This window comes from Mytilus galloprovincialis, chromosome 9 (assembly GCF_965363235.1).
Source record: "Mytilus galloprovincialis chromosome 9, xbMytGall1.hap1.1, whole genome shotgun sequence".
NCBI classification, from domain to species: domain Eukaryota; kingdom Metazoa; phylum Mollusca; class Bivalvia; order Mytilida; family Mytilidae; genus Mytilus; species Mytilus galloprovincialis.
Genome location: NC_134846.1, coordinates 6481960 through 6554048, shown reverse-complemented (window position 1 = coordinate 6554048; position 72089 = coordinate 6481960). Strand labels below are relative to the sequence as shown.

The window sequence follows — 72089 nt, the reverse complement described above, 5'->3', positions numbered from 1 at the left end:
TTCTTGGGTATAGGTGAACTGCAAAAGATGTCTATCTGTAAACTGGAAGTTTTCCCCGAGAAGTTGAAGGGAAATGATTCATTTCATCGAAGCTTGAACATTTTTGCTGACATTTTGAAATGTTAGTTGTGAAATGTACACGGTGCATTCAATTTGGATTGACCTCATAGGTGATTCAAAACCATTAATCTTCCAAGAGGTTTACTAATGGAAAAATGCTATGAAAATCTTTTGCAAACATATCGGTATTTCATCACTATAAATTTTAAATACATCACGATAAGATGAGGTGTTTAAGTGCTTCCTGATTATTATAATTCACGTAGGCTTCAGGCTTCAAATGATATGCACAGATCATACTATAAAAAAAGAAGATATGCAAATGTATACCAGTTGATCGGTTCATTGTTCAGATATACTATTTACTCTCAAAAAAGTGAATATTAAATCAAGTAGAAAAAAAAAACCTGAACTGGAAATCATCTCACTTTTGTCAAGTCTTGGACTTTTATCGAAAAAGCGATACATAGCGATCCTACATTCCGTCGTTGGCATAGGAGGCGTCCACAAATATTCACTCTGTGGTTAAATTTTTTAAAATTTAAATAACTTTATTAAGCTATCCTGTATTTCTATCAAACATGGACAGCAACTTGTTTATGATCATAAGATAGTAGCCAGAAATAAGTTTTGCTGATAAAAGTCCCGTTTATCCGTTTTAACTTATAAATATCTCTTCCTTTTCGTATATCATGGAGCGTGATACAGTGACTTATTCCAGCGGTTCATCCCAACCACCCATTACATAAGTCTTTTTTGGTTTGATGATCTCCAAGGGTAACTATACGTATTTTAGTTTCCAAACTTTGGTCTCAAGTGTAAATCTGATGATATACATTTTGTTCCTCTATTAATAAGCTTTCGATTGAGGTACAATATATATCTATAGTTAGGGGCTGAAGGGTCCTGCCAGTCCATTCCATTATTCAAAATTTCCAATTCATTATTCAAAATTGGCTATTTCTAAATGTTCACGCGTACTTCGATATTTAAGTCCTTCGTTACTCCTCTAATATGCGTTGCAGAACATATTGACTATATGCATTTTGTTCCTCTATTAATAAGCTTTCGATCAAAGTATAATATATATCTGTAATTAGGGACTGAAGGGTCCTGCCAGTCCATTCCATTATTCAAAATGTTCATTTCATTATTCAAAATTGGATATTCCTCAATGTTCACGCGTATTTCGATATTAAAGTCCTTCGTTACTCCTCTAATATACGTTGCAGAACATATTGACTTGAAACATTTTGTTCCTCTATTAATAAGCTTTCGATCAAAGTATAATATATATCTATAATTAGGGTTTGAAGGGTCCTGCCAGTCCATTCCATTATTAAAAATTTCCATTTCATTATTCAAAATTGGTTGTTTCTCAATGTTGACGCGTATTTCGATATTTGAGTCCTGCGTTACTCTTCTAACATGTGTTGCGGAACATATTGACTATATACATTTTGTTCCTCTATTAATAAGCTTTCGATTGAGGTATAATATATATTTATAATTAAGGGTTTAATGGTCCTGCCAGTCCATTCCATTATTCAAAATTTCCATTTCATTATTCAAAATCGGTTGTTTCTCAATGTTGACGCGTATTTCGATATTTAAGTCCTTCGTTACTCCTCTAATATGCGTTGCGGAACATATTGACTATATACATTTTGTTTCTCTATTAATAAGCTTTCGATTTAGGAATAATATATATCTTTAATAAGGGGCTGAAGGATCCTGCCAGTCCATTCCATTATTCAAAATTTCCATTTCATTATTCAAAATTGGCTATTTCTCAATGTTCACGCGTATTTCGATATTTAAGTCCTTCGTTACTCCTCTAATATGCGTTGCAGAACATATTGACTTGATACATTTTGTTCCTCTAATAATAAGCTTTCCATCAAGGTATAATATATATCTGTTATTAGGGGCTGAAGGGTCCTGCCAGTCCATTTCATTATTCAAAATTGGCTATTTCTCAATGTTCACGCGTATTTCGATATTTAAGTCCTTCGTTACTCCTCTAATATGCGTTGCAGAACATATTGACTTGATACATTTTGTTCCTCTAATAATAAGCTTTCCATCAAGGTATAATATATATCTGTTATTAGGGGCTGAAGGGTCATGCCAGTCCATTCCATTATTCAAAATTTCCATTTCATTATTCAAAATTGGCTATTTCTCAATGTTGACGCGTATTTCGATATTTAAGTCCTTCGTTTCTCCTTTAATATGCGTTGCGGAACATATTGATTATATACATTTTGTTCCTCTATTAATAAGCTTTCGATTGAGGAATAATATATATCTTTAATTAGGGGCTGAAGGGTCCTGACAGTCCATTCCATTATTCAAAATTTCCATTTTATTAGTCAAAATTGGCTATTTCTCAATGTTCACGCGTATTTCGATATTAAAGTCCTTCGTTATTCCTCTAATATGCGTTGCAGAACATATTGACTTGATACATTTTGGTCCTCTATTAATAAGCTTTCAATCAAGGTATAATATATATCTGTAATTAGGGGCTGAAGGGCCCTGCCAGTCCATTCCATTATTGAAAATTTCCATTTCATTATTCAAAATTGGTTGTTTCTCAATGTTGACGCGTATTTCGATATTTCAGTCCTTCATTACTCCTCTAATATGCGTTGCAGAACATATTGACTTGATACATTTTGTTCCTCTAATGATAAACTTTCGATAAAGGTATACTATATATCTGTAATTAGGGGATGAAGGTCCTGCCAGTCCATTCCATTATTTAAAATGTCCATTTCATTATTCAAAATTGGATATTTCTCAACGTTCACGCGTATTTCGATATTAAAGTCCTTCGTTACTCCTCTAATATTCGTTGCAGAACATATTGACTTGATACATTTTGTTCCTCTAATAATAAACTTTCCATCAAGGTATAATATATATATCTGTTATTAGGGGCTGAAGGGATCTGCCAGTCCATTCTATTATTTTTACAAAATGTTCACGCGTATTTCGATATTTAAGTCAATCGTTACTCCTCTAATATGCGTTGCAGAACATATTGACTGTATCCATTTTGTTCCTCTATTAATAAGCTTTCGATCAAAGTATAATATATGTCTGTAATTAGGGTTTGAAGGGTCCTGCCAGTCCATTCCATTATTCAAAATTTCCATTTCATTATTCAGAATTGGTTGTTTCTCAATGTTGACGCGTATTTTGATATTTGAGTCCTGCGTTACTCCTCTAATATGTGTTGCGGAACATATTGACTTGTTACATTTTGTTCCTCTATTAATAAGCTTTCGATTGAGGTATAATATATATCTATAATAAGGGACTGAAGGGTCCTGTCAGTCCATTCTATTATTCAAAATTTCCATTTCATTATTCAAAATTGGCTATTTCTTAATGTGCACGCGTATTGCGATATTTAAGTCCTTCGTTACTCCTCTAATATGCGTTGCAGAACATATTGACTTGATACATTTTGTTCCTCTATTAATAAACTTTCGATCAAGGTATAATATATATCTGTAATTAGGGGCTGAAGGGTCCTGCCAGTCCATTCCATTATTCAAAATTTCCATTTCAGTATTCAAAATTGGCTATTTCCCAATGTTCTCGCGTATTTCGATATTTAAGTCCTTCGTTACTCCTCTAATATGCATTGCGGAACATATTGACTAGATACATTTTGTTCCTCTATTAATAAGCTTTCGATTGAGGTATAATATATATCTATAATAAGGTGATGAAGGGTTCTGCCAGTCCATTCCATTATTCAAAGTTCCTCTATCAATAAGCTTTCGATCGAGGTATAAGATATATTTGTAATTAGGGGCTGAAGGATCCTGTCAGTCCATTCCTTTATTCAAAATTTCCATTTCATTATTCAAAATTGGCTATTTCTCAATGTGCACGCGAATTGCGATATTTAAGTCCTTCGTTCCTTTTGTAATATACGTTGCGGAACATATTGACTCGATACATTTTGTTCCTCTAATAATAAGTTTTCGATCGAGGTATAATATATATCTGTAATTAGGGGCTGAAGGATCCTGCCAGTCCATTCCATTATTCAAAATTTCCATTTCATTATTCAAAATTGGCTATTTCCCAATGTTCACGCGTATTTCGATATTTAAGTCCTTCGTTGCTCCTCTAATATGCGTTGCAGAACATATTGACTTGATACATTTTGTTCCTCTATTAATAAGCTTTCGATGAAGGTATAATATATATCTGTAATTAGGGGCTGAAGGGTCCTGCCAGTCCATTCCATTATTCAAAATTGGTTGTTTCTAAATGTTGATGCGTATTTTGATATTTGAGTCCTTCGTTTCTCCTCTAATATGCGTTGCGGAACATATTGACTATATACATTTTGTTCCTCTATTAATAAGCTTTCGATTGAGGTATAAAATATATCTATAATAAGGGGCTGAAGGGTCCTGCCAGTCTATTCCATTATTCAAAATTTCCATTTCATTATTCAAAATTGGCTATTTCTCAATGTTCACGCGTATTTCGATATTTAAGTCCTTCGTTACTCCTCTAATATGTGTTGCGGAACATATTGACTATATGCATTTTGTTCCTCTATCAAAAAGCTTTCGATCGAGGTATAATATATATTTGTAATTAGGGGCTGAAGGGTCCTGCCAGTCCATTTCATTATTCAAAATTTCCATTTCATTATTCAAAATTAGCTGCATGTATTTCCTAATTTTTACGCATATTGTGGCATTTAGATCCTCTGTCAACCCTCTTTTGATGATTGCGAATCAGGATATAGGTATAGTGTCACAGTCATTTTTTTTTATATTTATTTCACTATTCACGGCTTCAATTTGAATAATGAATATAAACTATTTCATTATTCATTATTCATTTTTAATATTGAATAGTGAATAGTGAACTATTTCATTATTCATTATTGAATAATGAATAATGAACTATGAATAATAGACGTACTTCAGCGCGGCCAGGCAAATACATACATAATATGGCGGGGTAAAACTTATCTCACGAATATTTTGTTTTAAACACGATGTCGCATGATATCTAACTATTTATAATAAGATAAAATGTTTATTTAATATTTATTTGGACAGTTCTGCGATCAGTTTATCTTTTTGAACAACCCTCAAATGAAATAAAATAGAACCAAATTTTTTGTGCGATAGATACAGTGAATAGATACATGTATATCTCGGAAATGGAGTTTTTCATTTCAATGTATTATTATCAGTTACACTTTACGACATAAATCAGCAAAGACCCATCGAAAAATGATACATAGTGAATAATGAATAATAAATGGCATTACCAAAATAACAGATCCATGATTTATCTTTCTTTTTTTTTTATGCACATAGGGTTTTCAATATCACAAGCTAGTCAAAGTAAAAATGTTAATATTTTATCATCGGTACATGGACATCATTCGTAAATATTTAAGAATTTAATGCTCTTTTTTTGTAAATTTATTGGGGTGTAAAAGCGTTGACCGAAGTACATGTACATTTGGTATGAAGCGCGGAAGCGCTTCATACTAAAAATGTGCGCACGGTCAACGCTTTTACAACCCTATAAAGTTACAAAAAAAAGCATTCAATACTTATAATTACATTTTTACCTATAGGATCATGAAAACACGACTTTAATCAAGTTTTTATTTCATTTACCTGTGCACTTTATTGTGGAACATCGTGTCATCATGAATGAAAAGTTGCATTGTGTAATGCAATTGATTAAGGAATATCACGAGATTGCTAGTTAGCCAATCAGAATAACGTATTATAATGAAACATACATCTAATGTTATTATAAATCAATATTGAAATATCTTATACGTTCAGGTATTTTATATTCAATCTGTTTATCTATTAGATCTGACAAAACATGTTTAACCTCGCCTTTACCAAATCAGGAGCCTCCTGACGTGTTTTTATTTTTTATTTTTCTATATCTGGGTGCGGGATTTTCTCGTTGTCTTTAAGCGCCTTTGGTGTCTTCGACTTTTTTTCTGTTCTTTTGTCGGTTTGTTGTCTTTTTTGACATATTCCCCATTCCCATTCGTTATTTAATTTAATCAGTTAGTAGTTTTTGTCGATTTTGTATAAATGGAAGATTTGTTTCGCTTTCTTATTTTTCAAGTTTTTATTGTTTCGTTTTACTGCGTTCAGAATGTTTCATTTCGGTCCATTTTTTCAATATAAGGGAAGCTAGCTATATAGTAACTATAGGGTAGCCGCTTGTTCTGATTTATACTATCTGTCTTACAACCTAAAAGGATTATTTGACATACTTTAATAAACTAACGAATATTAATTTTGATAAAATATATTAAACAATAAGAAAATTTACACTGCTTAAATTAACGATTGTAATACTGCGAATTTAAACAGTTATATGACAACTGCGGAGGTGGTTATTGCAGCTAAATCTTTAAAGAATGACAAATCAAATGGTTCAAATCGTATTTTAGATGAAATGTTGATGTGTATGTTAATTGTTCAATCTTATTCTTGAAGAAAATCAAACTATTTTCTTGACCAAATTGGATTCAGAAGGGAAAGCTGAACAAGTGATCATGTTTTAACTCTTCAAACAAATAATTGATAAAGCATTTAAATCGTTAAAAAATATATATGCCTGGTTCATAGATTTAAGGAAGACATTTGATACTATTAACAGAGAGGTTCTGTTTTACAAATGGTCTTATTACAACAAAGATTGTCCCATAAAACTATGTTATATGCTGATGATTTAGTTCTTATTTCTGAAACTGCCAAGGATTGTTTCTGTTCCGGAACTATCACCCAGTCCATCAATTAGTGTGGAGTAGTATGCGGTTCGGAGCTGGAACTACGTGGATTTTGGGTCCAACTTATATACACGAATCGTACAGCGAGAAAGGTGTTTTATAAGTGGTGGATCCAAGAGGGGGTTACGGGGCTGGAACCCCTTTTTTTGGGTCGATCAATGCATTTGAAAGGGGACATATGGTTGGAACACCCCCTTATATCCTGGGATGGGTGTTTTTGGTACATAAATCTGCATGTCAATTTCTTTTCTCGTTTGAATTGTTTTACATTGTCATTTCAGTGCCTTTTATATGAGCAAGGCGTCTGCAAAAATGAAGATGAACAATAAGATATGACTATTTATTCATTAAAATAAATGAAGTGTATGAACAAAAGCTTTAGGTCACATATGTATTTAGAACACCTGACCTGCGACAGTCAAATACATACCGAATAAGGCGGGGTTAAACATGTAAGTAGGATCCCCACCATTCCTCTAACCTGGGACAATGCTGATTACCACACAATACAAAATCAAATCTCAAATTTGGTAGCGTCACTTTTACCATTCATGAGTTATCATGTCCCTTTAAAAGCATAGAAAATGCTGAATTTTTCGTTTCCATTCTCTTAAATAAGTTTGATTCATTCAAATTGTATAAACCTTATACGCAATGCTTATTACCCCATAACACAGAACTATCAATTTCAATATTGGGTGGCGTCACTGTTTATGAGTTATTAGATGTAAGAAGGTGTGGTACGAGTACCAATGATACAAATGTCAACACGGAGCCTGAAGATAGGAAAATGCTAAATCTGTTGTGTCCGTTCTTTAACTTTAGTTAACCTCAACCAAATGTTTCGAAACTTATACACAATGCTTATGGTCACAAAACGGTAAAAATTACGTGAATCCTGTATCTATATGTTGAAGTTTACTCATGGTTTCAGAAGCAGGAGCATCTGTGGCAAATTGACATATTCTACATTTATTTTAGTAACAGCTTATTTACTTCCATTGAATTCTATTTCTATTAGAATTAACTTGCATATTTTTTCAGGATCTCGGTGCAGTTTGGTAATAGACAGTGATATTTCAAGTTACATGTGACCACTAGATTGAGCTCTCTGTCTAAGTGTACTTCTAAGGTGTGTTTCACTAGATTGAGCTCTCTGTCTAAGTGTACTTCTAAGGTTCTTTGCACTGAGTTCAGTTTATTGATATGCGAATACCCTCTGTGTGAATTCTTAAGATGTAAATACAGACTATCCATATCTATCACATCTGGCAGCACAAAAAGTCATAGTTTGGTCAAGAGTTCCTTGTCAAAAAAACACAAATCAGATTTTGAGGAAAGGGTCATCGTGGTACACAAAACTAACAAATATATTTATATATCTAATATAGATATAAGAAGATGTGGTATGAGTGCCAATCAGACAATTCTCCATTTAATTCAAGCAAAATATACAAGTTGTACATTGAGGGCAAGCTCACATGAAGTTCCTCGTGCCATAAGACTCACCATCTTATGACAATACATCTACATGCCACATATTCAGAAGCAAGGTCAATTGAAAATTATATTTTGAGGTCAAGGTAATATACCAAGGAACACACTATATCATGATGACACACCCACAGTGCATAGGTCGAGAGTCAAAAAGTCATAGTCTGGTCAAGAGTTCCATGTCAAAAGTACAAACAGCAGTCCTGCTCGAAAGTACACGTAACAATGTCTTATGTCATGATGCACTACACCTGCCAAATACAGAAAACCTAGGTCAGAGACAGAAACACAAGACATATAACCAAACTCAATTGAACGGTTCTTGTATTGCAGGGGCCGTGTCATCGAAAGAGTCCTAAGATTTGTCTTAAGTTATATTTTAGGACAAATTGTAGGACATTTTTAGGACTGTCTTATGATATATCTCAGACTGTACATCGAAGGTGTCCTAAGATAATCTTAACAAAGAGGTCCTATAGTCACGGTGGGTATGGTTGTCCTGCGAGAGAACGTTCTGTGCTGGTGATTCGGTCCTGACGGGTGCTGGTGATCAATGAAAAAATGTAAACAAAGACGAAAATGATGATTTTTGACGTTTTCACTCATAAAAAATGGAAGAAAACAGTTGAGATTATTCAATTTTGTTTCTTATGGGTTCATATGTAAACCATTTAAAAGTTGACCCTCTAAACTGTTTCAGTAAGCGTAACACAAAAGTGCTCATTTTCAGAAAATCTAGAACTGAAAAAATAAAACAAAAATGCTCATAGAGTCCGCTTTCCATACCGCAATCCACACGGCAAAACTATTTTGTGAAAAAACATTGCAATTTATTAAAATTTAGCATTTTCTCAATTTATTCATGTCCTGATACTGTGCTGGTGGGTCCTGTCATTGTGCTGGTGGGTCCTGATACGGTGCTGGTGATTTTGGATAAGAAGTTGGTCATATTTGTAACAAATGTTACAAAATCAATAAAATTGGGCAGATAATTGTTGTCAATAGGATCAATGACTCCTATTTTAGCTCTTGTGCATCCATTTGGCTATTTAATATGTGTTTTCAAATGATCGTAACTTGTATTACATAATTACATAAAAGGGCAACATCTTTCATCCAATATCAGATAACAATATATAGTATCTAAAATAAGAATAGTTTTATTAAGATATTAAATGCCCCTTACATTGATGCTTCAACAATGATCAAAGCCCATGCCGCATAGACATGTTTGTTAGCGCTCTGCATACCCCTCCCCACTTCCACCCAACCAACCCTCCTTCATTGTTACAATGGTGTACCAACACAACAATTTATCACATAAAATAATAACACAAAGACACACATTATTGAACAACGAATGCTCGCAGGTACTGAAAGCTAGTTCAAAGCCGCATTTTCAAATAATAGATAAACCATGTTCTCATATACAAAAATTCCAATCGTGTCGATTAAAAAAGTCTCAAAACTTAAGTTCACATTTTAATGTTTGATGAAGCAGACCTTCAAAAGTGTGCAGTAAATCTTGTGCTCACAACAGTTATTGTCATAATTATGTATACATAAGACTTATAAAGGAATTAAGAAGGTACCAAGAAATATTTTACAGTTCAATTTAATGATCATGAATGGAAGGAAATGGTACGGAAGTTTACATAGGACAAAAAGAAATTGATAGTATTTTTTGGCGAAAGACTTAAACGCTTCTTTGCATTATAGCTCTTCTATAAAAGCATGCAAAAAAAAACTTTGATTGACTTGCTTGCTATGTTTGCTTGGATGTTTTGAGGTAGGCGGAGTTTCAATACATACTGGGATTTGATTGGACAAATACAAACTGACAGGAATTATAGTTAATGTTTATTGTCCAAACAAATTCTAGTATATAGTAAACAGACTACTTACCTGTCGTTTACAAACATCCAAACAATCATAGCAAGCAATTTGATCAATGGTTTGCTTTGCATATATTTATAGAAGAGCTGTAAATTCTGAAAAAGAATGTTGTCGTAGATGGTTAAATCCTCAACAAAATCTCAATAACTTTGTTGGAACGAATAAAGGTTTTAAATCAAATTTTCTTGGACTTTTTAGATTCCACCCTGACGAGGCATGTTAGCTTTTCGTATGCTGTTGCACCTGACGCACGGAAAATTTCACATTTCCATCTTCTTTTCTGAAATATTTTTCCCAAGGATTGTTATCCTAGTAAAAGGTGTAACCAATGAATTGAACACAAGTTAAAAATTCCACAATACTATATAATTCATTTTATGTGTCAATTTGTTCGAAAAAAGTCGAAAAGAAGAGAGTTTTTTAATGTCATGATTATCTGTCGCTTTCTAGATCTATGCTTAGCATTTATTTCAGATGACATGGACTCCTCACCCTGGTGACCCTGCTGCCTTTCATAACTTTATCCGTATACATATATTAATAGATAAACAAAAGGCTGCAACTGGTATTTTTGTATTTAAAATGATTCGTTGTAACGAGAATATTTGTGGTGAATGGAAACTGAGGGTCAAAATCTTAAATTGCTTATAAATGTTGCTGGACCCAGTTTCGTTATCTGATCTGAATTTTCTGAAATGTGCAAGGTAGATAGACATTGGCCTTTTGTTTTTTTTTACTCGGTAAGTTTTGCCCTAATTGCTTGAACTTTTGCAATATTAAAGCCAATTTCAATGAGTGTGTAGACCAAGGGATTATCTTTGGTTATCTTGCTTGCTGAACAGAAAAGTCATTGTTAGGTTATATAAACTACCCTACTTTAAGAGTAGACTAGTCCGACAAATGACACATCTTTCTGTCTGTAGGACCAGGCTACTTCGAAAGGAGGGTAGTATACCTAACATAACAATGAATTCACGGTTTAGCTAACAAGCAAGCTAACCAAAGATATTACCTTTGCCTACATACTCAATGGAATCGGCTGTAACTAAAAACTCGAATACATTTTAAAACAGACAGTGGTCATGTTTGTTGATGAATATTGTTTTTCCTAGATTCACTCTTGAAAAATCATTTGGTAACATTTGGTCAAGTAATTTCAGAAAAGATCTTTTTGTAATTGCGGACGCCAAGACAATACATGAACCTTACACGACCCCTCGACACAGGTGAGCTTATATATGATCTTATAGCGATTCGGGTTGATAACCAGTTGAAATTAAGCCAGTTTTTTGTGTGTGTAGATTTGTATTGTTTTAAACTGTTATGACCTTTTAAAGTTAAATGTAGGTGTTTAATCTAAGAATTTCTTGTTTAAACTTATATACTTGTTTTATACTCAATTGGTAGTATGAAGCTAGGAGATATTTTAATTTTTGAAATTGAAGGCACAATTAACAAAGCAAACGGTAGTTTCAAATACTTTTAAATAGATCTTTAAGAATAATTTACCCTTGTGTTGATCCAATGCTAAACATAACAAAAATCTCTGTACAAAGGTTATCTCGTCTTCATTCTCTGACATATTCTAGTCTGCCCTTTCATAAAATAGTGATTTTTTTTTAGTGTTCTATCGAACTTTCGATAAAAAATATACCTGATAACCGTTCAGACAAAAAAATTATATTGAAAAAATCTTACAGATACAGCAAGGGATTCTTAATAGCTATAAGATACATTTTTCTTTTAATATACAACTTTTAAATCTTACGAGAAACTATGCCAAGCTTAAAACTTTCACTGTAATCTCGCTCTAACTTATCCCCCCCCCCCAAAAAAAAAAAAACCAAAAAAAAAAAAACCAAACAAACAAACCCGCAATACTATTGTCATTCTTATAGTCAGCACTAAATTGTTTACAAACAAATGTGTTTTAAGCTGCTAAAGACATATGATTCAAACGTTCAGAAAGTACTTTGTTCTATATTTTTGCTCTCCATTTTTATGCAAAACCTTTTACATTTTTATTTTATGGGTTATTGTTGAAGGTCGTACGATGACGTATGGTTGTTAACACATACTTCCGTTGGTTTCTTATGGAAATTTGTCCATTGACAACAAACATACCACATCATCTACTTTATATAAGTATTGTATAATTTACAACGTATTTTGGTGAGCTTGCAAAATGATCGTAATCCCGAAAATCGTAAACATATTTTCTTATCTTAAAAGGGTGCAAGAAGGGTTCCATTAACAGGCCAATAAATAAGATTACAGTTAATTTAAAAAAAAAATAAAAATATAGGGGTATTTTTTCTCTCATAATAACAGTAAACAGATTCACAACAATGTCAATTTCAAGAAAGCAGACAACAGTTAATTAGCCAATAACAGTCAGCATCAATGATCTTGAATATATTCCACATTTAACTAAAATATAAAGGCACAGAACCAGGACATAGGAGCACAAAACCAGGACCGTTTTTCTTATCACCAGCACTGCGTCAGGACAATTCCGTTTAACGAACTTGCACGACTTTTGCAATATAATATTGTTGTAATATACTTTGCATGGTACTTATGACGCATCAGAGAAAAATTAAGCAACAAAACAGTCGTTTTATTGCCGTTCTGATACAATGTAAACAAACCCACCAGCACAGAATCAGGACCCACCAGCACCTGACAGGACCAAATCACCAGCACAGAACGTTCTCTCGCAGGACAACCATACCCAACGTGATAGTAGTCCTACGTGAAATTATCTCGCCGTATAATAATGTAATTAATCTAACAAGAATATACCAAAAAGTAGGATTTCTATATGCTCCATTTGCACGCGTATTATATTTAAACTTAAATCCTACATTTTAAACATATACGGTACCAATAAATTGTAAACACATGCATGGACGTTAAAAATATATGTTTAGTTGTAAATAATTAGATGAGACGAACTCAAAGTGCCAAACTGTTTCGATGTTTTAGATCAAAAGAAAATCTCGTGTTATTTTGGTATAAAAACTCAGGACATACATGTAATTATATAGTGTGTATTGCTCTACCGTAACCCTACAAAATGTGGAAGAAGAGACGTCCGAATTTTACAGACACAGAAGTACAAATTTTACCTAATGATTTATTTTATTTTATTCTTACTTTTATTTTATTTTAACAAGAATATACAAAAGAATCTATTTATACAATATATGTATTGTATCGGCTGTTGTCTGCTCTCTGGTCGGGTTGTTGTCGCTTTGACACATTCCCGATTTCCTTTCTCAATTTTATGTTGTTGGAAAATATAGAATTTATTTGTATGAGCTTTAGAAACAGGACGAAAAGCGAGGCTCTAGCTTTTCTCCTGTTTCGTAGCGAGTCAAATAAATTTTATATATATTTTCCGACAATGTACATATATTGTTTTTATCATGAAATTACTCCCAACACTTGAAACTTTAGTTATAAAATCAAAATCATTGTCTCTAATTTCACAAAATCGACATCGTTGAAACACGGACCGCGAAGAGGACCCCAAAATGAACTGGTTTGGAAATGTTCATACAACTGCTTGCTCAACGTGGAATTGGGGTAACAGGACAAGTACAAAAAAGCAAACATTTATTTGTATGTACCTGTTATTTGTACAATAGTTGGCTAATTGCAGGATTCATTTTTATACCCCACGCAACGAAGTTGCGGAGGGTATAATGTTTTTGACCCGTCCGTCCGTCCGTCCGTCCGTCCGTCCGTCCGTCCGTCCGTCATATCGTCCGTCAGTCCGTCCGTCAGTCCTGTTTCTTGTCATCGCAACTCCTCTCAAACCACACAACAAAATTTCATGAAACCTTTTTAGATGAAAAGGACATATTATGTAGTGCATATCGTCAGGAAATTACGATTCAATTTTTTTTCTAGGAGTTACGCCCCTTTGAACTTATTTGCTTCAATGTACTACTGCAACAGTTTGTCATCGCAACTCCTCTAAAACTACACTACAGAATTTCATGAAACCTTTTTAGATAATAAGGACATACTATTAGATGTGCATATCGTCAGGAAATTACGATTCATTTTTTTTTCTAGGAGTTACGCCCCTTTGAACTTATTTACTTAAATGTACTACTGCAACAGTTTGTCATCGCAATTCCTCTGAAACTACACAACAGAATTTCATGAAACCTTTTTAGATAATAAGTACATACTATGTAGATGTGCATATCGACAGGAAATTACGATTCATTTTTTTTCTAGGAGTTAGGCCCCTTTGAACTTATTTGTTTCAATGTACTTCTGCAACAGTTTGTCATCTCAACTCCTCTGAAACCACACAACAGTATTACATGAAATTTTGTAGATAATAAGGACATACTATGTAGATGTGCATATTGACAGGAAATTATTACTCATTATTTTTTTTTATACAATTTTTTTTCTTACACTTATTCAATTTCTCCAGTGACAATGTGGGGACGTGGGGTATGTGAGCGTGCTCACTAAGGTTCTTTAATTTTATATGCTAAGACATCATAAAGTTATCATTAAAGTGAAAATGTCCTTAAGACCTTATTAGTAGTTCTGAAGGTGGGACAACCATTAGGACATCTCTTAAAATAAGATCGTTTCAATAACACGGCTAAGAGCAAAAAATTCTCCTACGATGGTCTTGGGACATGTCTTAGTCCTAAGACACCTTCGATGACACGACCCCAGGTCACTACAATTTAATTTATTTAGCTAAAATGTACGCTTGCGTTAAACAATGGAAATTAACACTGTATATTATAATCGGTTGACTGGTAAAGAAGAATTTTACAAGCCTGTCGAAAGAAATTGTACAAGCCAAATCCGTAGAAATTATTGTATAGCGTGAAGATTGTATGTTTTTCTTGTATATGTTTCGACATTTTACAGATCGTTTTCATTACTCTGTAATATTTTCCACTGAACATACACAAAACACTTTTAATGATAATTATATAAAAACCGCGCTCAATAGTCAATAGTGTCCTTGTTTTGATTCCAAAATATGTAGTCATACTTGAATGCAAATGTTTTAGCTCACCTGACACCAGGGCTAGGTGAATAATTCTCATCATTTGTCGTGCGTTAACTTTTACAAACATAAAAAAGAAAATGTGGTATGATTGCCATGCAATGAGACAACTCTCCACAAGAAACCAAAATGACACTGAAATTAACAACTTTAGGTTACCGTACGGCCTTCAACAATTAGCAAAGCCCATAACGCATAGTCAGCTAAGAAAGGCACCGAAATGACAATGTAAAAAAATGAAACACTTAAACAAACGACACCGGTACGTCTAAACACCGCTCAGGACGTCCTGAGTGCACTCAGGACATGAAATATATGTTTTAGTGTGTTGTGAAGGTATGCATTCGATAGATAATATAACTCTTCATCTAATAATTTTTGTTTTGATAAAATCATTTTAACATTTTAACATTTAAGGAGTTATCGAAGTTTTCATCGGCCGTTTTTGTGAAATATGTCAGGCATGACCTAGGATTATATATATTGAATACCAATTATCAGGTTTATTGTGCCTAGCCAGTCAAGGTCGTTAAAAACTTCCATTTGTTGTTGTTTATTAGGTCATTTGGTCTTTAATAGTTAGGAGTTATTAGTGATGGTACTAACCGCATACAAGTAAGCTTGGCAAACAAACAAAATAAGATGTCTTTTGGAATATCAAAAAACAATGAAGATATATTGTTTTAGAAAAAAACCGCTAAATAAACATTTTTCTTTTTGTTTGTAATAATTGAAGACAGTCGAGAAATATGAGAAATCTACATAATATAGTTTGGAAATTTTAATTCAATAGACCACTTTCGAGTTCATCCGTCACCGGAAAAAACTCGTCAATTATACGCGCCTTTATGACGTCATTTACCAGATAGAGGGGATCGCCTGTATCCCTGCACTATTAACGTTCATCAAGCGTCTTAGTGATCGTCATTATGCAGGATAAACTAGAAATAATGCTTGTTATATAGGTACTTAATGACAATTCCCTAATGACAGTAGTGCTGATTGTCAATTTTGAGAATTCAATTTGCCGAATAATTCGTACAATATAGAAGTATAGTTTTCCAACCACTCGCTCAACATTGGAATGGAAGTGACGACGCCCCTAAGCACACAAATGACGTTCACTAAGTTTTTGACGGAAATGCATCGAACTCGAAAGTTGTCTATTCATTTCACTTCATTAATTTAATAGAAACAAAACATATCGTTATTTAATATTTTATTTGTATGGATTTTCGTACACTATATTTTATTTTAATTTCGTGCGATGAAATTTTTTGTTTTATTCTTGCTTCAAAAATTAGGAATTTTTATTATCAGATGTATTAACGGCTTACTTCTTTCGATGACAGAAACCAACCCGCGTCAGCATACACTTCAAAATTCATTTTTGATGGGGGAGTGTTATGACGACATACGCTCGAGAGCTGTAACCGAGGTGTTGAATAATGGACATTCATTTAACTGTCTCACGACTTTGGTACTGATAATAAGCTACCTGTCATCGTTATTACTACGTCAGAAACTCGTAGACTAGTACGCCATCGTCGTTGTTAGCGGGCTATCAAGCTAACCAACCTGGACCTGAAAGTAGCCGTTGTGAAGTACAAAAGAAACATCAAAAGAGTAAACAAACCAAAAATAACTCAGCATAATCAAGATGGCTGCGCAACAAAATAGCGGCCTTCAACCTGTTGCTAATTACCAAGGATTTGTATAGTAAGTCTTACTATACAAATCCTTGTGATTACCAACTGCAGAAAATATCTAAAGCTCACCAATTGCCCGCGGGATGTATATCCAGTCAATGTCGTTAAACACTTCCATCATCATCATGTTAAACCACGTACAACAAGATCAAAGCCACGAACATGATAAGCAGAAAAAAAAGCATTATTATAGTCCATTTGCCAATTCCCGACCCTGTAATTAGATACCTTTTTTTTTAGTTGTCTCCATTATGAGGGACATTCATTTTTTTTTTATTAACAATGGAGAGCTAGCAGGAACAGCAAATTTACCTGTGCGTAATCTTAGGTTTTGAAATCTTTTAATTACATTAATTTGTTGTTTAGATAAATACTTACGACATCAGAAATTATTGTTAAAAACTTCCAAGTGCTCCACGAAACCTCTTTCTAAATTATTAACATCTATTTTATCAGCAATCAAAGACGGGCTTCAAAGTTATTGTGAAACTGCCTATTCTAGAGGTGGCGTGAATCAGATGTGGATACTTAAAAATTCCAAAGATCTTTTAGAGTACATACAATCTAACTCTCTTTCATCTTGTAACAGTATTAAAACATTTGACTTTTCTACTCTTTACACAAGTATTCCACATTCCAAACTAAAAGACAAATTGAAAGAGTTGGTATTACTTTGCTTCATAAAAAAGAATGGCCAACGTAGATACAAGTATCTTGTCTTAGGGAGGGATAAATCATACTTTGTAAAGAATCACTCTGATTCAAACAAAAAATTCTCTGAAACCGATATTATCAAGAAGCTTGATTTCTTGATTGACAACATATTTGTAACGTTTGGAGGACGTGTTTTTCAACAGACTGTCGGCATCCCAATGGGAACAAACTGTGTCCCTCTACTTGCCGACTTGTTTCTTTATTATTATGAGGCTGACTTCATGCAGGAACTTCTTAGGAAGAAAGATAAGAAGTTAGCAATATCCTTTAACTCTACTTTCCGCTATATAGACGACGTTCTTTCACTAAACAATTCAAAATTTGGTGACTATGTGGAACGCATCTATCCCATCGAATTGGAGATTAAGGATACTACAGATACAGTTAAGCTTCATATCTCGACTAACATCTAGAAATTGACAATGAGGGTCGGTTGAAAACAAAACTTTACGACAAAAGAGATGATTTCAGCTTTCCAATTGTGAACTTTCCATTTCTAAGTAGCAACATTCCAGCAGCACCTGCATACGGGATATATATCTCCCAATTGAAACGATATTCCCGTGCTTGCATTTCCTATCACGATTTTCTTGATAGAGGGTTATTGCTCACAAGGAAGCTATTAAACCAAGAGTTCCAAATGGTGAAGTTGAAATCATCCCTACGTAAATTTTACGGATAATTTCTGATGTCGTAAGTATTTATCTAAACAACAAGAGGGACGAAAGATACCAAAGGGACAGTCAAACTCATAAATATAAAACAAACTGACAACGCCATGGCTAAAAATGAAAAAGACAAACAGAAAAACAATAGTACACATGACACAACATAGAAAACTAAAGAATAAACAACACGAACCCCACCAAAAACTAGGGGTGATCTCAGGTGCTCCGGAAGGGTAAGCAGATCCTGCTCCACATGTGGCACCCGTTGTGTTGCTTATGTGATTACAAATCCGGTAAATAGTCTAATTCGGTTGGTCACATTCATGAAATGGAAGGGGATTGTAGTTACGACGTAAGGAACATATCCGATATCATTTGTGAAACGGTTATTCCATAACGGTCAACCAACTCGTGATGGAAAATTAGTTTAACCGCCGATACATAATTTTCAATCCATCATACTTTGCATTGGCAAAAGCCAATATTGTCCGATATGGAACCAGTCCCAGATTGACAAAGGGAAGTAATTTGTTTAAAAAGTTTGTAATAACAGAATCAAATCGGACCAAACATTTTGCCTTATTTTGCATTAGAAATGCACAGCAGACTAAGTTGATGATATACATGCATTGGTTTAAGAATGGAATAAACATTACTTTTAACCAGTGACTCACTTTAAATATTGGTTTTATCGTGCAAGAAACCAAAAAAGAAGACAATTTTCATTCCAAATGTAATTAAGATTAATTGTATCGATGTATACCACCAGGACCAGTGCATCTATCCATTTTCAATGATTTTAATCTGAGGAATCTGCTCTAATTTCTGCATGATGACATTTTCAACCTTTCAAGCAACTGTGAAGTGCTGCAATATATTTTTAAGCAGCACATAAACAGTTATTAGAGAGGTACTTTCAGCTGAAACGAGAAAATATATTAGTTTTGAAAAAGCACTTTATACACTAAATAAAACATTATTAAAATTTTTTTTTAGTGTTTTAATATTTTTTTTGAATTTTACATTTGTTAGAGATACATGAAGTACCGGTACCTTATCCCGGCCTCGTGTTTCTTGTTTGTACACCTGATTTCTCTCACAGTCAATTAAAAAATAAACAGGGACTAAATTTAAGTCAGTCCGGAGATTTAAAAAAAAATATGTGTTCCAGGGTTCACGTTCCCCTTTTCTTGCCCACTCTTCATATTCTTTGTATGTACTTCATGTCCAGGTAAATGAAATGTGAGGTGAATATCAACTAAGGTGTGATCAAGTGTAAAAAATCAAATGACACTCTCTCTAAAAGAACAGATATTATGAAACCATATAACATTTTAGTTCCAGGAAAATATCTTAAGAAGGTGGAAATAAAATATGTTATGTTTGTTCCAACGAACTTATTACCATTCAAAGACTTGTTCCAGGGGGGGGGGGGGGAACAAGTATTATGGGAACAACAATCATGTTCACACCACTATGAGAATAAAAAAATTTCTGGCTTCTGGCTTCAGTTGGAAAAGTTTTAAAGTCTGTCATACACTAGATGTGTAAAAGTTAAATGCATTTTGTGTTTCAGAAAGATAATTTCTACAGGGGCGGATTCAGCCATATACATTATTAGATATAGAACTTGTGTTATGATGAATCTTGAAAAATAAGTGATGAAAACTGCATTAATATGACCTCAATTGGAGATATAACCCAGAGCTTAGAGGTGGATTTAAGGGGGAGCAGGGTGTTATTTCTGAAAAATTGGTGGAATATAAAGGGAACACAGGCGGATCAACCCATTTTAAAAAGGAGTTCCTAACCCAGGACAAAAAGGGGGGGGGGGGGATTATATAGGGAACACACAATCTTACCGCTTTTGAATCCGCCACTGTGGAATCACTGAAGAATGACTAGAGAGGGCCCCTACTTTATGAAAATTTCTAGATCCGCCAGGGTCTGTGATAAATTTAAATCTAAATAAGCTATTGTTATTTATTACGTTAAGTAGGTCAACAGCTCATCTAGCTAATACATATATTGTTTTGCCTTTTTATGTATATGGCTCTGCTCTGGTTGTAGATTAACATCTAAGAAAAAGTTAAATTCATGTTTATGATTTGTGTCATTATTGTTTCATTATTGTAACAATTATAAAAATCATTGTAATAACGTATATATCACGTGAGATTCATTGCTATAAAAAAAAACCAACCTTTTAACGAGGCGTATATCGGTTTATTAAATATATCTTTTTAAACTAAGAAAGTTGGTTTTACTTAATTTAAACAAAAAATTAAGGTATCTTACACTTTATCTATTTCATAAATAAAAAGCAATATATATATAAAAATATATCGTTACAGATTATGTATAGAGGGGAAATGCATACTTAAACCCCGTGCCTACTTTGGTGTTTGTACACCTGATTTCTCTAATATGACCTCATTTTGAGATATAGACCAGAGCCCAGAGGTAGATTTAAGGGGGCGCAGGGTTCTATTTCGGAAAAATTGGTTGAATATAAAGGGAACACAGGCGGATCAAGCCATTTTAAAAAGGGGTTCCTAACCCAGGACAAAAAAAGGGGGGATTATATAGGGAACACAAAATCTTACCGCTTTTGAATCCGCCACTGTGGAATCATTGAAGAATGACTAGAGAAGGCCCCTACTTTATGAACATTTCTAGATCCACCAGGGTCTGTAATAAATTTAAATCTAAATAAGCTTTTGTTATTTATTACATTAAGTAGGTCAACAGCTCATCTAGCTAATAAATATATTGTTGTGCCTTTTTATGTATATGGCTCTGATCTGGTTGTAGATTAACATCTAAAAAATAGTTAAATTCATGTTTATGATTTGTGTCATTATTGTTTCATTATTGTAACAATTATAAAAATCATTGTAATAACGTATTTAATCACGTGAGATTCATTTTTATAAAAAAAAACCTTTTAACGAGGCGTATATCGGTTTATTAAATATATCTTTTTAAACTAAGAAAGTTGGTTTTACTTAATTTAAACAAAAAATTAAGGTATCTTACACTTTATCTATTTCATAAATAAAAAGCAAAACATATATAAAAATACATCGTTACGCTTTATGTATAGAGGGAAATGCATACTTAAACCCCTTGCCTACTTTGGTGTTTGTACACCTGATTTCTCTAATATGATCTCAATTTGAGATATAACCCAGAACCCAGAGGTAGATTTTAGGGGGCGCAGGGTTCTATTTCTGACAAATTGGTTGAATATAAAGGGAACACAGGCGGATCAAGCCATTTTAAAAAGGGGTTCCTAACCCAGGACAAAAAAGGGGGGATTATATAGGGAACACAAAATCTTACCGCTTTTGAATCCGCCACTGTGGAATCATTGAAGAATGACTAGAGAGGGCCCCTACTTTATGAAAATTTCTAGATCCACCAGGGTCTGTGATAAATTTAAATCTAAATAAGCTTTTGTTATTTATTACATTAAGTAGGTCAACAGCTCATCTAGCTAATAAATATATTATTGTGCCTTTTTATGTATATGGCTCTGATCTGGTTGTAGATTAACATCTAAGAAATAGTTAAATTCATGTTTATGATTTGTGTCATTATTGTTTCATTATTGTAACAATTATAAAAATCATTGTAATAACGTATTAAATCACGTGAGATTCATTGCTATAAAAAAAAACTTTTAACGAGGCGTATATCGGTTTATTTAATATATCTTTTTAAACTAAGAAAGTTGTACTTAATTTAAACAAAAAATTAAGGTATCTTACACTTTATCTATTTCATAAATAAAAAGCAATATATATATAAAAATATATCGTTACAGTTCATGTATAGAGGGGAAATGCATACTTAAACCCCGTGCCTACTTTGGTGTTTGTACACCTGATTTCTCTAAAATGACCTCAATTGGAGATATAACCCAGAGCCCAGAGGTAGATTAAAGGGGGCGCAGGGTTCTATTTCTGAAAAATTGGTTGACTATTATAAAGGGAACACAGGCGGATCAAACCATTTTAAAAAGGAGTTCCTAACCCAGGACAAAAAAGGGGGGATTATATAGGAAAACAAAAAATCTTACCCCTTTTGAATCCGCCGCTTTGGAATCACTAACTAATGACTAGAGCGGGCCCCTACTTTATGAAAATTTCTAGATCCGCCAGGGTCTGTGATAAATCTACGCTAAATAAGCTATTGTTATTTATTACGTTAAGTAGGTCAAGAGCTCATCTAGCCAAAAATAACAACTAGATGCATTTAATACCTATCTATTATATCTATTATACTGACAATAAACAAATAATACAAATAAAATCCTATTTGGAATTCTCATACCTTGATAAACTCGTAATATAGTGTAAATCTCAAAATATATAACTTTCATTTTCTACAGACTGTACATGATATCAAATGTCCTTCACATTACATGTGACGTATTTAATCACGTGAGATTCATTGCTAGAAAAAAAAACCCTTTTAACGAGGCGTATATATCGGTTTATTAAATATATCTTTTTAACTAAGAAAGTTGTCTTTATATTATTTAACCAAAAATTAAAGTATTTTACACTTTATCTATTCCATAAATAAAAAGCAATATATATATCAGTTTAAATGAGATATATATGATTAAAGACCGTGCACTCTTAAGTTATATGTTTTAAGCAAGCGCATAGGTCATCATATATACGCTTTGAAATTTCGAAGTGTCGGCATTTCACGAAAATAAACGCAATTGAGCTAATTTTTGGTGCATGTGGAAGATAACGTAAAAGCCTTTAAAAATAATACCGTAATTCAATGAACAAATAAGTTTTTCATAGAGAAATATATCGCTACAGTTTAAGTATGCAGGGAAATGCATAGTTAAACCCCGTGCCTACTTTGGTGGTCATTTTTACGCACGAAATGCTGACTTTTACGCCAATAATTGATATATATATATATATATATATATATATATATATATATATATATATATATATATATATATATATATATATATAGATATAATAAATTGCAATTTCGCAAAACAGAATTGAAATTGCATACAGTTATGTGTGTTTCATGCAATTTTTAAACAACAAGAGAGAAAACTTCAAATTTGGCATTACAAACTTTATATATTTTCATATCTAGAAATTCGCTCAATTTGTATACAGTCATGTTAATGTCTTTCGAGCATTATTCCGGCAGCATGCTCATACATGGAATATACATCCTATTCACAAGGTATTCAATCGCGAACACAAACTTAGTTAAATTAGAGATTAGCTACATTCTCTAGAAAAAGAGTCGCTGTTTTCCAGGACGTCTAAAAAAATTTTGAAACGTTTAAGATCGCCGACTTGACTTTGTTGACTTTTACTTTAAATATGTGTTGTAACACAAATTTTATCCTCTAAATGTAACTTATCGTCAAATTTTTGCTCATTACGAGCAACGCGAGGGTTGTTACCTGGAAAGCAGAACAGTATATTCTTCCGGATTATCTGATGTGCTACCGGGATTTGAATTGCATGGTTTATTAGATTTTTTAAAGCATAGACTACATGGTAAGGAGATCACGGACAAAAACAGAATACAAAAAACGGCATAAAATAAAGAAAACATATATTACACGACCCCCCTTTTTTATCCTTTTTTGCCCATACCGTCATTTTGATCCGTTCAAAGTGCATTGCTTTGCGTAAATGTTCGGTAAAAAAATATTACCAAATGTTGGGAAATATAACCTTTCTTTCAACTTGTGACAATAAAAATTGCTTCTAAATAAATTTGAACATTTAACAAAATAAAATGAAACGGTTAGATAAGAACCACGTGGTGGTGTACATGTATTGATTTTTAAATTTAAATTACTGCTATAAAAGAGGTGCAGATACGCTTAAAAATTTAAATAACGACATATGATACTTTTTGGTTATGGGAATTATATGTGTGTGTCAATAAGTAGTCATATACGTGTGACTGCTTAAACATGGATAAGTGGCATGGATACACAGCGTTTTTACTCGTCTCTGTTTTTTTCATCTCTGCGACCGAGGTAAGGATATTTTCTAAATTTTATTGATTTATTTTATTATATCATTTCAAGGATAACATAACATTTGTTTTATTATTAAGAAAACGTTTAACCTTGTGGTATTTCACGCCCCTTTTGATGGTCTTTTTCTTTTTGAAATTGTGTCTGGAGTGGTTCATTTATTTGTTTTATCGTGTTAATTTTCAAATAATCTAGTATTTTTTTTATTTTTTTATATCTTTACACCCTCCTCTTTTACTATTATTGTGATGCCTCTGCTTTTCAATTCAAGTATCTTATATATGTAAAGTTAAAATTATATATTATTGTTTTTGCTTGCCTTTTCTCTATGTTCCCTTTTATGATCGATTTTTTTTAGAAACAGTTTGATGTTGAAAAAGTTATGGCAATACATATTTATTTTAACAGGGTTTGACTGATTACCGAGTTACTACAATTCTGGTAAGTGTTACCTATTTTTTGCAATACACATATAAAGTCACACATACCGCCGAAAAACAAACAAAATCGAGAACAAAATAATGAACTAGACATCTATATTGTACCATTAGAGTGGTTTTCGAAGACAAAAGGGCATATTATTACAATATACAAGAGGCAACATCGCATATGGTATTGTCCCCTCTTTATTTCTTTTTAACTTGTGTTTATATAATTTCTTTTAGTAAATATTCGTTACCAATAGGATATGTTTACTTAATGTACTCTTGCTTTTATCCAATCGAAATACAATAACATTAGTTTACTAATATAATAATATGATACCCGTTTATCCTTTTTCTACGAAAAATAAACCCCACCAAAACAGACCAAAACTGGAAAAGGACAATTAGTGCTCATACAACAAGCACCGGTGAAAGACGGAGGGACCTAGGGTTCCTAGGGTTAAAGCAAAGAATAAAAGGGGTGTAAAGGTCCGTTTAGACTGGGATCCCGCTAATATATTTATAATCACCTTGTTCTATAATGTAATATGCACATTGATCTTAATTTAAATAGGCGAACCAGTCTAAATGTCCGTTACGATAAATATTGATTTTTTACGATTTTATACCTATTTTCTATTAAAAGGAGGAAGACCATAAAGTTGGTATATTTAACCTATATTTTTATAAATGTCAAAATGTAACAATTTAATTTGTCACATCCTTCATAACTCAAATTACACGTATATTAATCATGAGACAGAAAATTTAAAGATAATTTAATTACCACTATCATAATTGTAGGCAGAATAATCAAAAACTATTCTCATTAGGAACAGTTATGGAACACCAGATTACAGTAAGATCTAGATCATGCACAATTCACGCAGACACATATTATGATTTTGGTAACCAGAATGACCTTGATATTTATAAAACTACAAGCTTGCAAATAAAAGCGTGACCTTAATTCGAATATTGTAATGTATTGCAATTTAGAAAAGATAAGATCACACCTTTTGTGCATGCATCATGCACCTTTTGTGCTGTCAGCTGACGATTTTTTTAAAGTTTAAATGAAAATGTTACCGACTTATTCATTACACAAGATCGAGTTAATAACTTGTGTGCATTTAATTGAATTTCTAATTTTAGCTACTGTCTATTTATTGTAGTATATTCAAATTTTCAAGCCGGGGAAAGGGGGGACTTACCATGTCATCATAATGTCACGATATGAGCTATAATATAATATGGTCCTCCTCTTACGAAAATTCCTGGATCTGCAATCGTGCATATTTTTTTCTCTCAGATGTGAAATGAATGCATCATATAGTTTTCAAACACTTTATCTATCTATAATCATTATCAAATATTCCTGTTTAAAAAGCCATGAATTTTTCGAAAACTAAGGATTATCATATCCCAGGTATATATTACCTTAACCGTATTTGGCGCAACTTTTAGGAATTTCGGGTCCACAATGCTTTTTACCTTTGTACTTTATTTCTATTTTGATCTGAGTGTCAATAATGAGTACGATATAGACTAGAGTCATCAGGGTGAGATAAGTATTAAAAGTTTGAAGCCCCTTACGTAACCTTTTCCCTTTAAAAAAAAACAAATGTTTATCGTTTACTATAATTCTAGTGTGGCAAAAAAAACAACATTTGTATTCATGGCGCGATACATAAACAGGAACAGTATATATCTACGAGGACGATGGGCGGGATTTTCTACAGTAACTTTAATTCTTTAAAACAGCGGTATGTCAGACAGGGACGAACATTTTGTCATACAACAGGAGATTTGCAAACCTATCAAAATGCTTCTACGCAATATTTTTAAAATATGTAATATTTTTTTCTCTCTACATCGGATATAACGTTCCAATACGAACGGACCTGACTGCCGTATTTATACATCACAAACAGCCAAACGAAAACACTTGGAGAAATATTAACACCCTGAGAACAACTGGGACTAATTTTTATACTAAAGTGCACATTTTAAAAGTCGATTTGAAAATTCCAAGTTTTACATTGGCGGTCAATTCTTTTTGTATGTATGGCCTCGTTGTTGGTGAATGGACCCATCATTTTTTTAAAAGGGATCCATCATTTTAAACCATTTTAAATATTGTTTACAGCATCCACCACTTGTCATGTCTCAAGGTGATGGTAATAGCAGAAAGTTTGTTGGTCTTTTACCAGACCTTCTGGACAAAATAGGTCCAATGATGAATGCCACATTTTCCCTGAATCACGTGCAAGATAACAGATATGGAACGTTAGACAACACCGGAAATTGGACCGGGATGATAGGAGAGCTTGTAAATAAAGTAAGTATTATTTAATGCGGTGGTATAAATAAAAAAAAGTAAACAAACAAAAACAAACAAAACAAAAAAACACGTCAGATTAGTTTCCTTTCATTAGACACTTATTAAACCAATTTCTTGTACATCTAACCAAAATGTTCTCGAATTTATTGAACCAATGCATGCGTATATATATATATATATATATATATATATACAACTTGTCTAAACATCAACCCTACAATGTTTGATCTGTATATTTGCTTGTTCAAATTCTTTGTTCTTATACCTCGCTGGGATTCGAACCCATGCTACTGAGATAAAGTGACACTAAATCGCCTGCACTGTAGCCGTCCCGCTAGAGCACACGACCACCTGGGCTTCATAAAAATGAAGCATTCGGTGGCCGGGTGTTACTTTTCCACGTCAGCTTTAATCTAGCGTCGTACTACAGTACATGATATCTAAGGCATGGAGATGTTGATTTTACAGATCAGCTAAATTATCTACATGTATAGGAGAGGATCCTACAAATTAATGTAAGATACAGTCACAGAAAATAATTACATTTATAAATACGTCTGAGCCAGTGATAACTCTACAACAAATTTATCCATCGGGTCACCAGCAGTGATGGTGATACATGGCTGTGTACATTATGTATATTATGTTCCAGACCATACGAGTATTTGGACCGTACGCGTACGGTCCGGACCGTATACGTATACTCGTACGGTCCGACCATACGCGTACGGTCGGACCGTATGAGTATACCCGTACGGTCCAGCTGACCATACATGTTTTGGTATCATATGGGTTAAATTTAAAAAAATAAACAATAACCAAAAATTTGTAGCTTTAGTTCTCCAAGATGCTGTGAATAAGCATACAATTGAAATTAAATGTTTGTTTAATTCTATATCTGAATCCCATTTTTGTACTCTCGCTCCAGTTGACACTAACTACCACAAGGAATGTTATGTTTTTTATTAATTTACATTTACATGTTTGCGTTCCATTCAATACATGTTCCTTTGCATATGCATTTTTTTTTTAAAGTTCACAAATATTATAAAACAATTGTCCTTGTACGTTTTGTTTACATCCGTTAACCTCAATTTCAATGAGCATACTAGCCTTTAATTAATTACTGACATGCTAATTACAGGAGATTAACAGATTAAACTAGCGTGACCTTTTTAAAACGTTAGAATATTAAGTTTTCATTTCAATATCAATTGAACTTTTTATATTAATTTGAGATATAAGATTTTTTTTATCTGTTATTTACATTTGTATCTGATAAACTTGACCCTCTTCTTATTATTAGTTGGACCGTACGCGTACGGTCCGACCGTATGCGTATTTTGAAAAAGTACGCATACGGTCCAAATACTCATACGGTCTGGAACATATATACAACTCGTCTAAACATCAACCCAACATTGTTAGATCTGTAAATTCGCTTTCGCAAATTTTTTTGTTCTTGCCTCGCCGGGATTCGAACCCATGCTACTGAGATATCGTGACACCAAATCGCCTGAACTGTAGCCGTCCCGCTAGACCACACGACCACCTGGGCTTCATAAAAATGAAGCTTTCGGTGACCGGGTGTTACCTTTCCACATCAGATTTAATTTAGCGTCGTACTACAGTACATGATATATATAAGGCTTGGAGATGTTATTTTTACAGATCAGCTAAACATGGGGAAACTATAGATTACTAATCTATTACGTATTATCAACAAACACATTTCATTGATTGATTGTTAATCGTAGGCTCATTAACTTGTTAACAGTTGAGTTTGTGTCGAAGTTATCACGTGGAGCAGGATCTGCGTACCCTCCCGGAGCACCTGAGATCACCCCTTGTTTTTAAATTGGGTTCGTGTTGTTGATTCTTTAAAATTCATATGTGGTTTGTGATATATAAACCACAAGAGTAAGTGCGGGAAAATATTTTTATCGGATTGTAAGTCTATATTTTCAATCCTAGGCTAATTCTAAATTTTCCCTTTGAAAGTTTCACAGTATCTATGTATTGATTTCGTGCTTTCATTAAGTTTGATTGTTTTGTACTGCTAGTATCTGTTCGGCGAATAAAATAGACTTAAAAAGGGGTTCTAAGTAATCATTCATGTGATTTTTTAAAATTTATTTCTCAAGGTGGGGGGGGGGGGGGGGGGGGGGGGGGTTGAGACTCAAGTTTGAAGTGAGGTCAAATGTGCTTGTAAAATTCCATTATAGTATAGTGCTTGGACATAACGTGAACATGGACAAGAAAGTCCCACTAAGGACATAATGATTTTCAGTCTGTGAATCTGTTAGTCTGTCGGTCCGTCTCTCCGTTCGTCTGTCCCACTTTAGGTTAAAGTTTTTGTCTTCAAATTGAAAGTTGCTCGCCCTTGTAGTTTTGGATGAAGTTGAAGTTCAATCAACTTGAAACTTAGTACACATGTTTCCTCTGATATAATCTCTCTTATTTTAATGTCAAATTAGAGATTTAACCCTAATTTCACGTTCTGCTAAGCATAGAAAATGATTGTGCGGAAGGGGCATATATGTACTATGTACACATTTTTGTTTGTAGTATGTCATTGAGTATTTGTACATGTATGCACAATATACTAATAGACCTAAGAAAGAATTACAATGTTCTAGTTACTTCGATCGTCAATGATCAAATATAGTTGAGTGTCTAACTCTTTTGGTGTTGGATTGCTTCCATTTTTTATTAACACTGATTTTTTTTTGGATTTTTTTATTGCTGTATGATTACAAGCAATAATGCCTCTGATTATTTACTATAAATAGAGTGAACAGGTTTTTCTTTTTTACTTAGTTAATAATTGTGTGTTGGATTTCTGCCACGTGTGACTTCTTCTTCTTTCTTATTTTTTTTTTCTTAACTTATATCCCCTTCTTTTCCAATAATTCGTCACATCTTAAACACTTTTTTCTTATTGCCCATTTTACATCTTTCATTATGAAGATATTTTAATTCCAAAATACAATACATATAAAAGACGTTTGGTCAGATCATAGATGGTATTACATCTATGGTCAGATAAATGTAATATCACCCCAGAGTGTAACACCTTCACTGATTTTAACATGTTTAAATATTAATTAAAAACTGATAAAAAGTTTCATTGCCGTTCCCTCTTAAAGGACTCTGTCACAATGGAATTTCTTTAACATGTTTAAATAATTATTATCATGTTTTATGTATACAAACCCTTGAATGTTAATTAGCTGCAAATGTCAAAATAGTTGGATTTATTGCATCTATCACTGGCATCAGTGGGAATACCACATCAGAATAAATAGAGTTTAATTGGTTTGACAAATAACTGATGCATTTACGACTGTGGTTAGACTTGCTACATGTCCCTTCCTAATTATTATTATTTTTTTCAATTTTGCCCCTTTAATAATTTTACTGCTATAACTAGGAGATTACAATTATACTGACATCTGCAGGAGGAAACAGAGGAAAACGTTACCATTACCGCCTATGGAGAATTAAATACGGACATCTGTTTAGTTTCAGATACTTATGATATAATCAATATATTGATATATTTAATCTGAATTTCTCACCCTTTTCATGTATCATAGAGCATGAAAAAGTGACCTATTCCAGCGGCTCATCTCTACCTCTAATTATATAGCAAGTGTCCCCCCGAGAACGTAAGAATGTATGTTCATAGTTCATTGTAAATTTTATCATTGTTTTGCCGTATATTCTACTCTTGTCGACAACTATTATGTTACCGTGCAACTTATATCTTTGTTATTTTCCATGCTTTTATTTCCGAAGAGATGATTTAATTTTAGAGCATCTGTTGATTTTTAGAAAATCGATCTAATCTATTTTTATCGTACTTTACGTTCTAGAAATTAACCCCAGGTGTGCGTGCTACTTTAAAAAACATATTATTTCAAGCAACTGTCAGTATTCTACGGAAGCCGATAAGGGCCATTGAAAAAAAATATTTTATGTCGTAATTACGACATAGCATGTCGTTATTTCGACATAACATGTCGTTATTACGACATCGCTATGTCGTTATTTCGACATAACCTGTCGTTATAACGACATCGCTTTGTCGTAATTTCGACATAACATGTCGTAATAACGACATCACTGTGTCGTTATAACGATTTAAAGCTATGTCGCCGTAATACGGAAGCCGACAAGGGCCATTCAAAAAAAATATTTTATGTCGTAATTACGACATAGCATGTCGTTATTTCGACATAACATGTCGTTATTACGACATCGCTATGTCGTTATTTCGACATAACCTGTCGTTATAACGACATCGCTTTGTCGTAATTTCGACATAACATGTCGTAATAACGACATCACTGTGTCGTTATAACGATTTAAAGCTATGTCGTAATAATGACATCGCTATATATATATATATAAAAGAATAGGTAGTATGATTGCCAAGAGACTAAATGACACAGAAATTAACAACTATAGGTCATCATAATGCCCCCAATAAATAGAAAAGCCCCGCATAGTAAGCTATAAAAGAGGGACGAAAGATACCAGATGGAGAGTCCCCGAAATGCTGTGTGGCAGACAGTGTTATTAATTAATTATTAGCTCCCTTGGTAAAACTCCAAATTTCATATTTAATGTATTTCATTGTTAAATAATTTACATGAAGCTTAATAAGTATATATTTGTTAATTGCATAGCTTTTGCTATTTGAATCCATTGGTTAAAGATATTTATTTATATTGTAAAGTTTAATATTTGCATCGTCGCAAAATCTTTGGTTACCTTCTTTGGTTTCCTTCTGTGCGAAAGTTATATATTTTATAGATCCCATTTAATTTCATTCAGTTACCGACATATCGTGGAAGGGCTGCGGTAAAAACTTCAATTTTTTGGAAGAATTATATATGGAACTATACGTGGACGGACATTCAGCCCTACCAAGGCAAGCTAAGCTTTCCACATCCCAATTCATAAACGCAAACTACATGGCTTCTTGTAATAACACGGTGGGTATGGTTGTCCTGCGAGAGAACGTTCTGTGCTGGTGATTTGGTCCTGACGGATGCTGGTGATCAATGAAAAAATGTAAACAAAGACGAAAATGATGATTTTTGACGTTTTCACTCATAAAAAATAGAAGAAAACAGTTGAGATTTTTCAATTTTGTTTCTTATGGGTTCATATGTAAACCATTAAAAAGTTGACCCTCTAAACTGTTTCAGTAAGCGTAACACAAAAATGCTCATTTTCAGAAAATCTAGAACTGAAAAAATAAAAAAAAAATGCTCATAGAGTCCGCTTTCTATACCGCAATCCACACGACAAAACTATTTTGTGAAAAAAAATTGCAATTTATTAAAATTTAGCATTTTCTCAATTTATTCATGTCCTGATACTGTGCTGGTGGGTCCTGTCATTGTGCTGGTGGGTCCTGATACGGTGCTGGTGATTTTGGATAAGAAGTTGGTCATATTTGAAACAAATGTTACAAAATCAATAAAATTGGGCAGATAATTGTTGTCAATAGGATCTATGACTCCTATTTTGATCTATTTTAGCTCTTGTGCATCCATTTGGCTGTTTAATATGTGTTTTCAAATTATCAATACTTGTATTACATAATTACATAAAAGGGCAACATCTTTCGTCCAATATCAGATAACAATATATAGTATCTAAAATAAGAATAGTTTTATTAAGATATTAAATGCCCCTTACATTGATGCTTCAACAATGATCAAAGCCCATGCCGCATAGACATGCTACGAGATATTTTAAATTTTGAAATTGACATATACTAGTCTGCCCTTTCATAAAATAGTGATTTTTTTTTAGTGTTCTATCGAACTTTCGAAAAAAAATACCTGATAACCGTTCAGACAAAAAAATTATGTTGAAAAAATCTTACAGATACAGCAAGTGATTCTTAATAGCTATAAGATACATTTGTCTTTTAAAATACAACTTTTAAATCTTACGGGAAACTATTCCAAGCTTAAAACTTTCACTGTAACCTCGCTCCAACTTATCCCCCCCCCCCCCAAAAAAAAAAAACAACCCCAAAACAAACAAACCCGCAATACTATTGTCATTCTTATAGTCAGCACTAAATTGTTCACAAACAAATGTGTGTAAAGCTGCTAAAGACATATGATTCAAACGCTCAGAAAGTCCTTTGTTCTATATTTTTGCTCTCCATTTTTATGCAAAACCTTTTACATTTTTATTTTATGGGTTATTGTTGAAGGTCGTACGATGACGCATGGTTGTTAACACATACTTCCATTGGTTTCTTATGGAAATTTGTCCATTGACAACAAACATACCACATCATTTACTTTATATAAGTATTGTATAAATTACAACGTATTTTGGTGATCTTGCAAAATGATCGTAAACATATTTTCTTATCTTAAAAGGGGGCAAGGAGGGTTCCATTAACAGGCCAATAAATCAGATTACAGTTAATTTAAAAAAAAAATAAAAAAATAGGGGTATTTTTTCTCTCATAATAACAGTAAACAGATTCACAACAATGTCAATTTCAAGAAAGCAGACAACAGTTAATTAGTCAATAACAGTACAGCATCAATGATCTTGAATATATGCCACTTTTAACTAAAATATAAAGGCACAGAACCAGGACATAGGAGCACAGAACCAGGACCGTTTTTCTTATCACCAGCACAGCGTCAGGACAATTCCGTTTAACGAACTTGCACGACTTTTGCAATATAATATTGTTGTAATATACTTTGCATGGTACTTATGACGCATCAGAGAAAAATTAAGCAACAAAACAGTCGTTTTATTGCCGTTCTGATACAATGTAAACAAACCCACCAGCACAGAATCAGGACCTACCAGCACCTGACAGGACCAAATCACCAGCACATAACGTTCTCTCGCAGGACAACCATACCCACCGTGAATAAGGGTGAATTGAAGTATTGATTGCTCTATTTCTACTTTCAAACGTTGGGCACGATGTTCCTACAACACCACGTTACACTTAAAATGCGGCGTCGAAAAGGGATTTTGACTTCGATTAATTTTTGCAAGTTTAATTCGGTTTTTTATATGTTGGTTGATTCTGGTTCTGTTCGTTTTGTGATGTCATTTTATCATTAGTTACCTCAAGTTGTGAAAATCGATTTAATAATGTTTACCCTTAAAGTTATTTCAACTAAAAATGCAGAACTGTCGGAAGTAATGTAGGAAGGAAAGATGGGACGGAAGTTTCAATAAAAGGATGTCTAACTTTCAAGGTGCATTTCATCTGTCATTGTAAAATTTCTATATCTCAATTGAACCCAATACAAATATATCTGACACTGCAAGTAAATCGAACATTTTTACCCTTGGTTACATTTGAATAGAATTGTATTTTCCCTGGCACACAAGTTGTCGAAAAACACCCCTTCAATTACTTGAACCTTGGCTTGAGAATTATTTCCCAAGTCATCTATAGTGTTCAACTTCTGATATACATTTTAAAATATAGTAATCTACTCCTGGATCGTCCGCGAAAACGGCTAATATAATCCCGGGTTTTTATTAATTCGATGAAACAGTTTTCGTCGCTGTTTGGGATTCGTCTTTCAATTACCTCCATTTCATGCACAAGTTTCATGACGAAAAGTTTCGGCTTCGCTAGTACAGGAATTACTTTCATCACGACAGTAATAACATGAATAGCAGGACAAATCGCGAAGTAAAACATTCCGTGAACTGGTATTAAGTCTTTTAATATTGGTGATTGCACCTTACTGAAGTGACGACTTTAAATGGTCTATTTCGGAGTACTTCCGCAACATAAATTTCAATTCGCATTTTACATTTAGAGGACTGTCTTGGTGTCTCCAATTTGTCTTTGCAAAAGTTGGACGAAGTTCATGTGATTTTTTTCCCCATTTCCCCATTCTATTAAATAAATCGTTAAAAGCTATAAACTATTAATAAAAATTGCAAAATTTAATCTGTGTCGAACCTATGTCCCGGGCGGAGTCTATAGCAACATGCACTATTCTTTTTTTCGGCAGCAATCATCAACCTCTTTTTCCAAATTTCATAACACGATTTGTTGTTAATTATCATGAACATTTAATTGAAACTTTAGCACATGTAACGTCGGAAATTAGCGTCTTTCGGATTTTAGACGTTTTCAGACGTTTGGACAAATTGGCTATCGTTTTGTAATGTGTGGAATCATTTTATTCCTTGAAGACCCAAATATGTAGTTAATAAGAAAAGTATCTTGGCATTTTTTACTCTTCGTGTATCTAACTATTGTTTTGATCAATTATAAAAAAATACGCGTTAACTGCTTTGAAAAATGAAATATCAACTTAGACAAAATGGCTACCGTTTGAAAAACGACTGAGAAGAGAAGATTTTATTGAATCAGCAATATTTGAACGCACGAACAATGAGGCAAATATTTGTACTTTTGTTAGATATTATTATTGTCTTACTCTTTTTATTCATTTTCTGCTATATCTACTTATAAAATTCACTTTCAGTCGTTGAGTTAACGAAATACGTCGTTGGACATTTTTCTTATTCCAGCTTAATATGCAGTCACCGAGTCAAATGAAATTTGGCAAAATAACAGCTTTATCGCCACAAAGAACCGACACATGTCGCTGTTCCTGCCAAGAATAAAAAAAGATCAGAGAATAAGAAATAGGATCACTTTACATAAGAGTTAAAACAGTTTTTCATAAATGTAACGTTGGACATCCGTTTTTTTCACATAGCTTTGTAATTGTAATCCTCAAATAAACTGGGTATTACTTACTATATGATCAACAGCTGTAAAAACATAATTTAAAACATGTGTTTAATATTGGTTCGTGTTTTCTAACATTCCGTGACTGAATTAAAGTATATAACTATGCGCAAGCCTTATTTTAGTATTAGAATTGTCATCTGATAAAGTCATGCCGATTATAAGATACACAGTTTTCTCTGCTTTCAAATCTTTCTGTTTGAACCCGTCGAACTGGGACTTATCAATTATTGATAATATTAATTATTTGGAAAACAAAAGGTCCTGGAATGGAGTATTTTTTAATCAACAGCATTGTCCTATATAAGTTAAAAATAAAGTTGAATTCTTTGATTCGCTGTTTTACGTCATGCCCGCTAACAAATTGAAAACTGTACCTATACGCCTTATTTTAGTCCAGATTTTTAGTATTCGCATTGTTATCTTAGAAAGTCTAACTGATTAAAATACTACAATAGGTAACAATTTGACAATTAAGTAGTGTCAACCCTATGATTATGACCCGTGTAATACTATATAGCATATTAATCCTGAATACACCGTTTGGTGGTGCGCCTGTCAGATGCGGAACGTACAGATAAGGTAATCGGTAACAGGTGAATATACTATTGGTATCGGTATCGGACTCGACCCGGAACTTCTTAATTATTGGCAATATTAATTACGTGGAAAACAAAAGGGTCTGGAGTGGTGTAATTTTTAATCTACATGTGACCTTTGTACTATATTAGTTATATATACAGTTGATTTTTTTTATTTGTCGTTTTTACGTGATGATGGCTGACAAATTGGACCTCGTAATTTTAGTATTATAGATAGCGATGTCGTTATTACGACATAGCTATGTCGTTAAAACGACATAGTGTATGTCGTTATTACGACATGTTATGTCGAAATTACGACATAGCGATGTCGTTTTAACGACATGTTATTTCGAAATTACGACATAGCGATGTCGTAATAACGACATGTTATGTCGAAATTACGACATGCTATGTCGTAATTACGACATAATTTTTTTTTTGAATGGCCCTTATCGGCTTCCGTAGTATTCTACGCGAATATAGTGCAAAGAATAATCGGTTATTGTTTAAATGTGCGGACTATGCATATAATTTATCCAGCCGGCGACGTTCTCAACATTTTCAAAATCCATTTTGATGTCTTGTTTGCAATCTTTGGGATGTTTTCGGGGTAGGTGGTAGACGAAAGAGAGATTGAGACATGATAGTGCTATTAGGTAAATGTTTTGAATTTTACGATGATGCAGGTTTCAATTTAAGAGCTTCAAAAACAAAATTGTAATATTTTGTTCGAAAAGTTTGATTTTGAATATAAAATACACTTTTAATAAGATCTACTTCTGGAAACCTATATAACATGAAAATTTTGAATCTCGTCTTTCGTTTTCATACTTTGTTGAAATACCTAGTACCCTACCACCTATCCCGGTTTTACATTCTTTCCAGACATGATAAAAATACCGGCGACGTCGGCGGTCAAAATAAACGTCATTTGCGCTAATTCTTCAGGCTCATGTTTTGTTATGAAGAAATTTTATTACTTTACAACAAATAATATGCATCATGTCATACAGAATTAAAATCTACTATAATTCATTAGCTTCTTTATATTCTAAATTTAACTAGTAAAAATGAACAAAACAATAAGAAAATACTTGTTTTTTATTATCATGAAAAGGAGAAAAATTACTTGTCTAAGAAAATGTTTATACCTTGCTATCCCTACAAGAGGTCTTGACTGAACATTGTACCCCTAATTTGGTTTTTTTACCCATTATGTCTGTGTGTTTTATGCATGCGTCGTTGTGAATATGATACAATTTGATGCGACTGTCATACAAGTAAGAGGTTTAGCAAGCTATAAAACCAAATTCAATCCACCATTTCCTACATAAGAAAATGCCTGTACCAAGTCAGGAATATGACAGTTGTTATCCATTCGTTTGATGTGTTTGAGCTTTCCATTTTGACATTTGATTAGAGACTCTCTGTTTTGAATTTTCTTCGGAGTTCAGTATTTTAATAATTTTTCTTTTTTGTAGTAAAGTAACGAGACGCTATATCGTGAGAAGCAAGATATATCTTTATTTGGTGGTTAAAATAGGGGTGGTTACGCTCTATACGGCATATCCTGATTAGTTATATAACGAACAATCGTTTTTTATGAATTTTATTCCAGCAATCTGATATAGCAGCAGCGGCCTTGACCGTTACAGTCGAACGAGCAAATGCAGTACATTTTTCGCAGCCATTTCTAGACTCTGGACTATCTATTGTCATGAAAAAACCTACTGCTGATGGTATATCCTGGAAGAGATGGAAGGGTTTACTAAGCTTTCTTAAACCTTTCAAGACGGGAGTATGGATTGCTGTTATTTGTTCCTATGCCATTGTTTCCTTGCTTTACGGAATTATTCTACAGTAAGATTTTATTGTATGTCATTGACGTAGATATGAAGGGCTTGTTTCTCTTTTCTCGTTTTTTATATAGATAAGACCGTTTGTTTTCCCGTTTGAATGGTTTTACACAAGTAATTTTGGGGGCCTTTATAGCTTGTTGTTCGGGGTGAGCCAAGGCTCCGTGTTGAAGGCCGTACATTGACCTATAATGGTTTACTTTTATAAATTTTTATTTGGATGGAGAGTTGTCTCATTGGCACTCACACCACATATTCCTATATCTATTGTATGATTAAGTAAGAGGTCACAATTCCAAGTGGTAATAATTCAGATTACAAACCTATATGAAAATGTCTTTGAAGTGTCATTTACAAGAGTGCTTTGAACGTATGCAACTACAGATTAAGGGTCAGAATCATCCGATGGGTTTTAAAATGAAAAATGACAGAGTGGAGGAGACGGGATGAAGAATAAATAATATTATAAGGATAGAGAAAATTGTATGGAAATTAAAGTTTACAGCATATACGACCTCCCCCTTACAGGTTTTCCTTTGAAACCTCTTTTTTTTTTATAAATTTCTTCTAAAAATTCTCAGACTCGAATAATCTAGTTTCTCCTAAATGATAGTATTTTACAGCCGTCAGTAAATTTGCCTATTTACATGTACTTAGAAGATTTTAAGAGGATGTAAATGAAAAAAAAAAATGATTAGCAATTAGCAATTTCAGATCTATAGAACATTGTATGTATGATTGTTACCTGTCGAAATGTTTTACGTTAAGTTTGAAGTCTTACACATGACAAGCATCAGCCTTTCAAAAGGGCTAGTCGACTCTTAGCTGATGAAAATGGAAAGTGCTCTCGCTTTGTAGATTGATTCATTTACTAGAATAGCCACGTGCAGCAATCAACAAATTTTACCACACACGTGAGGTAACACGTTATGAAGTAGTATATATCGTTTAACGTTGTTGTTTACGAAACTCCAGAAGATTCGACTATTTACAGATAAAAGTTACCTGTGTACCAATATCATGAATATGCATGATTTATAGGGAAAACGGTACTATTTATTCTGCCATAGGCGACAATGTTAACATTTTCTAAATTTACCACTTTTTAAGATAAAAACCTGGATAAAACAGTTATATGTTGTGTTAGTACTTTATAACTCTGTTTTAAAAATTAAAGCCAAATAGTATCATGACCAACTTCCAACGGAGCTTGTTTATGTTATCCATGCCCACCGTCATTTTGCACCAAATTTATGAAATTTTGCAAGTCTTTTCGAATAATTCTCTAGAAAATATTTCAATAGGTTTTAAAATTTATATTGTAAATATACACACTGCAGTTATTCATAGATAAATAAAAAATATATTGTACCCTTACATCCAATCACAGCGCTCCTAATTTGACTTCCTTCACCTGCCTTGGGTACACAAAAGGCCAACCTAATGCTGGGAAAATTAAATACTACCGTTTTCCCTATACTGTGACATAAAAGATATAAAGAATTCTTATGACATTATTAATGCAATACTGGGCTATTGTGAAAACCTTGGCTATAATAAATACTTGTATGTCCCCAGTACTTAAAGAAACATAGATCATTTTATGTGCCCACCCCTACATGCTGGTTTACCTCATTCTCTACTTCTTTCAGAAAAGCCTTAATAAACAACCTGTATCCAATCATATCTTATCTTATTTAAAAAGAATGATAAATAGTTCCATTTAAACAGATAAAATGGACAGTTCCATTCAATTTGTATTCATTTTATCAAAAATTTACAAGAAATGCACAAATTCAAGATTTTTCATACTAATCTCCATTCCATGCTTTAGTATATGCCATATTGTGGTTAAAAATTTTAGAGCTTGTTATAAAATCTATTATTCTGTCTTGAGATGATGAAAACAAAGATATTAGACACTTTAAACATTAAATATGCAAACTACTCAGCTGTAAAGTTGCCTTTGTTGCCTGTATTAATCAATGAAAAAGCTGAATTATGTCCCTTGGGAGAATTAATTTCCAACAAAAGTCCTTGCAAACAGTAGGAAATGAAAAATTATTTATGTCTGATATAATAAAAGAAAGAAACTACAAAATGAAGCACTTTTGAAATATTTGCTGCATGCATTATCAAGAATGTGAACTATTCTTTACCCAGGAGAGTATAAATTCTATGTAAATTTAGCCTCAAGTGGGCCTCTTTTTTTCTTAGATGAACAATTCTAACACTGAAAATGCTTTCAATGTGACCAAATATTGCCTAATTCCATAAACAGTACAAACTAAACCAGACAATTTCCCATATTTATAGATTATGTTTACAGAAATACCCAAGTTATACATTTAGGGAATTACGCAGCAAAAAAGGCAAACAGTTCAGTAAAAAATATTTGTCGCGACTTGAATTCTGGTGTTTCCAATTGAAAAAATCATTGCGAAAGGTGAAATCAAATACAAAAGAACTATAATATGGTGCATTTTACACAATATAGTTAATATTGATATCCTAGAATAAAGTTTTATATCATTACGAATCAATTTGACCTATCATGATGACTCAGCACTTTTCTCAACACAGTATTGGTCTCAGTGAAAAATTTCTATTCTTTGTGATAAAAATCAAATGTACTAATCAAAAGCTTCAAAATAGTATAAAAGAATTGAAGTTTGAGTGACTTTGATTTCCCTTGCTATCTTCAGTATACTGTGACATAAAAGATATAAAGAATTCTTATGACATTATTAATGCAATACTGGGCTATTGTGAAAACCTTGGCTATAATAAATACTTGTATGTCCCCAGTACTTAAAGAAACATAGATCATTTTATGTGCCCACCCCTACATGCTGGTTTACCTCATTCTCTACTTCTTTCAGAAAAGCCTTAATAAACAACCTGTATCCAATCATATCTTATCTTATTTAAAAAGAATGATAAATAGTTCCATTTAAACAGATAAAATGGACAGTTCCATTCAATTTGTATTCATTTTATCAAAAATTTACAAGAAATGCACAAATTCAAGATTTTTCATACTAATCTCCATTCCATGCTTTAGTATATGCCATATTGTGGTTAAAAATTTTAGAGCTTGTTATAAAATCTATTATTCTGTCTTGAGATGATGAAAACAAAGATATTAGACACTTTAAACATTAAATATGCAAACTACTCAGCTGTAAAGTTGCCTTTGTTGCCTGTATTAATCAATGAAAAAGCTGAATTATGTCCCTTGGGAGAATTAATTTCCAACAAAAGTCCTTGCAAACAGTAGGAAATGAAAAATTATTTATGTCTGATATAATAAAAGAAAGAAACTACAAAATGAAGCACTTTTGAAATATTTGCTGCATGCATTATCAAGAATGTGAACTATTCTTTACCCAGGAGAGTATAAATTCTATGTAAATTTAGCCTCAAGTGGGCCTCTTTTTTTCTTAGATGAACAATTCTAACACTGAAAATGCTTTCAATGTGACCAAATATTGCCTAATTCCATAAACAGTACAAACTAAACCAGACAATTTCCCATATTTATAGATTATGTTTACAGAAATACCCAAGTTATACATTTAGGGAATTACGCAGCAAAAAAGGCAAACAGTTCAGTAAAAAATATTTGTCGCGACTTGAATTCTGGTGTTTCCAATTGAAAAAATCATTGCGAAAGGTGAAATCAAATACAAAAGAACTATAATATGGTGCATTTTACACAATATAGTTAATATTGATATCCTAGAATAAAGTTTTATATCATTACGAATCAATTTGACCTATCATGATGACTCAGCACTTTTCTCAACACAGTATTGGTCTCAGTGAAAAATTTCTATTCTTTGTGATAAAAATCAAATGTACTAATCAAAAGCTTCAAAATAGTATAAAAGAATTGAAGTTTGAGTGACTTTGATTTCCCTTGCTATCTTCAGTATACTGTGACATAAAAGATATAAAGAATTCTTATGACATTATTAATGCAATACTGGGCTATTGTGAAAACCTTGGCTATAATAAATACTTGTATGTCCCCAGTACTTAAAGAAACATAGATCATTTTATGTGCCCACCCCTACATGCTGGTTTACCTCATTCTCTACTTCTTTCAGAAAAGCCTTAATAAACAACCTGTATCCAATCATATCTTATCTTATTTAAAAAGAATGATAAATAGTTCCATTTAAACAGATAAAATGGACAGTTCCATTCAATTTGTATTCATTTTATCAAAAATTTACAAGAAATGCACAAATTCAAGATTTTTCATACTAATCTCCATTCCATGCTTTAGTATATGCCATATTGTGGTTAAAAATTTTAGAGCTTGTTATAAAATCTATTATTCTGTCTTGAGATGATGAAAACAAAGATATTAGACACTTTAAACATTAAATATGCAAACTACTCAGCTGTAAAGTTGCCTTTGTTGCCTGTATTAATCAATGAAAAAGCTGAATTATGTCCCTTGGGAGAATTAATTTCCAACAAAAGTCCTTGCAAACAGTAGGAAATGAAAAATTATTTATGTCTGATATAATAAAAGAAAGAAACTACAAAATGAAGCACTTTTGAAATATTTGCTGCATGCATTATCAAGAATGTGAACTATTCTTTACCCAGGAGAGTATAAATTCTATGTAAATTTAGCCTCAAGTGGGCCTCTTTTTTTCTTAGATGAACAATTCTAACACTGAAAATGCTTTCAATGTGACCAAATATTGCCTAATTCCATAAACAGTACAAACTAAACCAGACAATTTCCCATATTTATAGATTATGTTTACAGAAATACCCAAGTTATACATTTAGGGAATTACGCAGCAAAAAAGGCAAACAGTTCAGTAAAAAATATTTGTCGCGACTTGAATTCTGGTGTTTCCAATTGAAAAAATCATTGCGAAAGGTGAAATCAAATACAAAAGAACTATAATATGGTGCATTTTACACAATATAGTTAATATTGATATCCTAGAATAAAGTTTTATATCATTACGAATCAATTTGACCTATCATGATGACTCAGCACTTTTCTCAACACAGTATTGGTCTCAGTGAAAAATTTCTATTCTTTGTGATAAAAATCAAATGTACTAATCAAAAGCTTCAAAATAGTATAAAAGAATTGAAGTTTGAGTGACTTTGATTTCCCTTGCTATCTTCAGTATAGGGAAAACGGTACTATTTATTCTGCCATAGGCGACAATGTTAACATTTTCTAAATTTACCACTTTTTAAGATAAAAACCTGGATAAAACAGTTATATGTTGTGTTAGTACTTTATAACTCTGTTTTAAAAATTAAAGCCAAATAGTATCATGACCAACTTCCAACGGAGCTTGTTTATGTTATCCATGCCCACCGTCATTTTGCACCAAATTTATGAAATTTTGCAAGTCTTTTCGAATAATTCTCTAGAAAATATTTCAATAGGTTTTAAAATTTATATTGTAAATATACACACTGCAGTTATTCATAGATAAATAAAAAATATATTGTACCCTTACATCCAATCACAGCGCTCCTAATTTGACTTCCTTCACCTGCCTTGGGTACACAAAAGGCCAACCTAATGCTGGGAAAATTAAATACTACCGTTTTCCCTTAATGACCAGGCAAAATCTAATTTCTAAAATAGAGAGGACAAATCCGATACTCTACGGAATTGAAGGACATTTACTAGGTTTGCATTGTCCTAACCAATCAATAAACTTTGATTATTCACGTCTCGTAATATCTTCCAATCAGGTAGCAAGAAAAATTCACGCACTGACTGTCCATCGATCAATTCTTAATATCGACTCCTAGGAGTCGATAATGATTTCCATGCTATCTGCTCGTTGAATAGCGCATGTACAGTAGGTGACCTGTTGCAAGTAAAAATCACACGCACCCTATCCAATTCGCCGTTTCAGAATCTAATGCATTCTGGGTAATATTTTCAAAAGTGTACACCAAAACGTCCTGTTGGTTAAAAATATCATAAACAATGGAAATTTAACCAATGACATGACATTATTTTCATTTTGGGGTACGAACAATAAAATTGCCCATGATGCTTTAGATTCCGAAACTGACAATTTCTTCTGCCAAACCTTTAAACCCCGTAAACCTCCTTTGCAGAATAAACATACCATTTTAGTTCATTGTTATATAAATAAAACTAATTTGGCTTTGTCCTAAAATTTGAAATATTTTCTACTGGACTTTATGTGATGCTTGTTTTAGTTGAAGACAATTTTATTTTGCGAGGGAGGTGGTGATTTACATTTATTTTATCATGATGTTTTAATTACGTAAAATCATGCGATTCTGGTATTTGAGGAAAATACTTAAATAAAAATAATTCTTTTCTGTAAGATATTAAATATGGATATATTATTGCAATATAACATTTCCCACAAAAAGTAACCAAAAGTTAGCGTGCAATGAATTCTAATATTGCTCTAGTGCAATAAATCTTCAAAATTCATGACGTCATCAATGACAAACACTTAGTTTAAACCAATTTTTACTTTCAAATATTATATTGCTATACAATAAAAGGGTTATTGCATGAATATTCGGGAAACTTGTTTCTCGTAGAACATATATTGCACTCGCAAGCTCGTGCAATATAAAATTCTACTCGGGACAATTTTCCCAAATATTCATTTAATAAACCTAGATTACCATCTGTATGATTCTGTATTATTGAGAGATATTTTCAATCTCCTACCACCTTATTGCAAAAAAATCAGATATATATGCCATTCTGTCGTTATCTTGTTCAGAAATAACAAAATTATTTATTAATCAAATGTTTGTAACTGCATTGTCTCGGTGAGGTTGCAATATCATTATTGATCAAGAGTAATATCTTTGAACATCAGACTTCAAGCAAATTTGTATAAACAGGTACAGTATATATCAGTAATTATTTCTATGAGTACGGTAATCATTGCCAAGTTACTTTGTCCTTTGGAAATAAAAACGAAACGAGAAATTGCATCGCAAGCAATATCGGACATACATTCTCTCGCTGAATATGGATAAGACGTTCAAACGCTGATACTTTATTAAATTATTCATCATTATTTCTTTATCAGGTTTGATCCAATGGAAGAGGATGGCACTGATAGCATTAAGAAGAACATTACTCGTGGATTTCCCGTCATGTTTTACAGATTTTGTTTTCAAGGTTGGTATTTGTTGTATCATGAGCAATATTTTTTTTCATAGACAAAAAAATGAGAAAAAAGAATTGGCGGCAAGCATAAATTTTGAGAGTTTCAATGTTCTTATATTTGTTAAGTGTCAGAGATGCTTTATAACTCAATATTCATTTCATAAAAATGAACATTTTGACTATAATTGCGTAAACCCCTGCATTGTATATTGGACGACCTCCGTAGTCTTTCGGAACCCCGGAAGTCTTTTCGGAATACATCTGAGTGTTTTTTTCTAGGACTACCTGCGTACCTAATGGTTAATTGATGATCTAATATATTATTAGCTCACCTGGCCTAAAAGGCCACGTGAGCTTTTCTCATCACTTGGCGTCCGTCGTCGTCGTCGTCGTCTGTCGTCGTTAACAATTTTTCAAACGTCTTCTCCTCTGAAACTACTGAATGGATTTGAATGAAACTTAAAACGATTGTTCCTTAGATTATCCTGCACAAGTGTGTGCTTCGATTTTTGATCCGTCAAAAAACATGGCCGCCGTTACTTAAAATAGAACATAGGGGTCAAATGCAGTTTTTAGCTTATATCTCAAAAACGGAAGCACTTAGAGCAAATCTGACATGGGGTAAAATTGTTCATTAGGTCAAGATCTATCAGCCCAGAAATATTCAGATGAATCAAACAAGCCATTGTTGGGTTGCTGCCACTTAATTGGTAATTTTAAGGAAATTTTGCAGTTTTTGGTCATTATCTTGAATATTATTATAGATGAAGATAAACTGTAAACAGCAAAAATGATCAGCAAAGTAAGATCTACAAATAGGTTAATATGACCAAATTTGTCAATTGACCCCTTAAGGGGTTATTGTCCTTTAATGATAATTTTTTCACAATTTGTTCATCATATTTGCTAACTTTAAAAAATCTTCTCCTCTAAAACTACTCAACCAAATTCAACCAAACTTCAACTGAATGATCAGTAGGGTGTATAAAATAAAGTTTGTGTTTTATTTTCTATTTTGTCTAAAAACATGGCCGTCATGGCTAAAAATAGAACACAGGGTAAAATGCAGAATTCCAGCATTTAGAGCAAATAAGACTAGAAGTTAAAATATTTATTAGGTCAAGGTCTACCTGTCCTGAAATTTTCAATTTGCAATTTGCAAAAAAAATAATTTGTTTTGCTACTTCCAAAAAATAGAAAATATTCTGACCAGAAAAAAAACCATGTCCCCCTACAAGTTAAATGGTCCATGCCTAACTGTTATTAATGAAATCATTTAACTGTTTTGCTGTTATTGGAGCCCCTTGCCCCTTATAAACAGTAAGTCATATATATTTGTAATCTTGAATAAAATTGAGAATGGAAATGGGGAATGTGTCAAAGAGACAACAACCCGCCCAAATAAAAAACAACAGCAGAGGGTCATCAACAGGTCTTCAATGTAGCGAGAAATTCCCGCACCCGGAGGCGTCCTTCAGCTGGCCCCTAAACAAATATATACTAGTCCAGTGATAATGAACGCCATACTAATTTCCAAATTGTACACAAGAAACTAAAATTAAAATAATACAAGACTAACAAAGGCCAGAGGCTCCTGACTTGGGACAGGCGCAAGAATTGTTAGCTGTAGATGTTTGCCTGGCATGGTTCAATATGTTCAATAAGGCATTGTTTACCAGGTGAGCGATTCAGGCTCTTGAGAGCCTCTTGTTAATTACCGTTTACGCTGTCATAACGTTGTTGGAGAGATAAGTGTTTATCCAGACTATGTATATATGATATCCTCTGGGACTATTATACTAAACATCAGTAGTTAATTGAGAGATGATGATGGGTGAAGTTTTTTTTTCTGAAGTACAAGTAGTGTACCAATATGGGATAAGATTTTAAGCGAAAAAGGTAATGTCAGTAAATAGACGTTTTTGATGATTTTAAAATTTGGCCATTTTAGCGAAATAAAAAAAGCAACATTGAAATTCTTAACAAACAAACCGTTAGTAATTTACAATAGTTGTCAATGGATCTACAGAATGATTTTACAGACTTAGTATAACGCGTTTTCATCAATCAACTGTAATAATATAACATAATTTTGCTTTTAATTGGCTAGACACTTATAATACTTCACTGATTAAACACACCCAATTGTTGCCGTTTAAATTTCGTCTTAGTTTCCAGGATTAATTGGAACATTGATAACAAGTTGCTTTCTTTAAAAAAAGAAATTCAATCGTAAACCCAAATACTGGTTTGGCATAGAACATTAGATAATTATTTAATATAGATGTGTTGTTTTATATTATTGTTGTTGTACTGTGGATTCTAGGGGGTCTCATTGGGGGGTTCCGATCCCGGCCGGATCCCGCTTACTGTTTTGTCAGATTCCCGTATCCCGCTTACACTATGTACGTAAGCAATTCTCATTTTTTTTGTCATTTCCCGGGTCCCGCAAGACCTCACTTCCCGTTTTCACGCCACAATAATTTGACTTTCACGTGTCACGCTTACAAAAAATCGGCAATCCCGCGTCACGCTAATACCCCAATGAGACACACATTCTAGTCAGAGATTACTCTGACGTCCATCGACTGTGTTGCAAGATAAGCTGGGTCAGTGGGACAGCTTGTCTGGCAAAACAGCCGTTGGACGTCAGAGTTATCTCGGACTATGTGAATTCATTCATTTTCTTTGGATACTAATTTTCGCGGATTTCGTGGGTTCAAGGGAACCACGAATTTAAGTGTTCAACGTATTACAAGTTTTTTGAAGGAATTTGTACAAATTCTGCTAAGCCACTAAATTAAATATCCATAAATATGCAAGTTTTTCTTAGTCCAAGAAAATTAGTACCCACGAAAATATATAAATCCGCAGTATAAGAATTATAGAAACTGACATTGATTATTTACTTTAAGTAGCTTCTGTTCAATGTAGAGTGAAATATTCTTGTTATAAAGAACACTTTGTCTCTCTCCTCCGAAAAACAACATGTTAAGTCACCCACTGGATGTTCCATTCTAAGGGACTAGTGGGTTTTTTTTCGAGAACAGTTAGTTTTTAGGTTAAAGTACAAATGCAAAGGGTTTTATGATGCTTAGGGTAGTAAGCATTGGCAAGTTGTATGCTTTGTGCACTTAAAAGTTTTAGACACACCTCTTTTGTTAAAAACAAACACTTCTTAAAAACATTGAACTCGCTTTGAAGATATTTTCCGAATGTCGCTTTTTATTTTGATGTTTTCTTATATTTTAAATTGTGAGTCATGAAAAAAAGGCCTTCAAGTTTAGTTGTAAATATATGTTATTTGAATTGCACTATATCCTCTTCACATTTTTTTTTATCTGAACACTTTTTTTCATTAACTTTTAAAGGGTGTCTTTAACATGGTAAAGTTATACTACTGTCTTTATGGTATGCATGTAAATTATTTTAAACCAGGTGTCTTCATAAGCACATGTCCTAAGTCAGAAGCATGTTGTTTAGTGGTTATCTTTTTAGCTCACCTGGCCCAAAGGGGCCAAGTGTGCTTTTCTTATCACTTGGCGTCCATCGTCCGTCGTTCGTTGTACGTCGTCGTCGTTAACTTTTACAAAACAATCTTCCCTCTGTAACTACTTGGCCAAGTTAAACCAAACTTGGCCACAATCATCATTGGGGTATCTAGTTTGAAGAGTGTGTCCGGTGAACCGGCCAACCAACCATGATGGCCGCCATGGCTAAAAATAGAACATAGGGGTATAATGTAGATTTTAGCTTAGAACTCAAAAACCAAAGCATTAAGAGCAAATCTGACATGGGGATAAAGTGTTTTTCAAGTCAAGATCTATCTGCCCAGAAATATTTAGATGAATAGGACAACCGGTTGTTGGATTTCTGCCCCTGAATTAGTCATTTTAAGAATTTTTTACCCTTTTTGGTTATTATAATGATTATTATTATAGATAGAGATTAGCTGTAAACAGCAATAATGTTTAGCAAAGTAAGATCTACAAATAAGTCAACATGCCCAAAATGGTCAAGTGACCTTTTAATGAGTTATTACTCTTTATAGTCAATTTTTACCATTTTTTCGTAAATTTTTGTAATCTTTTACAACAATCTTCTCCTCTGAAACTACTGAGCCAAATCTAACCAAACTTATCCCACAATCATTATTAGGGTATCTAGTTTAAAAAATGTGTGCGGTGACCCAGCCAACTAACCAAAATGGCCACCATGGCTAAAAATAGAACATAGGGGTGAAATGTAGATTTTTGCTAATAACTCTGAAACCAAAGCATTAAGACAAAATTTGACAATTGGTTAAAATGTTTATCAAGTCAATATGTATCTGCCCTGAAATTTTCAGATAAATTTGACAACTGGTTGTTGGGTTGCTGTCCCCCAATTGGTAATTTTTAAGGAAATTTTGCCGTTTTTGGTTATTATCTTGAATACTATTATAGATAGAGATAAACTGTAAACAGCAATAATGTTCTGCAAAGACAGATCTACAGATAAGTTATAATGACCTAAATTGGCAGTTGACCCCTTAAGGAGTTATTGCCATTTATAGGCAATTTTTAACAATTTTCATTAATATCATGGTAAATTTTTGTTAATTTTTTACAAAATATTTTCCTTTTTGCTAAAGGGCAAAGTTCATAATAGATAGAGAAAATTGTAAGTAGCAAGAATGTTCAGTAAAGTAAGATCTACAAACACATCACCATCACAATTTTGTCATGAATCCATCTGTGTCCTTTGGTTTATATGCACATAGACCAAGGTGAGCGACACAGGCTCTTAAGAGCCTCTAGTTTTGGTGCAGCGGTACATATTTGCATTTTGATTCTAGTTTGAAGTTAAATTAGATTATTTTGGTTTTTTTTCTGTTTAAATTGTTTTATAACAGTGTTTTGGAACCCTTAGTAAGATGCTATCCAAATTTGTGAGCCAAGCCTCTTTGTTGAAGTCTGTATTATAACCTATAATTGCTTACTTTGACTTCATTGTGTCTTGATGAAGATATATCTCATTGGTATCCTACAAACATTTAAAAAGATATTCCCTCTGACATTTGACAGATCTATTAGAATAATCTAAATATTAAAATTAAACAGAAGTTGCTTTTTTCTCTCCTAATGGATAGTTTTATACTGGGTACTGTGTAGCTTACTGTCAGATCAGTGAGATGGCTCAAAATATTAATATATTAAAACCGAAAAATCATCATCTGATCGTCTTCAAGAAATTATAATTATTTATTTTTATTTTGACATACATTTTGAAGAGCCTTAATTACTACAGGAATATATAGTAAGATAATCTAAATTCTGCCTGCGTCTGTCATCACTTGGCTTCTATTAAAAGACATTTGATATCTTTTCGCTGACTCTTTTAAGTCTGCTAAAATTGCATGCATGGTTCATTTTTAGTTTAACGGTCGTTTAGCGGCATATTTAATTCGTTATTTCAATGATTGAAGTATTATTTCTTGCATCTTGATCTGCATGGTCAAATGTATTTTTTTTTAAATATGTTTTAAATTTAGATTTCAGTTTTTTTTCTTCACATTTGAAATCTACTTAATCACATTTTTATAATGAAAAGGATCCAGATCTGATTGTTTTTATCAAGGAGGTTTATATATGACTTTCTTGTTTTAATTTAACTAGGAAATTATGTTCAATATCTAAATCCAGAAAATAACTGTATTTCAATTTGCAAATTTTATGAAAATAAAAACGGAAATGTACTTTCATAATTAATTTGACCGTTATTTTTAATAAACATTTTTTTTTAAATCCTCGTTTTTTTACATCTATTCAATGACGTTTGTACATCTTCCCTAGACTCGAAATCTTAAATGAAATGCTTGTATAGATTTTAATATTAACAAATCTCGTTTCGAATATCAATTAATAGCATTACTTACATAAAATCTTATTTTGTATCAAACATTCTAAACACAGCTGGTTTCAACTCGGGATTTTCAACGTTTGACTCTAATCATACTATTAGATATAATAGCTCTAAGCTCTAATTAAGGTAATTACGCATATATGTGAGGTAGATTTTCGTTTGTAATTGCGTTCAAGTAAGTATTCAAATGCTTATTAAAGTAGCTTGCGTCATAATAAATTTCGCATCATATGTAACATATCTCTATAGCAACTTTAAGATGTTAATGCTGATTCTACAGGTCAAATAATAAGCCATTGCGCATGTATATATGAAAGGTGGCCATAGAAAGAACAGATGTATTCCGAATAACATCCGGTGTTCCGAAAGACTACGGACATCGTCAAATATATACTGCGTAAACAAGAGTGTGTCCATAGAACACAGATGCCCCATGCACACTTTCATATTCTATGTCCATTGAACCGTGAAAATGGTGTAAAAATCTGATTTTGGCATACCCCGTCCAAAAACTTTAACCTGAAGCGGGACAAACGGGCGAACGGGCGAACCGGAAAATGACTTTGGACCAATGTAGGCGACATATCCAACTATAGCAGTCATCACGTGACTTTGACGACGTCACACATCACCCGTACTAAGCCCAAGTAAAATGTATAGAAATGCACAGTGGCTTTCAAGAATCGTTAAAATAAAGTTCTTTAAGTTCATGATACAAAAAGTGTTGGGTTGGAATATATAGTAATTCCTCATATATTTAGAAATACATTTACGCCTTTTGAAAAAGTTTAAATTTTGGTCTTCTCCCTTCGAAATGCTTTTGAAAATTTGTCTTCTTCTTCTTCTTCTTCTTCTTCTTCTTCTTCTTCTTCTTCTTCTTCTTCTTCTTCTTCTTCTTCTTCTTCTTCTTCTTTCGTAATTCCCTCCTGTTTAGGAGCACTCGGATGAGACCGATAAATGTTAACAGTATATGTACATTAAAACACACAATAAATCCTCTGTAAAATATGAATGAACAGCATCCTCCACCATAAAAACCAGTGTATTTACAACAAGTCGTGAATTTATATATAAGCATTAATATAGGGACTTTTAAAGTAATGTAGTATCAAATTGGCAAGAGATATACTAAATAAATTACATGTTCGCAGACTCATAAATTTAAACAGGTGCTTTTCAATGCAATATAAAACATAAGCATGACTAATTTGGATGTTGAGTTACATTATTTAATTAGGCTTAACGTTAATTTAAACTGCCAAGATATAGTATAATTATCATGTACTTTTAGTGTAAGAATAAAGTATCTAAGTTTTCTTATAAGATGAAAATTTATATAAACTGAAATCATGACTTTGATGTTATAGAAGTATTATTTTGATTAGTTTAATAATGTTCGAATGCTGTATTACTTTTAAGTTTTTTGAAATGACACTGGCTTGACCTTACACAGAGATATACCTCTAACTCCACGCACCAGCTAGGCATTAGTAATGTTCATTCTTTTCATGTGAATTAGGTGGCAGTAGTCCCTTGATTTCATTTCTATTGTTCTTATTATCAGTTTGTCATTCGGAAGAATATTCCTTTCAACAAAGCTTTGACAGTCTATCAATAATTCCGTGATAGCCAATTTGCTATTGAAATTGATTGTCCATATACTACTTCCAATTTTGCTAACAATATATTCTTTTATCTGTTGAAAGTGCGATTTTCGAATGTGTCTATACGCTGGGCAACTTGTTAGAAGGTGTTGAAGATCTTCAGCTTCAATCTTACATATTGGGCAGGTAGGATCTATCTCTGCTTGATTGAATTTTGCTTTTAAGGTTTGAAGCATGTACGTTCCAGTTAACATGCGTACTTTTGTCGCTGCTTTTCTAACATCTTTGACGGAGCTCGATATTGTATCCCATACGTTGTGAGTTTGTCCAATATTCAGGTTTCTTTTTGATAGCAAGTTGAGTGTTGATTTTTCTTCACAATCTGCTTTTAGTTTGACTGTCCAGTGAGATGAAATAGCTGTTCGTACGATGTTTTTCCAGTCAAGCTTGTTGTAATGTTGATTCATTATTTCGTTGAATGATGGGAGTTGATACATGTCCAGTATGTCATTTATTCTTTTGAAGAAGCTATTTGGTCGACCTGCTGTATGTTGCCTCCATGCAATTTTACGTTTTGAATTATTGTGACTCATTGCTATTGAGTGTAACAGACTCAACTGTCTTTTGTGGAGTTCAGCAGTTATTGGCAGCGCTCCAAGAAGCAAGTAGACTGCTGATGTAGCTGTTCTATTTGGAAGTGATTGGATATGCTTCAGAGTGCTAAGATGAAAACTGCATAGTGCTACTGTGTCCTTGTTTTGGAGATTTAAAGTTTCTAAGCCATATAGAAGACGTGGAATGACGTATACTTGGTAAATCCTGCATGAAGTTCTTGGGTTGAGTCCATTTGTACCATGAACGCCATTCTTGATCAGAGAGTACAGAGTTCTTCGTGCTAGTGATATCCTGTCATTGATATTAATTTCAGTTTCCTCAGATGTTGTTCTTTTAAGACCTAGATGTGTTGTTTCTGATTTAAATTCCATAATGTTATCGCCTAAAGTAAAATTTTCTGTTGATTGTTGTATTCTTTCACTAGTTCTTTTGTTGACACTTTTAACTATTGTATTGCTTTTTACTGGATGGATTAAGAATCTATGGTCGCTTGAGTAATCATACACCGTGTTGAGCATTTCTTGCATTTCATTTTGGTCGTTTGAGAGATGTACAATATCATCTGCACAGCTAGGACAGCCTGCATAAGTATTCCCTATAGATATGCCCATGTTATGTGTTTCTAGTTGAGAGAGTAATTCATTGATGTATTGTTTGTATAGATGTGAAGATAGGATTCCACCCTGTCTTACTCCCTGATCAATACTAAACGAGAGACTTGTGTCTCCTTGCCATTTCACGGTTGATGTGACACCATTGTACATATCCTCAATAACATCACAATATTCAATATCTACTCCTAGATAGTAGAGTTTGTCTAGCAAGATTTGATGATTGACTACATCAAATGCTTTTTGACTGTCTAATGTTGTTATGAATAATAAATCTTTTCCATTGATTTCTGAGTATACTTCTGATAATATCAGTGCCGCCATAGTAGGTGAGAGTCTTTCAGTAAAGCCGAATTGTAGGTTTGATTGATTGATATTCTTTAAACCTTCCTTTTAGATCAGCACGTACTCGTATACTTTCCCATGAGCAGATGTAACTGTTATGCCTCTGTAATTTGTAGCTTGAGTTAAATCTTTACCCTTTTTTGTCTGCTGGTTTGTGAAGAATGGAGGTAAGTTGGCTTACTTTTTCGTTCACATCAGAGTCGTTCCAGTTATAAGCTGTAATCATCTTGTTGTTTTTGTATTCTTTCTTGTCAGTTTTTTTCCATAAAAGTTTATAAGTGGTGTGGCTTTTCTTTCCTTTTTTCACTTCTGTCTTTAATCTTTTTGTTAAATTTGCTATGACCAGCAGATGTGATGATGAGTTAATAGGATCTTGTTGCATTACCATGGCAGTGCTTATAACGTCGTTGTTTGAAAATATATAGTCTATTTGTGAAGTTGATTTGCCGTCATTATGGTAGAAGGTTGGCGTTGAATTTGTGATCATCTCCTGATGTACGTTCAATTTGTTGGATTGGATAAATTTAGTAAGCTTCTTATCGGGACTATTGTTTCTTTCCTTCATTAAGGTACCATTCATATCACCACAGAATACGATCGTATGTGTATCTTCATATTTATCCATAATAGCCTGTAAAATGTCTAAGTGAGCTTGATAGTCTACGTCAGAGTTGGATTTTTTTGTTGGCATGTACGCATTCACTAGACAGGTAGCTTTATTCCTAGTTTGAATTTCTATAGCTATTATTCGTTCGTTTCCGTCTTCTAGCTTTTTCACATGAGAATCTAAGGAGGATGGCCAAAGAATTGCAACACCCCCTCTTCCTCTTGGTATTTGAAAGTTTGGTATTGGATCGTTAACATCGTGACATCGACTATGATTCATCATGCCTGGTATATGTTTATCAATGTAGTCCTTTTCAAAAGTCCAAAGCCAGTGTTCCTGCAGACAGATAAATGCATGTTTCTGAGATAAATGTTCTAGAAATTTCATATTTGCCTTTATACCCTCAATGTTACAAGTTATGACGTCTATATTCTGGTAGGGTTGTTTTCGATTTGTATTGGGTCTAGAATTGGTGGATTTTCTTGAGGCTTGGAATTTCTAAAAAATGATGGTTCGGTTGGCGATTTTGATCCACTGATTGTTCTTCTATGTGTTTAATAGCCACTCTTAAATCTAGTTGTTTTGATTGCTTTCTTTCCTTTGTTTCTTTGTTGGGGAGTTTTTTTTATTATCTTTGGTCTTGCTCCCTTGTTAGTTTCTGTCAATTCTTGCTTGTGAGATCCAGATCATCTTTTTGTGGCATATCTATATTAGCTGTGGACTTATCTTCATGGTTATCCTTTTCTGTCTGGGACGAGTCCATAGAATATTGGTGAAGTACAGATGATTCTTTGTTCTGAGCTTGGTTTGATTGTCTATTTGGAGGATTTATATTGAAGCCACTTTGCAAATATGTTGGTGGTGGTATTCCTGGACCACTCGGATGGTTAATATTCTGATACTGAGGTCTTTGGTTTGGAGGTTGGATGAAGGATGGTACATGTATTTGATGATGAAATGGCGGGTGTTGTTGCAACATTGTTGGTGTGGGTTGACCCATTTGATGGTTCATGAACTGGTGTGGTCTGAAAATAGGCAATGGCGGTGGTATATGAAATGAAGGGGGAATATATGTCCCTGTTGATGGATTCACTGTATACATTCCATGATTGTATTGCTGGTATTGTGCAGGCAGTGGCATTGTAGGTGGGCATGTTGCCTGTTTTAGGAGTATACTTTGCTGCAGTTGCATTGCCATTTGTGTAGTCAGTGCTGTATTCATACACATATGTTGAGTAAGCTGGAACTCAAGCATTTTTACATTGTTCATAATTTGTTGAATTTGGCAGCTATTGTTGTTTGAGCTACACCCATTGTTTGTATGGCAGGTGTTTCCATAGTTCTGTTCTTAGTTGTTCAAGGGTGATCTTTGATCTCTTTGTTCTAGCTGAGATAGCCTCTTTTCCATAATTTCTATTGTTCTATCTCGATCTTTTAATTTCCTTTCTAGATCTTTTACATAACTTCTTTGAGATGAATCCATGGCTTTTGATTGTTGCCTTTGATTAGGACCAGTATTCTTGGTAGCTTTTGTTAGTTTGGCAGTAACTTTTTCTTGCACATTTGGAACAAGGTTGGATGTATTAGTTATCTGTACTAACTGCTCATTTTGCTGTTCTGTAGAGGTTGTCATGTCAGTATAGCTCGGATAAACCCGTGCTGACTGACTGGAGACCTGTTTGTTGAAATCTTCTTCTGTTTGTTGCGTAGTTTCAGCTATGGATTTAGTTATTGGATGGATATCAGTACATGAAATATCATTTGTTGAACCAGTGCAATTTGGAAAAGCATGTGCCAGATGTGATGTGGTTGCTTCGCTTGGCGTAATTCCAGTTATTGATTTAACCATTGGGGGGAGGTTTGCGCTGTCATTATCAGTTCCAGTGTAGCTCGGAAAAACCCGTGCTGACTGGGGAGTGGAGTTTTGATTAGTTTCTTGTTCAACGCTCTGTTGTTGTATAGAGACATCTATGGTATTATCCATGTCTTTTGGAAGTTGATACAGCTGGTTCTCTATGCATTGTTTACATATATATGGTATGCTATGATCTATTTTTTGGACTTGGGTTTTTGTAAGTCCTACACATTCAAAATGTAGCCAGTCATTACATTCTTCACATTCAATGGTGTCATCATCGGCCTGTTTTTGACAAACTGGACAGATATCTATATTTTCCATTTCTGTTTGTATGCTATCATTTGTATTAGCTACTATTTGGTAAGATTGTTCACATTCTTTGGTTTTAGTAGTTGATTGTGGAATTTTAGCAGCAATTTGTTGGTGCTCTGTTTGACACTGTTGTATGTTTCGAACAATTGAATTTTCAATTCTGTAGTTAAGCTCATTAAGGTTGCTACAATTTGCGTTTATTGCTTCTTTTAATTTGGGCAAGATGTTTTCAATGAATAAATTCAGCTTTGATCCATTAACAAGAAGGGAAGTGCTTGTATGGTAGCAATTGATTGTGAATTTAAGCTGTTTTCCTGGCTTTCCCGTTTTTAGTTGGTTAAGAACACGAAATCTAGTGTCTACTTCAGCAATATTCATGACAAGCCCTCTGTGTATAGTAATAGCAAGACATTCATTGTCTGTGTAGCTCTTAAGGATAACGGGGAGCTTTGCTTTTGTTAATTCATATGCTGCTGTGCTCATGTACATCCTGAAATTACCATTTTGTTTCATTATAGTTTGCAGATGTTCTGTATTGCAATTTGAGCGTTTCTTTTCTAGTGCTTTATCAGCATTGAGCTTGTAAGGTTTAGATGTTTCATTAACCATGTTTACTAAGTTTGGAGTTTTTTGTGGACTTAAGCTTGATCTTGTAAGGTTGGTTCTTGAATTACGTTGGCTTTTACGCAATGTTTTCTTCCCATTGTCTTCAAATGTTGTTATTTCCATATGTTGTTATTTCCATATTAGTGCTATTTTCTTTTTCTGTGATTTAAGTTGCTTTATCAGTATAGCTCAGAAAAACCCGTGCTGACTGATGTGTAGAGGTTCAGTATAGCTCGGAAAATACCCGTGCTGACTGATGAGATGATATTCAGTATAGCTCGGAAATAAAACCCGTGCTGACTGATATGAAGATGGTCAGTATATTTGAATTATCACAAGAGCTAGCGTTTTTTGTTTCAATTTCTAGATAGTTATTGAAGGTATTTTAACAGTATAGCTCGGAAAATACCCGTGCTGACTGTTATGACGTTGTTCAGTATAGCTCGGAAAAAACCCGTGCTGACTGTTATGAAGTATTCAGTTTATTGACGCAGACAAGTAGCTAGTATTTATTGATCCAATTTTCTATATAAGAATTGTGATTGTTTATCAGTATAGTCTAGAAAATATCTATGTTGATTGCTGTGACAATGTTCAGTATAATCAGTATATTCAAAGACGATTAGCTAGTGGTTAAATTTTTTTTTTTTAATTTTCAAAGAGAAATATGAGGTTTATCAGTATAGCTCGGAAAATACCCGTGTTGACTGATTTGAAGTTGAGATGCTTGGTATTATCACGGATAAAAATAGCTAGTGTTTATTGTTTCAATTTCTAAATAGTGAATATAAGGATGGATAACAGTATAGCTTATGTTTAGTATAAGTATATATATTCACTTTAGGTTGATAGCTATTTTTTTTCTATGATAAGGTTGATAAATTATTTCCAACAGTCTCTACTCATTTGGTTACTATTTTTTCGTAACCAGTATCTAGCTAATGTATGACCAGGATGTAATCCGTCACTGTAAAGTTCAAAATTGAAGTAGTTGCGGTTTTCAAGATGTTTATGAGCTTTAACTTTTCTGTGATTTTGAATGTCGGTAGTAAATTGTAGATTGTATACTCCTAGTGCTTTGTTGATGTTTCTTATGTAGCTGTTTAGAGTATGGATTTGTTCCTCTAATTGTTTGTCCTGACTTTCAAATTTTTCCGGGGATGAGTGTCTTAGTGATTTGTTGTACTTGGATATAGAATATACAGGAATTTCGAGAATTGAGATTTTGTTGTTTGGATATTCTTTTATTAACTTGATTATTTTCTCAATATATTCTACGCATTTGTCTACTGTAGAGTTTTCAGTGGATCTTATGGATATATAACGGCCGTCTTTTCGTGTGAGGTTACAAGTACCTAACCAAACATATAACCAAATATTGCCTGTTGTTGTTAGCTTGCTGCTTAAGTTTGCTTTCAGCCAGTCGTAACGGTTTTGAAAAGTTTCACCACCTTTACACCACCATTGAATATGTTGAGTAACAGGATGGTCTGAAAATACTTTATTTTTTAACTTGATTCCTTTACTATCTGATAAAAGCACTGGATTATAAGCTCTTGTATTTGATGGAGATATTTCTGGCTTGCTACGCTGTTTGTGAAGTTTATTCAGTGACATATATGAAGTAGGAGTTAGTGGTTCTGGATTAGTTCAATGTTAGATATATATGTCAAGCACTATATTGATATAATTATGGCACTATACTACTATATATGCAAGCTAAATATTGTATATAAGCACTGGAAGCAGTAAATCTGATATTAATTTTGGGCAATCTCTGTGAAATGGTTCCAGCCTTAAATACAATTTAGCAATTTATTATATATCAGTATATTAAAAAAGTTTATTTGCAATTACGTATAATGTGAATGAAAAAGCTTTAATAAAATCTTTTATTGGTTTTAAAGACTGTTTGAAATTCGCGCCTCTGAAAAAAAAATTAAGAAAAAATGGCGTCAAAATTTTCTGACAGGTATCGTCAGTGGATATTCACTAAAACCCTATTTAATTGTGGGCTTTTAAAATAAATATTAATGCAAAGATATAACGACTTTGTATGTACAAAATAACACAATGTAACACAATGTAACAAAAGGTAAACACAAAAAACTTTCGAATATATAAGTCAGATTCACGTCTTCACTCTTCAAACACACACACCTTCATTCCACTCTTGCCGGATAGAGGTCTTCTTGTCTCGATAAGTTCACACTGTTAATCATCCAACTTCGATAAATATTGGATTTTCTGTCGTGTTAAACCTAAAATTGCGATTTAAACAAAACAGATGGTATAATTGTGGGAATATGTGCTTATTACTTTATTCATAAATATTTGAAATATCGTATATGCAATAGTTTAATTTTTTATTATGTCCCTTCCAAATTGATTTGAAAATCAGTCATTTTCAGAAAATCTGGTATTATTTTTCAAGATGGCGACCTCATTGACAGCGTGGGACGACTTGGTAAAAATATATTTTGTAAGATTGTTACATTGAAAATCAAAATACCGTTGGATGCTCGCGTTTTCAGTCATTGTCTTACCTTAAAGCAGCATAGAATCAAGCATTGGTTCCTTTTGATAAAGCTGTTATATCTGTTTATTTTATAAAATTTTGAAAAAAATGGCGACCAAATAATTTTCAAACGTGGACGATGTACGACACTTATTTTGTACATGCACATAATTCAATTTAATTTCACTGTTTACATTGCAATTAAATATGACATGTTATAGTCACTATAGTGATAGCCAAGGGAATAGCTAGATAAGGAATTACTAATTAAGTCATAACATCAACGTGATCAAAGATCGAACACAAACATGGCACCTAATCACGATGTAAGTTTTGACAATACCTATATATGATAAATAATAATAATACCAATGAAGATTAGTGTTGTCCGATGAAATTCATTACGATATTATTTTATATTTATAAAAAAAGACCTCGAATGGATATTAAATGGCCGAGGTGAAATAAATATATTGTTTAATTTTCTTTAAATCATTTATCGGGTAACCAGTAAATTTTACATAATCCTAATTAAACCAGTAACTTGTAGAGTTATCGAACGTAATTATGACTGAAATAGTTGCATATGAGAAGTGACTATTCTGAACTACGACTTTAATTTGTAACCCGGATGAGTTTTCTCTCAATCGATTTAATGCAGATTGTAATTTATTGATTTGCAGATAAATCATAATCGGCAATTCCGTACGTAGCGTACTTGTTCATATTCTATCACCCGAAATTTGTTTGTGATAAAACGCTGTCAGGAAAATGAATGGCCATGAATTAGAATCATTCTTTTTGCAGAATATCCATCAGAAGATACGATTAGTTTTTTTCTTTTTCATATTGGAAAACGAAAACGAGAAAAGATGAACGATAACGTTTTAGACTTTGACCAATGTAGGCCATAAGTGACTATCCTGAACTACGACTTTAGTTTGTAACCCGGATGTGTTTTCTCTCAATCGATTTATGACCTTTGAACACATGTATGCTACTGTTGCCTTTATCTTTTGGCTACAATACTTTGCAGAGAACATTAATTGATAGTTTTCTGTTGTATTTAAAGATAAAGATATTCCTAGACATTCCGAAATCTACTAAAATACTTTTCATAGAACATTAATTAGTATTTTTCTGTTTAATAAAGATAAAGATATTCCGAGAATTCCAAAATCTGACATTTTTTTTTCTTTTTTTATTTATTCTTGCAGGCAGTTTTAGTCCATCAACGTGTACATCTCGTTCTGCAAAGATGCTGACATGTTTTTGGTGTATATTTGTTATCCTGATCTTTGCCTCATACATAACTTCCCTTGCTGTCGTCTTCCGTAGTGGAGACGATGAACTCCTAGAAACACCAATTCATTCGTTCGAAGATTTGCCCATTCAATCAGAAGTCGAATATGGAGTTCCTTACAACAGCATGACATATCGATATTTCACATTAAAAGCCAAAGACAAGACAGACGAAGCGATTGGAAAACAATTAAAGAAAACTAAAGATCAGATGCCAAAGACCGTAGCTGAGGGAGTAAAACGGGTTCGTGATAGTGAAGGTGACTATGTTTTTATCACGGAGGAACTTTATGCACGTACAGAGTCTGGAAAACCTCCTTGTGACCTAGTACTCGTACACCATTCAAAATATCGTGGGTCTTACTCCTTTGCGTGTGGATTGGAATCAAAAGCGTGTCATGATTTAGATGTTGCTTTGGTATCACTGAAGGAAAATGGTATTCTTGAAGAGCTGGTTGGTAAATGGTACAAAAATCAATGTGACACCGATTTTGATGACAATTACATCAAGTACGTCACTTCCTTTGAGGACAAGAAGTTCCAGGCAGGACTTTTTTTTAGGACTGATGGGATATCTATCGATAAAATCGGGAGTCTATTTATATTGCTTTTACTTGGTATCTTGATTAGCATTGGGCTTCTGATTTTCGACATCTGCTTTGAAAAGAGGTTTGAGGTCAGTATTTATGATTATTCAGATATGTATAAGTGAAATAAATAATTGCGAAAATATAACAAATTTCACGTACAAATCCTTGTCTGTTATCACGTGCACGTATTGAAAACATTTTAATATATATCATCAACGTCTCGAAAATTCGTCTTCGTCTATTTTAACACATGGAATTATGAAACTAATCATAACATACTTAATACGCGATTTTAGCGAAAATAGATTTGCATAGCGAGTGATACAGTTGATCATAAAGACAAGCAGTTTCCGCGGCTTTATACAAATCACTATAAAAATATTCTGGAATGAAATTATTACTTTTCACTGCAAAACGCTTTACCTTTTGTTTTTCTCATTCTCGTACAAATTCGTTGCTTGGTCTAGGTTGAAGAATGGTATTTTCTGAAAATTGATCAATACTTTTTGAAAAAATAGGGACGAAAGATACCAGAGGGAGAGTCGAACTCATAGACAGAAAACAAACTGACAACGCCATTGCCAAAATTTAAAAGACAAACGGACAAATAATAGTAAAGAAGACACAACATAGAAAATTAAAAACTTAGCAACAAGAACTCCACCAAAAACTGGGGGTGACATCAGGAGCTCCGGAAGGGTTACATCATGCTATATAATGATGTGTTTTAAACAACGCTTGAATCCGATCTAAATTGACAAGGAATTATAGTTCTTTCCGGGTACTTCGATTTTCGGCACTGATAAATATTTATCGCCCAGATTTAAATATAGATATATTTAAGCAACCTAGTTTGCTAAATATGTCGTCAGGTACATAGACGAAAACAAACAAACAATAGATATAAGTAGATGTAGTATGAGTGCCAATGAGACAACTTTCCATCCAAGTAAAAGTTTATGAAAGTAAACCATTACAGGTCAAAGTACGAATACATTTTAAGTAGTTGGTATCGTTACATAGTAAAAGTTGCATCATTTAGTAAAATTATATAAGAAATAAGGTATAACTATGATATGATGTAAGATTCATGTTACAAAATAAGACCTAAAAACATGTAAAAAGTAAAATCAAAATAATTCTGAACTCCTAGGAAAATTCAAACAGAAAGTCCCTATTAGTACTCAAATGGCAAAATCAAAAGATAAAACACATCAAACGAATGGACAACAACTGTCATATTCCTGACTTAGTACAAGCATTCGTAAACGACGTCATTTTCAAAAATATTCTGAAATATTGTCAATTTGTGATTTAGACAGTTGGTGGAAGTTAAACTACGGTATAGTGGGTTATTTTCGCTGGCAGTAAATTTTCGCTTATTTTCGCGGATATAGAACAAAATCGCCTAAATAAATTCCGCAAATTTAAAGTACACATACAAAGGTATTGATAAAAGTTTTCAATCCGCCAAAATAATAACTGCTAAAATATTTCGTATATCTTATCCAATGAAAACGACGAAATTTTACACCCCCGAAAATGAACCGTTACTGCCATGGCTGGTCTCTTGTGGTCAGCTGACCAGTAATATCAGAAACTACTGCTTAGTCATTGCGTGGTCTAACTGGAGATTTATGTACAGTTGCTCTTTTTTATAGATACTCCCTTCATATTCACCATACAGAGTAGAGACAAACACTGCCTTCTCAACTCGAATTTAGATTTATAATATAATAATTGGGTTGCTGTCTGTCTGACTGTTAATTACAGGAAAGTTGGTACCGTTAATGTTATCAATATCATTTATTATGTCTGCGTAACTTTTGGACTGCTAAAAATAATAATCTGACTCAGCCTCTGGAAAACATTTTCGTGCGCTTATTTATATCAATTGATATTTTGTTATCTGATTTTTATATATTATGTACTATTTCTTTTGTATTTTCAGAAAAAGATGAGGGGCACGGCAAGAGATGGTCAACCTTTCGAGAGCATAACAAATGATATGCAGTGATAGTGTGTATGCTGTTTTACTTTCGTGACTTAAGTTTTTGTTTTGTTTTAAAAAACAAGTGTTCCAAAAGAACTTTATATGAGACGTGTCTCATGAAGAAATATCCCTAAACGTGAGTGCAATAGGCATCAACTTGTAAAGATTCCCGTTTGACGTGCGTCGTGATATTTACGCTGGACAGTATACGAATATTCAATATATAAATAGCATATTCAAATGCTTAATAGTACAATGTAGTATGTTAGAATTAATAACAGATTAGTGATGTGAATTATCCATAATGATTTAGAATTTGCTCCCGATCAGATTTATCATGTCTAAAGATTCAATGGGCGTTTAAGAATATGTTATTTATATGATATTTGAAATGTACGGTCCTGATGAGGGAAAATGCGGAAAGCCCTTTTGGATAAACGCAATTTATAAAGAAGTGTTTCCATTATCTGTAGTTGAAAAGTATTCATAGCGATAATGTTATAATTTTTATATCATTTTTGTCCCTTTTAAGGCATTTCAATTGATAATTCGTACGAAGATAGTCATTTAATTGAACTATAATGTAAAGATGACAAACTCTGACTTTATTACAATAACTTAACCTGTCTGAAGTTGTAACTATCTATAAATATTTTACTCGAACCACATTTAGCACATTATCATTCCGTTTTAGGAAGTCAAATGACGCATAGCTATTTTTCTGTTCTGTAATCATATTGTTACAATATATAACAAAAATATTACTTGCATGTTTTACTTTATTATTTCTTTTCTCACTTTTGTGTGACTTTGGAGAGACTTTGTATTAATAAGCTGTTTTGTTTATTTTTAAATGTTAATCGAAGTAGCTGAAAATATTGATGATTGTTATTGTTTTGAATGTGTGGTAGATCTTTTCTTGTGTGTCGTATGTTTTTTTTTTAATTCTTCAGCTGTGTAGTTTAGAAACTGACCACAATAGAGTTACATGTATAAACTGTATTTCAGAAAAATATAACTTTAATAAAAGTTTAACGGAGATATGTAATTCTTGTTAACTCTTATAGTTGGGGTTGTTTCTTCGCTTAATGTGCAATATAAATTGCATTAAAATTCAAGAGTAATTTTGCAAAGTTAGAAAGCAATGGTGAAATACAATTATGTTTACTACCAACATTAAGGGGGGATCGCTGAAAAGTAGAAACTTATATGTAATAATCTATTTTTACCACACTTTGAAGTGAAGAGACGATATGTAAAAAGTAAAATGACAAAAATACTGAACTCACAGGAAAATCCAATCGGAAAGTCAATAATCACATGGTAAACTCAAATTATATATATAACAAAACACACCAAAACCGAATCGACAAGAGCTGTCATATTCCTGACTTGGTACAGGCATTTTCAAATGTAGAAAATGGTGGATTAAACCTGGTTTTATAGCGATGATTTTGTTCTGGAACAAATAGTCTGGGCAAACACATATTACTAGCATAAAAAGTCCTTGGTTACAGGATTTACATGCATAATTGGTTCGATGTCAGTAACTTATGTCCTCAGACAAATTTTCTTTTGAATTTACATGTATACGTATGTCATCCATATTCCTATGTAAAAACGTCCATGATCTTTATTTGAGTAGGAAATGTTTGATAAAAGAAATCATTTACATGTATTCCACATTCCAAACTAAAATATAAGTTGGTATTGCTTTGTTTAAAAAAAAGGGCCAACGTAGATACAAGTATCTTAACTTATGGAGGGATAAATCCTAGTTCTTAAAGGATTATTCTGATTCAGACAAAACATTCTCTGAAACTGACATTATGAAGATGCTTGATTTCTTGACTGACAATATATGTGTTACGTTCGGATAATATCCAGTGTCCAGTTTGAAGGTCATTTTATTTAGCGTACACATGCATGCACGTTCTGATTAATCAATAGTCATGTATGAAAAGCATAAACAATTTGAAGGTAAACTAATAAAATTTAATCCAATCAAATTGCCTAAGATTGAATAACAATGACCAGTCCACATCATGGAAAGTAATAGGGGTAAACTGGGTAGGGAGACAATGTCAGATATTTAAAGTTCATTATTTTGCAATAACGAATAAAAATTTGTCAATCAAATGATTTACTATAATTTCATAAAGATGTCGCTCTGTATTGGTATATTTTTTTTATTTTTCATTTGCGTTTTATTTACCGGATTTATTATATCATGAGCAGCACGACGGGTGTCGCATGTGGAGCATGATCTGCCTACCCTTTATGAGCACCTGAGATCAACCCTAGTTGTTATGTTTTAATGTTGTTTAACAGTTTCACATTTCTCTTTAAGTAAAAACCATATGACTAGACTATTTTTACTAGGAGTTCATGTCTTTATGCTTGACTCCATTTAGAAGCAATTGGCCAGCTCTTCGAGTCCATTCTCGAGCATCTCATCAAATGTATTGTGATTGTATGTTTTAATTAAAATGTAACTGTGTTCAGTAAAACTTTTTTTTTTGTGATGGGAATAATTCTGTCCCTGCTTAGGTCACATCAACGTCATCTATAGACTTGTATCTAAGATATGAAGTCGTGTTGAATTGCATATTCAATGCTTAAAAAAATGTTTGAACTTAATATATAAATTTATTCATCAATTATTAGCAAACTTGTTTCCCTATCCGTTGAACATTAGTTCAATGCAAGACATTTTCTGTATCATAAATTTTTCGGCCACTCAGTGACTTACAAAAATGTGGCATGTTCGTTATCGTTGTTTATGACAGGCCATTGTAACAAACTATATCACTTGTTTGAGTCTCTGTATAAGTGTATTATCAAAGTCGTTTGCATTGAGCTGAGCAAATGCATTATTTGTGATATTGTTATTGATAAACAAATAGCCATATCTACATACATGTATTACAAACTGTAAGGGAAGATCATGCTATTGTCAGTAGAAGGAATTATTGAAGCAGCATTCACAGAACGTAAGTTGTTAAAGGGGAAATTTAAGCATTTTATGTACGTTTGACTCAAAAAGTTGAGCATGCAGGTCACAGAATTTAAAACAAATACGTATCAAATTATATCAATTATTACTACCTGGTATATGATGGTATGTGGTGTCTACCTAAACAAATGACTGTAACAAATCAGGAATATGACAGTTGTTATCCATTCGTTTGATGTGTTTGACCATTTGATTTTGCCATTTGGTTACGGACTTTCCGTTTTGAATTTTCCCTAGGACTTCTATATTTCTGTTATCTTACTTTTTTCTACTTAGTTGTATCAACTGAAAATTGCTTTGATAAAACTGTTTCAATTACCAACTAAAAATAACAAGACTAAAAAGTACAACATTGTTCTACTTGTGAACTTCAAGTTATAAAGAGAAAATTGTACAATATGATGTATTTAATTTAGCATAAAATTCTATTGAAAATGTTCCTATTTTTGGTATTTTTTTATTTTTGAAATTATTTGGCATAATAAAAAAAATGCGTCGGGTGTTTTTCAGTCACATTTTGCTTCATTCTTTTATTTGAAAAGCAACACTGAATTTAAAAAAAAATAATTGAGAAAAGAAGCCGAAAATATGACCAAGAGACAAAAACCCGACCAATGAGCAGAAAACAACACTTGTCTTGGTCGACACAGCGAGAAAATACCGCATCCGGAGTCGGTCTCCAGCTGGCTCCTTACAAAAATGTGTACTATTTTAGTGAAATAATACGACTCACCATGAAAGTATCATATTATACTTCCATGATCACACTAAACTCCGAAACAAGTGAACTAGAATTAAAAAAAGACATACAAAAGTAATTAAAAACCAATTCTTCAGAGAACAATTGAAGGTCTTTCCACCTCGATAATAAGAATGAAATTTAAAAAACGATGTTAGAAAATGTCACTCCTTGTTGATGTTATTTGGTTCTTCAAATTGATATAAAAAATAAGACTAATAGGTATATGCAGAAGACTTGAAATTATTTTTAGCAAAGGTCAAAATCTAGAATGCAAATTGACCTTTGACCTTGACCTCAATTTCAAGGTCATAGGTCAGTGAACACAAAACGGAAGACCGGAGGTCAATCACTTGTATGGTTGTGGAGAAATACTGATTTGAAATACATAAGGGGAGAAAACTCCTATAAGGGTTAACCAAAACACTTTGACTGAAATAGGTTGAAGTTGCGCCTTATTGTAAACAGTTATTTGGCAAACACATCATATCATTTACTGTCACAGTTTCTGTGGTATAACGATAACAAGCAAAATTCAAAATTTAGAACATGACCTTGACCTTTGACCTTGACCTCAATTTCCTTCAAATGGACCAAGGACTTCATATCAAAAGACTGTAGGCCTCTACGACTTATAACGTATGAATTGATCCAACAAATCGCCTATCTTAAATTTTCAAAGGGAAATAACTCCCATAAGATATTTTCCGATCACTTCAGTCAAATAAAACAAATCATTCTTAAGAGTAGACGAACAATTTGGTGAAAACAGTTTGTCCAATTCTCATACGGTTTTAGAGATATAGCGATAACAAGAAAAGGGGACGCGGGGAGATAACTCCTATAAGAATAAGTGTTGGGTCACACAGGGTGAGTTTCGAAACCCCCATTACTGTACAACATCATTGGCCAAAAAATCCATTCGATATGGTGTAAGACAAAAAAGCATCTCAAACGGCAGAAGAAAAAAAAAAAAAAAAAAAAATAATCAGAAGAAAAAAAAAGGTCTTTCCACGAAAAATGGAAAGACCTAATAAAAGCTCCTGACAACAATGCGGCGAGGTTTAGCATGTATAGTGAGATTCCTCCTATACACCAAGCCAATGTTGAATACACACACTGCAATACTCACAGCAAAACTCAGTTTGAGAGAAGTTCAAATCCGAAATCAGAATAGTTAACCGAAGAAACTAAGCAAAATGAAAATGAAATATAAATCAACAATGGATAACTAGCATTTACTCAAATGCCAGCTCCATAAACCAATTAAACGGATGAAAGATGCAACAACTTGTTTATTATAATACATGTGTTTACAGCCGATGTTAAGACTCTATAAGTGAATCGATATTGATTAACACAAAATGCATTCTTATATGAGCTTACACCAGTATCGTTACTATATCCCATCTGAATAAGTCTCTTTAAAGGTTTGATAAGCTGTGGGGTTGAATGACGACAACTTTTATGTATATATAGAATGTCACCATAAAACATTGAATGTGAAATACCTGAACGTATAATATGTCTGATCATTGATTACCATTTACGAATAATGTTCTTATATCGGTGATAACATTTATTAAATAGAGGCAACAGTAGTGCATCGCTGTAGTATACTTGTTAATGTGTTGACAGCTTTGTGATATAGAAAACCCTGATTTAATAATTTTTCAGTAGTACAGACATGCAAGACGTTTTATCAATGCAGGCGAACAATCGAAAGACTTTTTTTTCAATATGCTGTCGGAATCGAAAACAAAATACTTTTGGTAAGGAAACTAATTTAACCAGAAGTCAATCATTAGAGGATGTATGTAATACATCTTAATCGTTTCACATACAATACTTTATGGTAGTATTCTTTACAAAGCACAAAAATATCGACATTAACCTCAAAAAGCTAACTAAACCTTTAAACAGACTCATTCGAAAAGGATATAGTTACGATAGGGTTTTTGCATCAGAAATAAAGACATTTATTCTAAAACCATAGCACGGGATATGTTTTTTCTCATATATTATATGATGGTTTGATACTCAACACCTTACGAGAGGGATTGCACTTGATTTTCATATGATGAAAACATTATATTTTAATCTAATCAGATTAATTGAGGTTTAGAGAATAATTGTTTATGGAATGAAACTGAGAACAACATGCAATCTACAGGGGAATAAACCAAAACTGACATCAACTTCGGCAGTAGAATTCATGAACATGGTACTGGTCTATTAGCGTTTTGAGGAGGAACAATTGGTGAAATATGGAAAGTTATAGTGCCTCAGAAGATCATGTGAGGTAGTCCAGACTAACCTTAAAACGATCGAATTGACTTTTTATGTCCAAAAATAGTCCGATCGACATAGTTTGACCTTATTTACTGACTGCATAAGTCTGGGATTAATTGTAATTATAATAGTCCAACGAGACTGAATAAAAATTTCTTGTTTAGATTAACAATAATTTTACAAGGCGTAGCCGTGCGTAAAATGTTTTCTTTTGTTGTTGGAAAATTGATTTGTACAATGGAATAAAACGTCTTATTAGTAAACTTTTTTTCTACCCTATATGCTATTAAAAAATAATTCTAACGTGTTATAGGAATATATTATAAAAGTATAAGAATTTTTACCTTTTATACCTGTCGTTTCATTGATAAAAGGTAATATTGACTCGTCTAGCTAGTGTCCAGGTTGAAAGTAATTTAAGTTTCTGTACACATTCATACGAGGTCTTATTTAATCAATATACTCGTATGAAAAGTAGAAACAGTTTGAAAGTAATCTTATAATAACTTAATCCTATCAAATTGCGTAAGATTCGATAACAATGCGCGGTCCCCGTCATAATAAGTAATAGGAGTAAAATAGGTAGGGAGAAAATGACAAATAATTTCCATTCTCAATTGCATAAGTTAATATTGATGCAATATCGAATAAAAATTTGTCAACCAAAAGTTTTGCCATGATTTCAAAATCTTGTCGTCCAGTATTGGTATAATTTTTTTGTATATTTTTTCATTTGCGTATTTAAGGCGATATAAAGTTTGGGATTCAAAAGTCTGCACAATTATTGACTTTAATCCAAAACTTCGTCCTTTTCAACCATTAAATGTTTCATAAATAATACGAGATTTCATAGTTAAATAATTTCTTAAAACACTTAAACAAATTCATTCTGATTGATATATCGATAAGGTGTTAAAGGAGGAAAAACTAAAGAATAAACAACACGAACCCCATCAAAAACTAGGGGTAATCTCAGGTGCTCCAGAAGGGTAAGCAGATCCTGCTCCACATGTGGCATCCGTCGTGTTGCTTATGATATAAAAAATCCGGTAAATAATCTAATTCGGTAGGTCACATTTATGAAAGGGAAGGGGATTGTAGTCACGATGTAAAGAACATATTCGATATCATTTGTGAAAGGGTTATTCCATAACGGTCAACCAACTCGTGATGGCGTCCGTAAAATTTACGAAGAGATGATTTCAACTTTACCATTTGGAACTCTTGATTTACTAGCTTCCTTGTGAACAACAACCGTCTTTCAAGAAAATCATGATAGGAAATGCAAGCACGGGAATATCGTATCAATTGGGAGATATATACACCCTATGCAGGTGCTGCTGGAATGTTGCTACTTAGAAATGGAAAGTTCACAATTCGAAAGCTGAAATCATCTCTTTTGTCGTAAACTTTTGTTTTCAATCGACCCTCATTGTCAATTTCTAGAAGTAAGTCAAGATATGAGGCCGACTTAACTGTATCTGATGTATCCATTATCTTTTAAAATGAGTTGAAATGAACAGTGGTAAGCAAACATCGAATTTCC

General features: G+C 33.1%; 1 protein-coding gene across 2 annotated transcripts; it reads left to right on the top strand.

Annotated features, from left to right (window-relative positions):
* The first annotated feature begins 24260 nt into the window (after window positions 1-24260).
* Window positions 24261-65260, top strand: LOC143044324 (glutamate receptor U1-like). Of its 2 annotated transcripts, XM_076216270.1 has the most exons (7): window positions 24261-24466; window positions 24875-24907; window positions 27041-27232; window positions 38226-38467; window positions 45552-45643; window positions 61829-62589; window positions 64455-65260. In XM_076216270.1, the coding sequence occupies exons 1-7, from the start codon at window positions 24401-24403 to the stop codon at window positions 64518-64520; spliced, it is 1452 nt and encodes a 483-aa protein (XP_076072385.1). In that variant the 5' UTR covers window positions 24261-24400; the 3' UTR covers window positions 64521-65260. The 2 variants fall into 2 exon arrangements, with proteins under 2 accessions (XP_076072385.1, XP_076072386.1); XM_076216271.1 differs by lacking the exon at window positions 24875-24907 and having other exon boundaries at window positions 24350-24466.
* The last annotated feature ends 6829 nt before the right edge of the window (window positions 65261-72089 follow it).

Bases quoted from the DNA above. Each gene is read 5' to 3' on its own strand.
- LOC143044324 (XM_076216270.1), top strand. From the start codon at position 24,401: ATGGATAAGTGGCATGGATACACAGCGTTTTTACTCGTCTCTGTTTTT. The intron at 27,233-38,225 runs GTAAGTATTATT...ATTTTATTCCAG, and splicing joins TAGGAGAGCTTGTAAATAAA to CAATCTGATATAGCAGCAGC. The intron at 62,590-64,454 runs GTCAGTATTTAT...TTGTATTTTCAG, and splicing joins GCTTTGAAAAGAGGTTTGAG to AAAAAGATGAGGGGCACGGC.